Genomic DNA, 69,293 nt, shown 5'->3' on the forward strand with positions numbered 1-69,293 from the left:
GGGAGGCGCTTCTACATAGCTACTCTTCCTTGGACCTTAATGCTAGATCTTTCTTTCTTCTTTTTAGACTCTAATTTTGTTAAAACTTAAAAAAAAAAAAAAATTCTCTATAATATTTTCAATTGCCGTGCCAGGCAACACGTAATGGAACGTCATACCAATAATTCAAAGATGCTTTGGTCCTTCCGTTGAAAAGAAAAGGGAGGCGGAGGCGTCAGACGAGTATCCGGGGAAGTACTAGGATTCTTGTTTTAACCCACTCGGAGACTGGAGAGTCGCCGCGCACGTGACGCCCGTGCATCCTCCACGTCATCCACTCCCGGCCCCACCCCGCTGTTGTCCAGGTGTCAGCCCGTCATTCGCCCCCTGCGCTCTGCGCTCTGCGCAATTACGCTCTTGCCCTTCGCCTTTCTGCAAAATCTCCCTCGTGTCCTCCTTCGCAGAAAACCCAACTCTCGGGCCACAGCTCTTCCGCGACTCTCTCCTTCCTCCTCCTTTCCATCTTCTCTCTCTGTAATCGCTTCTCAACTAGTTGATCGATCACGAGCTCGCCATCCATGACTATGATGACTCCTCCGCCGTTGGATGTAATTACCGCTCCCCCTCCCCCCCCCTCTCTCTCTCTCCCCTGTGTGCTAATATTAGACAGTAATTTACACGTTGATGGCCGCCGTGATTTCTATCTCTTCTTGTCACTGCTGCTGGTTCTTCGATACTGGTCATTTCGCTCTGTGATTCGTAGAATTTGAGTTCCTCTTTTGTTAAAGGATTGATGGGCGTCTTGTCTTTTTGACGTTGGAGGCTTTCTGGATTAGAGCTTCAGTTGCGCCAATCTATCCAGTCCGGCGATTTCCTAGGGTTTTGATTAGATTGTATTTGGAGGAAGCTAACTGCTTTCGACACTGATTGCTCTGCGTTGTCACAGCAAGAGGACGAAGAAATGCTGGTCCCGAATTCGGATTTGGTCGTCGAGGGCCCTCAGCCCATGGAAGGTAGCGTTTTTTGCTGCTTCTCTTCTCTTAGCTCTCTTGAATCCGTAGTGCTTTCTGGTTTCTCGATACTGCACGGCTGGCAGTAGAGAGGGAAATCACGTGTGATACTGCTATTCCAGTTTGGTAATGGGGTGATTGGTTTTGGAGTGTCTAGGCGTGGCGCAAGTGGATCCTACTGGCGTGGTGGAGAATCAGCAACTGGAGGATCCTCCTTCAGTGAAATTCACTTGGAAAATTGAAAACTTCCCGAGGTTGAATATGAGAAAGCATTATTCCGATGTTTTTGTTGTGGGTGGTTACAAATGGTAATTGACTTCTCCTCATTGAAAATGTCCGGGTGCGCCGTGATTTATGATTTTGACACGATGCTTAGTGGTGATTGGTACTTTGCACTAACTAGGTTGCTCTCCACAGGCGGATACTTATTTTCCCGAAAGGAAACAATGTGGACCACTTATCTATGTATTTAGATGTAGCAGATGCAGCAACACTGCCGTATGGATGGAGCAGATACGCCCACTTCAGTTTGGCTGTGGTGAATCAGATCAATAACAAGTATACAATAAGAAAGGGTAAGTAACTGTCAGATAGAATCATATGGTTTGCCAAGCAAATGCCGGTATGAGAAAGTGGCTGTTTAATTACTTATGCTTTCTAAATTGATAGTATTGAAAAGTCATTTTTGGCTTGTGGTTTCATATTGGCTGGCAGGAGAATAGATAGGTAGCCTGCTGGCATGTCTTCTTGCCTTATCAAAATTTTAATTCGTGTGTGGAGCAGCAGAATAAAATTCATGAATCTGGTAGTGCTCATCTTGCTTAGTCTAGGAGGGAAAGCTTACCTGATCTCCCCTAGTAGGAGGAACTTTAAAGTCTAACCCTCCTTACGATAAAATGGAAATCCTGCACGTGAGGAACTGGGGGGGAGGTGAGGAGAGACAGAGAGGTCCATGAAAAGAAAGAGGGGGTTGGGGGGAGAGAGCGAGAGTTCTGTCACAATATGGCCCTTGCTCATTGATATGAAAGCAAGCAACAGAGATCAGCAAGGTGGAAAAAGGTACTCCAGAGGCAGAAGTTGCAAGCTTTTGGGCATGGAGGGGGAGTACAAAGTTCTGTCACAAAATGGCCTGTGCTCATTGAAGGGCAAACCAATTGTCCTAGTCAACAGCTAATATTTTTTTCCCAACAAAATGGGTAAAATAAAAACAGGCCATAGAAAATTACTAATGGACCCTTTGCCGCGAAAGACGGTCTTGAAGACTGAAGTTGAAAACCATGCAGTTCAGCTTGACAGAATAGTTGGGGAGGCCTTTGTGGAAGAGGAAGTTCTTAGAGTTGGTTTCTAGACTGCAACTGGGTTGAAGTTATGTTGTGTTGCTTGAAGTGGTAGTTTGCTTCAATTATTGCATCTCTTGCAGAGAAAACGTTTGATACAATTAAGTGGCTTCTTAGTTGCTTTGCTTCAATTAGCTATTTAGTGTATTTTGCTTGTTGACTGGCCACTTTCTGTGTTTGGCTTGTGATCCTAAATATCTTGGCTGAAGGTATAGGTATCCTACAATCATGGCTTTTATTTCAATGTCATTAATACCGAGAGCAACAAAATTAAAATGTTTGGGTATCATTTGCCTTGTTTGGCCTATAAACATTTATATTGAAGTGAGGGGAATATTTCTCATCTCATCTTCAACACCCGTCCCTCAAATAACGACCATTTTTCTTTTGGTGCTTGAGAATTTTTTTTTTTTTTGGGGTTTGGGGGAGGGGAAGTTGTTTGATTATTCACTAGATTTTCCTTAGGATCATCTGTCTTCATCTAGGATGAGGTATTTCTTGTTTGCCTTGATTTGTAGCATTTGCTTGGTCGCATTTTGTCCAAAGGACATCATCAAACTAGTGTGCATGATTGAATTGGAGAGCTCTCCTTAGCCATTTGTCCCTTATTTTTTGGAGATCTTCCTGTTCTAGCTGCATTGTTTCACCTGAAAAACTTCATCATTTTGTTGAACGCACACTGAACGATATAGTTGCTACTGCATATGTAATTGTTCTGTGGCTCGTCTCAGGCCAATGTTTGCAAACTTGTTCAGCTTATAAGAGGTGACCAGTCCTACAGCATGCCCCGTGGCTTAATACTGTGCTTAATTATGATATAGCATCTCTATTGTGGAAATAATAAGAGTGCTCTTAGGGTGCAAAGCTGTTACTTAGGGGCAAATCAGCTTACTTGGTTCTGCCTAGGCTAAGCTTCTCCAATTTTAAAAATTCACCTGTATATGCCATGCCTTCAATTAGTTTGGCTCACTGCATCTGGTTATCTTGGTTTAGACATTACTCATCGTCACTCTCATTTTACTTAAGTAATTCTTGTTACCTTCGAAATAATGTTTGTAAATTCCTCAGATACACAACATCAGTTCAATGTGAGAGAGAGTGACTGGGGTTTTACATCCTTCATGCCTCTTGGCGAGCTATATGATCCTGGTAGAGGATATATGGTAAATGATACAGTTTTCGTGGAAGCTGAGGTTGCTGTGCGCAAGATTCTGGATTACTGGTCATATGACTCAAAAAAGGAGACTGGTTATGTGGGACTTAAGAACCAAGGAGCCACCTGTTATATGAACTCTTTGTTGCAGACTTTGTACCATATACCATACTTTAGAAAGGTCAGAACTCTTCCATTACTCAATTTTTGAATGTGAGTGATAATATGGTAATGCATCTTGATTTTGTATATTTCAGGCTGTATACCATATGCCAACAACTGAGAATGACATGCCTTCTGGAAGCATTCCTTTGGCTCTTCAGAGTTTGTTCTATAAGCTGCAATACTATGATAGCAGTGTCACAACAAAAGAGCTGACAAGATCATTTGGATGGGATACTTATGATTCATTTATGCAACATGATGTTCAAGAACTGAATAGAGTCTTGAGTGAAAAGCTTGAGGATAAAATGAAGGTATAGGAGGTCATAGCTTAAACTTTTCATATTCAATCTATAAGTTGTGCTTTATGGATCCAGGGAACTGTGGTAGAGGGCACAATACAGCAATTATTTGAGGGTCATCATATGAATTATATTGCGTGCATCAATGTAGACTATAAATCAACCAGAAAGGAATCGTTTTACGGTAATGTTCATGCCAAAAGTTTGAGATTTCATCTGGTTGTTTCCCTGTTCGCATTTTCATGATAATGTTGTTGTAAAGATAGAGGGTTTTGAAGTCTATGTTTATATGGCAGATCTACAGCTTGATGTTAAAGGGTGCCGGGATGTTTATGCTTCTTTTGACAAATATGTAGAAGTTGAACGTCTTGAAGGTGACAACAAATACCAAGCTGAGGATCATGGTTTGCAGGTTAGTAAACATTTTTGTAGATATCATTAGATAGTTGTCTTGTATCTAAGGAACTGGGCCACAAGATACTTGATATGAAATAGTTGATATTGTTTTCTTTCTCCTCTGTTGCCAATGAGATATTAAGCCAAAAGGTTGCTTCTTTGTCTACTGGCATTTCAGAGTCATATGGATCCTGCTAAATAGTTGTGCATGGTATACCAATTTCGACTATTGTATTCTGAGTTTCACTACTGGAGACAGCTCAACTTTTTTTTTATCATTCTAATAGGCTAATTTTATCAGTTACCATCGGATTAGTTTTTTTCTTGATACAGAGTTTATTCCCCTTGGTCACCACTTAATAGGTTTTGGACTGACCATCTGAACAGTGAAATCTCCATGCTCTAGAGTGAAAGAAATGTGCTAAAGTTATTTTTCTTACTTCTCCATGTTCTTGTTTAGCACTTTTCTTGGAAACAGCAGAAAGGCTATTGAACTGTACGCTTTCTTGTAAACAAATCAATGGTCGATAAATTGAAGGATCATTATCGTTGTGTGTTTTTGAAACTCTTGTTTTTGTCATGTCAGGATGCAAAGAAGGGCGTCCTGTTTATAGACTTCCCGCCAGTTCTGCAACTTCACCTTAAGCGGTTTGAATATGATTTTATCCGAGATACTATGGTTAAGGTAAGTGTAAAGTTCTATACAGGATTTTGGTATTTGACAGAATGGATGGAATTTCATGATTTGAAATTTTGAATCCTGTGGAGGTTATGTTGAGGAACTGTGATTAGTTGCACCTAATCTGATTGTTCTCTTCCGACGTGCTATACTGTGTCTAATGATTAAAGATAACATTTAATGTAGGGTCTTGTTAGCAAGTGGCCCAACAGCACTTGTCAAGACTTCTAAAATTAGTAATAATGCCTATCAACACATCTTGGGAAGTTGAAAAAGAACGTAGTCCAAAAAAGTGACATGCTTCAAATAAGTGGTCATATTTCCAAAGCAAATTAATGACTCTTAGTCAGTGCTTTAGAGGCACTCTTTAACTTTTTCCTTATAAGACAAGTTCCTATAGATTTGCTGATTTAAAATGATTTTGATTTGGCATTAACCAGATTTGTGGAAAGAATTCCTTGCATTCTCCTTCTCCTTTTTATTTCTGACACTTGGGGTAAAGTTCCAATTTGCGGATGTGTTACTCTGCGAGGATCTTCGGTTCTTTTGTTGTTCGACATTGAGATCCATTGGGTCGGTCTTGTTCTTTGTTGTGAAATGGTAGCAGTTCAGTCTCATGCTCTCCTCATTTACTAACAAATTTTGTTTACCCAGATAAATGATCGCTATGAGTTCCCTCTTCAGCTGGACTTAGACAGAGACAATGGAAAATATTTGTCACCAGATGCAGATAGGAGTGTACGCAACCTTTATTCTCTTCACAGGTTTGGCCTTTGCATCCTAATTGCACAATGGCTTGTTTCTTGGCTGCCATTTCCCCCCTGCTTAATGAACCTCTCTTCATCCCACCCCCCCATGCTACACATAACAAGGGAGAAAAAAGCCTCCTAGAAACATCAAATCCGAGTGATGTTGTTCGTGGTTATTCTCCATTTGAGCTCATAGCCGCACACTTTATATTAGTGTGTTCAATTCTGCTTGTATATTATACTGAATATTTGCATTCATTTTTTTTATCATACTAGTTGTTTTATTACAATGCACTCGTTTAAGCCATTTTTCTGGGTTTTCTTTTCTTTTCTTTCTCTTTTTTTTTCTTTGGCCAAAATGACCACTTATAGGAGATGTTTTTTGTTGGGGGGTTGGAGGTGAAGCTTTCATGTATGGTTTTGCATGTGGCAGTGTATATATCTCTTGACATGTGTTGAAGTTTGATGTCATATCGGGGAATGCGCTTATCCTGCACATGTAATCTTTTTTGGGCAGTGTCTTGGTTCATAGTGGTGGCATTCACGGCGGTCATTATTATGCCTTTATCAGGCCCACACTCTCTGATCAATGGTATGTGTTCTTCCCTGTGCATACTCTCTCTCTCTCTCTCTCTACAACAGAATCTAGCTCTTCTTGTGATTATCTTGTTTAAATTCAATGTTTCTCCACTGGTGAATCTTTATTGCCATGACTTCTTTTTTCCCTAAACAATTATTAATTTTTTTATAGTTGTCACCACAACCTTGAAGTTAATCTGCTTTATATTGGTGAAGAGTACCCAATAGAACATGCACACTGTTGCATTTGCCTGTACTGATTTGTGAACTTGGCTTTGCAATAAGGTTGATGATTTTACTTACCGCAACTTTATCTGTAGTATTTGCTCTACATTATAGCATGTTCCATCTTTGATTTCTTGCCTTCGTTTTAATTTTCCTCGTAAGTGATTGCTAAGAAAAGCCCATAATAATTGAGGATATATTTTGTTCCTTGACTCTGATGGACACAAGGCTTTGCATGCATGTATAGGTGATTGGTTTGTTAGTTTGGTACTTTTGTTGTGATCAGTAGCACATCCTTTGAGACTCCCACTTTCAGGTTTAAATTTGATGATGAAAGGGTGACAAAAGAAGATACAAAGAGGGCTTTGGAAGAACAGTATGGGGGAGAGGAGGAGGTGATATATTACAATGATTCTCAAATTGATTCTCTGCCTGACTTGTGATGAGCTTACTTGATTCTTATTTGTTTTCTTTCAGTTGCCGCAGACCAATCCTGGTTTTAACAACACTCCTTTCAAATTTACAAAATACTCAAATGCATACATGCTTGTGTATATACGTGACAGTGACAAGGACAAAATAATTTGTCACGTTGATGAGAAGGATATTGCAGAACATTTGAGGGTAAAGTTCTTTCTTCATGAATCCTACTCCAGCTGCCCTTATGTATCCATGTAGCTGGTGACGTATATGGGTTGGACTTATGTTCTTGTTGTCTTTAGATGAGGTTGAAGAAGGAACAAGAAGAGAAGGAAGAAAAGAGAAAGTACAAGGCACAAGCGCATCTTTATACTATAATAAAGGTATATAGTTGTCGTGGTGTTTACTCAGAAGCATCATAGGCCTTCTGTTAGTATTATATCTAACGCAACAGCCTATTATGCTAGGTAGCACGAGAGGAGGATCTTGTTGAGCAGATTGGAAAAGATATATACTTCGATCTTGTGGACCATGACAAAGTCCGAAGTTTTCGCATTCAGAAACAAATACCGTTTACTCTTTTCAAGGTGTCTTTACACTTTTCATTACTTTATCTAATGAGCAATTCAAGCTTCACCCTAGTATAAAGGTCTTTAAGTCTCTTTATCATATTGCTGATTCAATACAGATTGTCGGTTTCTACAAACCCTAGTATATAAGTGTTCAACTCCGGCTTCAATTTTTCTCTAATCTAGCCTTGTTTTTGGCACTTTTCTTGTCTTTGTACTGATTCAGGATTCCATCTTGGCTGTCATCTGCTGTTGAAAGAATTTCTGTGTGTGATACTTTATCGTTTTCTTTTTTTATTGGGGTTAACTTTCCATTGTAATTTTGTATTTTGTCTCTTCAATTTACCATAAGATATCTCTGAATAGCTGAAAATATTTATGACCTTGTTAATTAACCAATCTTCAATGACCTTTTAGAATATCCGACTCCTAACTTGGTGTCTTCTGATTTTGGTCCAGGGATAGTAGCTATATCATGATAATGCTTTATGCCAATTTAAATACGCCACAAAAGACAACTAAGATTTTTGTTTAGTGGGTCAGCTATGTGGACGTTGCTGTGTCATTTGTATCCTATTTATGTATTGTCAGATATGTCGATTGATGCATTTAACTGATTTTCTGGTAACTCACAGGAGGAAGTTGCAAGAGAGTTCGGTGTACCTGTGCAGTGTCAACGTTTCTGGTTATGGGCAAAGAGGCAAAACCATACTTACCGTCCAAATCGGCCTCTTATACCCCAAGAGGAAGCACTACCAGTAATAACATTTTAATGCTGAATCCCATTCTCCAATTCCATGATTTAATTTATGTGATTGGGGAGGTTCTTTTTTTTTCTAAGTATGTCAAAGTTTATTTATAGAATCAAGCAAAGCCACATACATGTAAAATCTGCTCATTTAGGTCACTTTACTCAATGGAAGTTATGAGTCCTCTCTAAACTCTGTTTTACAGTATCAAATATTACTTCATGGCCTTTACCTTGTTTGTGTGGAAATTGGGATGCTAAGTAGGCAGGTCTTGTCATGCACTTGAAGTCTTCAACGGATATTTTACTTGTTAGGCTGTTAGTGATGGTGGTGTAAGGGAAACTGCTGTCGTCTTTGATTTTTGTTTAATCGGCTTAGGCTCATCATAAGAATGAGGACAAACTGGAGTATGTAGAATATGTAATTGCTTCTCATGTATATTTGATCATCTAAAATTTGTTATAACCTTTACATAGGCTGGACAGTTACGGGAGCTGTCCTCTTCTCATGTATGTTTGATCATCTAAAATTTGTTATAACTTGACATAGGTCGGACAGTTACGGGAGATGTCAAGCAAGGCGTACAATGCAGAATTAAAGCTGTTCTTGGAAGTTGAGCTTGGGCTGGTAATGGTTTATAGTCATTGGTCATGCATTATTTGTGTTTGCATGTGATTCTGAGCGGCTTTCAAAGATACCATATCTTTGTAGCTTTTGCTATGGTCTAAATGACAGTGCATGATATTGCAGGATCAGGTTCCTGTTTCACCGCCTGAAAAATCTAAAGAAGATATCTTGCTATTCTTCAAATTTTACAACCCTGAGAAAGGAGAACTGCGGTAGTTTGCATTTCTGTAAATAAAATTTTCCTGTTTTCTTGGCACCTTTTTTCTTCATCTTACATGAGGATTACCATCATGATACCAGATATGTAGGTAGGTTCTTTGTGAAGAGTCATGGCAGACCTATTGAAATTTTGCCAAAATTAAATGAGATGGCAGGCTTCAATCAAGATGAAGAATTAGAACTATTTGAGGTTTGTTCCTTCCCTTCCCTTCCCTTGCCAAAAAGCCTGCATTTGAACGTACTTCCTTGAGGACCAGATAGTTCAATTTCATTCAAGTATTTGCAGATGTCAAATTGCGAACTGTTTTTGCAAAAAGCACAACCAGAAGCTTTTACTCTCCACTTTTAAAATCTAGTTTTTGGGGTAAAAGATGGAAGTCTTTATAGTTTCTACCGTGTAAGGTCTGTCACAATCCTTGGGAAAGTAAATTTAAGCCCTCATTTCATGTTGGTGTTTTCCCCAGGAGATAAAGTTTGAGCCTTGTGTCATGTGTGAGCATCTTGACAAGAAGACACCATTTCGACTGAGTCAGGTATGAATTGGCTTATTGCGTCTTGTTCAAGCTCACTTTTCGCACATTTTCTTTGAATGAGCATTCTATTTCTCTTCTCAGATTGAAGATGGGGACATCATTTGCTTTCAAAAAGCTCGAATAGACAATGAAGATGAATTTCGTTATCCAGATGTCCCTTCTTACTTGGAGTATGTTCATAACCGCCAGGTACCATCAGTGCTCATTTGTTTACTATTATTACTGAGTTTTGTGAGTTTCTTCTTTACTTGTGAATCTGGTGTCTGGAGGTGTGTTTCTTTGCCTTCAGCATGTAGTTGAGCTCCTCTTTCCTTCCTGCTCTCTTTGCTGGACTTTGTTTTGGCCATATGACGTGCAGAAACTGATGTATTAAGATAAACACAATAACCTCAGGATTAAGAAACATCATTCAAAGCAGTCTCATTATGCCAGAACTCACAGGGACTAGTTCATTGTCATAAGGAGACTCTGTTAATGATGTTGTTAATGGACTTGTTGCCGCGAAGGAAAGAGCCATATCATCATCCATGACTTCCCTTAACATTGGATCATTCTACTTGAGAATTTTTTTTTTTTTTTGGGTTTTGGGGGGTGTGTTGGGGGGGGGAGTGATACTACTTGAGAGTTTTTTGAAGGCATTTCCCTGATGAAATGGCATAAGGATGGGCGAAGGGATTTATTCATCATTGTCATAAATTAGGAGAAAATATGACAGGTTTCAAGGGAAATTTTTTGGAGAGTTCTAGAGAAGAAAGGAGTACATGTTGCCTACGTACAATAATAATGCATGATGGAGCTGTGAGTTTGGTAAGGATACATTAAAGAGAAACCAAGGTTTTTCCTATGACCTAGGATGATCCAAGTTTTTCTGCTTTTACTCCTTATCCTTTGGTTCTCAAGTTAATTGGGATATTTAAGGTGATATCCTTGGCATGTGCATTTTGCAGATGATGTTTATAGATGAAAGCTAAAAATCAACCAGTAGTGAAAAGCTTACATTGTAATGGGAAACATTGAAATCTAAGGTTTTTGGGTTAAGTCAGTCCAGAAAAATGGCATATTGACTACAGGTGAGAAGGAAACCACAAAGCGCAAAAAATTTCATACAGCGCTCACTTTAGTGCCAAAACACTTTTTTCCGAATCTCTTAAATGCCCCTTTTGAAAAAAGGCGATCACTTAGTGCCAAATCCGATTTGTGACGCCGGAAATCTGACATCGCAATATTTCATCATTTTTTTGGGTTGAAGTGCCTTGCTGGCTACTTGACTCAGCCTCTGTGCCCAAGCGACGTCGTTTAGCATGGTTTGCCCTAATTTATTACCCTAATTCGGCCAAATCGACCAGATCCCCTCTTCTTCAACTCTAATTCAAAATTTGGCAATTTGGACCCAAAATTTTGAGATTAATCTTGCAATGGAGACTGGGAGCAGAACAAGCAGCTCAATTTTGTGTTTCAAGAATGGATAAGTGAAGGCTCGGACGAGAATAGCGAGCTTCTTGAAGAGCGCAAACAAAAGCTTCAAAAATATGACCTCTTGGTTCCTCTTCTTCGCCACTGACACTAGGCGAAACTGGAGCTTCTACAGCCATTGTTGGAATCGAGGTTAATGTTTGGAGGCTCCAGGAAGGAACAAATTAGGGCTTGAATGACAAGAGTGAGTTCTTGAGCGCTGGAGACGGCGAGGCAAAAAATAGAGCCTCTTGGGCATAGCTCTCCATCGACAAGGACAATGGTTGCCAACTCTCTTGGAGGCCCACCGGAGGTAGTGTTGGAGCTGAAAGAGGGCTGAGTGGTGAGAAGGGGTGTCATGCCTGTGATGCACGAAAGGAGATGAAGTTGAGCGAGGGAAAACTGGAGGAGACAAAAATGGTGGCGATAGGGAAGATAGATGGGTCAATGATGGGGAAGTGCTTGCTTCGAACGACATCAATTGGTTAAAAAGAAAAGAGAGTGGCTGGCGTTTCCAAATCGGCTTTTCTTTTTCATCAAAAAGCCTCCTAATCATATATAATTCATTAAAAAAGCCACGTTTGGAATAAATATTTAATTGCAAATGCCACATAGAACTTTTGGCTGGAATTTGTCGCTAGACGTACTCAAGTGATCGTTTTTTCTCCGATGTGGCACTTAAGTGATCTGGCAAAAAGTTGACACTAAACCGAGTGTCGTACTAAATTAATGGCACTTCTAGTGTCATTTTCCTTGGACTATAGAGTGTAACTTTGATAGGGGCAGCAGGCCGAACGTCACCATGTAGGATAGATCTTACCCACAAAATACAAGTGGGATGGAGAAAGTAGACTAGTGTGTTTGTTGTTTTACACAACCATTGATTGCCATTTAAGCTTAAGTGAAATTTCTAATAAAGTTGTTAGTCAAGTACCAACACACGCTCAAAATGAGTGTATTGGATGTAAGAATGCTTTGTTGATTATTGTGGGCATTTAAGGAAAGTTATAAATGATTTGAATCTATTTGGGGAAAAGTGTGTGCAGCCTCAACCAAGGATGAGATGAGAACTCGTCTGAAGTATTCTGACATGGAACTGTGCTTTTGAATGCTCCAGTGAGAAATTGTGATTATCAGATGAAGCCCACATTATAAGGCCAACAGACCCAAAATGATGTGGAAGGAGATGACATAGAAAGATATAGGGTACTTACTGAAGACTGTGCATAATAGAGCACCATGGCATGAAAAGATTCATATATCAGGCCCACCTTAGAGGAATAAAGTTTAATTGTCAATGTTGTACATCTCCGCTCTTTTAGGAAGAGATAAAATGTGCCTTTATTTCTTTCATGTTTCTTGGCGTTTAATATAAACACTGGAAATGGCTTTAGTGCACCATGCTTGAAATTTTTATGTCTATGTTTTCTTGTGTTTCTGTCAGTCTAAATTATCTATGGAACATGGTTTTGTAGATTGTTCATTTTCGATCATTGGAAAGACCAAAGGAGGACGATTTCATTCTAGAGTTGTGAGTACCGCTTACACCTTTTTGTTTTTATCTTTTTGGTTTTTGAGGGTGTATGATATTCATCAATTATGCGTATGCCTTTAAGGTCCAAACTACATAATTATGATGAAGTGGTGGAAAGAGTGGCTCAACAAGTTGGGCTGGATGATCCATCAAAGATTAGGCTGACATCTCACAATTGCTACTCTCAGCAACCAAAGCCTCAACCAATCAAGTTTCGAGGGGTAGAGCGTCTTTCAGATATGTTAGTCCATTATAACCAGGTAGAGTTTTCATGATTATATGAGCATTTGATCTTTTAGACCTCTGATAATTCATCTAGAGGAGCTGACTGATATTTCTCTCTGCTATAGACCTCTGATATATTGTACTACGAAGTACTGGACATCCCTCTCCCAGAGTTGCAAGGTCTAAAGAACTTGAAAGTTGCGTTTCATCATGCCTCAAAGGATGAGGTGCATTTGAGTTCTCTCTCTGTACCTTTCAGGAATCTTATGTACATGAATTTCTGACTTTTGCCTCTTTATGTATTTTTTGAATGCATTTCAGGTTGTAATTCATCATATTAGACTTCCAAAGCAGAGCACAGTTGGTGATGTTATTAATGAACTTAAGACAAAGGCAAGTGTTATCGATTGTCATTGACGTACGCCAGTAATCTAATATTTAGGAAAATGACGGAGAATACATGGGGAGATATACATAATCTGGTCAATCTCACTCCATTTTTTTTTTTTTTTTTGGCTATTTCCTATTGAGCTCTTGACCTTGAAAAACAAGTACCAAGAATAGCTAGTTTATTGTATTATGTAGGGAGTGGTTCATGTCAGTCTACGAGTTGACAGTTCTGTGTTACATTTTGCTGTTTTAAACAAATTGCTTGTATCATTTCAGCCATCTTCGGCTAGAGGAGAATTTACTTTTTTTTTGTCCATGAAAGTTTGCCACCGAGACGTTTCCAAACTTTCACCATGAAAAGAATTGAATTTCAATCTTTATTTTCTATAGAGGCTTAGAAGTTGCTGTTTCAAGTTCAGTGTGAGGGTTGTTCGTCTTTTGAAGCGCTGTACTGCAATGGAAAGTCTTGCTTAAAATATTTATATGCATATATTAGTAGTTGTTTGAGCCCTCCTCTCTGCCTTGCTTATATTGTTTCGCAACTCTCTCTCGATCGATCAAACAAACTTTCTGAATATACTCAATGGGTATCCTCTATTGATCAGGTAGATTTGTCTCGTCCAGATGCAGAACTTAGACTTCTTGAAGTCTTCTATCATAAGATCTATAAGGTAAATGCATTTTCTGTGGACGCCTTAGTTATTTTCATTGTTCAGTTTCCATTCTTCATGGTCACTCGAACTATTGTATTTGAAATGTTTATATGTCAAACCATTGTTTGACTGTGATGATGATTTAGACGTCAAATTCTACTTAAAACCATTCACTTGACATGCCAAATATCTGTGCAGATCTTTCCTTCCAGTGAGAAAATTGAGAATATAAATGACCAGTACTGGACATTGCGCGCTGAGGAGGTGAGCATGCGATAGGACTCTCTTTTGCTCCTTCCAATCTTTTCATCATCTTAAATTTGGTTGAATTGCTTGAGTGATGTAAAGATGGTGGTTTGTTTCTTGTATTCTTTTCAGGCTGGCAAAACTTTTATCATTTTAAAAACGTTTAAGCCTGCTTAATTGATATCGTGAATACCTCATAGAATGGAGGATCCATGACGGAGGACATTTTTCTTTCTTCGCTTCTGGTGGTACTTGAACAAGGAAATGGATGTCATTCAAAGAGAATTGATCTCTTGATTAGGAAGATTATATTTTCACCAATATTTCCTCTTGTCATTTCAATTGTATGAAACTGTACCAGCCCTCATGTAAAGTAATTATCGAGATTGTAGCCTAAAATTCTCATATCAAGAACTGATCTAAGAACGAAATTTTGTTGGTAAGTGAATGTTCCGTGACCCATAGTTATGTGACTTTGAAGAAGCATATGACAGCTGATGAGTGCTTTGCATAGAGCAAACTCGAAACCCCAACCTGATGGAAAATATCGTTTCTAGATTCCATGGGTCCTAAACAATCGTAACACGTGCAGAAAAATGACAAATGAATTAGGAAAGTAGTTTTGAACTTCAAACTGAAAGGACATCTTGAGAAAGCATGTTACAGGGTGCCGCCAATGACATAATTCACTGAACTACTTGCTCTGAGCTCTTGTTTTCTTTATCTATGGTGGGTTTTGTGGTTGCTCTTCTGACCATCTTTCTCTTTCTTTTGAAGATAGCAACCTTCCTGTTTTTTTCTTTGGGTCTTCTTTGTCCTTTTTTTTTTAACCGCGGTTTAATATTTGTCATGTATATTTGTTGTTGTAGCTATTGAAACTTAAATTTTTTATTTGCTCAGATTCCCGAAGAAGAGAAGGACCTTGGGCCGCATGATCGCTTGATTCATGTTTACCACTTCACGAAGGAAACTGCTCAAAATCAGCTGGTATCGAACATTCAATTGTTCTACAATTGTTTTTGCTCAAGTTTAAGTTTTCTTCCCTTTATTTTTTCTCTCCTAATTTGGTAAGAATTTTAAGCAGGTGTCTTTGTGTTTCTTTTCCCTTCCTAATGTGTGCTTTGATCACCAAGTGCAGAACTTTGGGGAACCCTTTTTGCTGGTCATCCATGATGGCGAAACATTAGCTGAAGTGAAAATGCGCATACAAAAGAAACTGCAAGTTCCAGATGACGCATTCTCCAAGGTCTCCATCTTGTCTCTATGCCTTCTTTATTGTGGTAGAGGTTCCTATGTGGTATATAGTGTTTATGTATACCACACACTGAAACAAAATGTGAAAATGCTTAAACAGTGGAAGTTTGCATTTCTTTCGTTGGGTCGCCCAGAGTATCTTGAGGATTCTGAAATTTTATCAAATCGTTTTCAGGTGCATATCTCTCTCTCTCTCTCTCTCTCTCTCTCTCTCTCTCTCTCTCACGCGCGTGCGCGCGCGCACACACACATCACCCATGACAAATGATAGATATATCCTGTTGTCACTACCTGAATCGGATGTTTCAACAGAGGAGAGAAGTTTATGGGGAACAGTACCTTGGATTGGAGCACTCTGATGCTCCCAAGAGGTCCTATGTGGTGAATCAGGTAATTTCTGTACTTAACGCATTTGCTTTAAAAATTGTGTGGATGAGGTGATATCCCTGTGTAAGCCAATTTATGCCTGGTTAAAATTCCTGTGGGTTGCTTGTCTTTCCATGTTGGGCATCATGATTTATTTCCCATTTGCAGAACCGTCACACTCATGAGAAGCCTGTTAAAATATACAACTAAGAAGAGCTGAGGATTTAACAGGACCTTCCGTTTAAGGGACTACTTGATGATAATGATGTGGAGGTTGAGAACGCTTGTTGAATCTAAGTGATGGCCTTGGTCAGCATTGTACATGTAGGCTAAATTATTCTTTAGCACGGGTGAGGAAGTTGGGTGTCCACTCGTTAATGGGATCTCTTCTTCATATGCCCTGCTTGAGCTCTTCCTCTTTCTTTCTAAGGGATTTTCTTGTTTCCCAGTCTGTTGTCCTCCTACGTCTGTAATTTAGCAGCGCATAAGATTTTGGATGAGGGTGTTTAGAGCGGGAATTGTTCCATTTTACTATCTTTTTCCATTTTCGTTTGATCTTTTTGTAGTTCGGTTTTTAAATAGAGTGGGGGATGACATCAAAATTTCAAGGGGTTGGTTGTACCCAATTTAGGGTTTTGTAGAAAGAGCTGCACCGCATGGCAGTCCTGATTGCTCTGTTCTTCCACTATAGTGATCATTTGTTTCGTTTAAGGATGCCTTGTACAGGTTTTATCGAAGTGTGTGCTTTTCGATGGTGTTCGTTTTCTTCTGTTTAGGTCGGAACCTTTTTCTTTAGAGCTCCTTGGCTTCTGGATTTTCGCCAGTACAATAGGAATCGGCAGTTCGATCCACAGTAAAAAGACATCCTGAAGGAGCAGACAGAAATTTGTATCCTGTCGTCGTCATCATGGGCCATGAAACTATATGTAGCTGTAATAGATGAAAGAAAGAGGGTGTCACTTGTGACTTGTCCCTCTTCAAATGTAAAGTACCTTTGGTTCATTGATGCTTTTTATCTTTCATGTTTTTCTTCTTTTTTCGGGATTTCTGATCTGACAATTGTCCAAAAAGTAGCCCCCATCAAATCGATTTGCTTGGGTGACATTTTGTGTTCGAGGCATTTCATTTGGAGAGCGTGGTCTTTTCCATCTAGCTTTCGCTACTTCGAAAATGGTCGATACTTGTCAGGTCAAGAAAAAGTTTTTCATGCTTTGCTTTTTCTAGTCCATTTTCGAAATTGGGGTTATCCGAAGTAAGCTAAAGAAAGTTTATCATGTCTCCTCGTATCCCAGTAACTCTTGTTGAGATAGTTGAAAACTTTCCAATGAGCACAGGCACAGGGAAATGAACCAATGGACCAAGCATTTGCAGAAGCAGCCAAATCAAATTTTTAGTCGATGACGGTAGACGTTCTCCTGGTCTTGTAATCCACCCAGAAGCACTCCCAATGAAGGAACGATTGTTAGATCTTGCTCGGAATATGTGGGTATATACTTTCAGAAGATGTGGTGGACTCGAATTAGCAGTGCAGTATTCAATGAGATCCGACGGTATGGAAGGGAGGTCGTGAACCATGTGCACCGCCGATTGCTCGGTTGGTCATTCTCAAAATCACCTCGAGGAAGGAAAAGGGCTAGAGGGTTCCGACCAACCTAGTGATTCGCGCATGAAATGTGAAAGTGAAAACACAATGTTAAGGTGAACTTCGGAAGTTTTTACTCGCTGACAAAGTGTGTCTATTTTATTCTTATAGAGTATGAACATTTTAAAATTGATACGTGTCTATATATAAAAAATTTCGGTCTACATTCTCGGTAAAGCGCCTGTAGCTCAGTGGATAGAGCGTCTGTTTCCTAAGCAGAAAGTCGTAGGTTCGACCCCTACCTGGCGCGTCTGGTTTTTGGGCTCCTCTTCTTCTTCTTCTTTTTTTTTGTGTCACTTGACTAGGATTTGAACATACGACCTCGCTTCAGTTCCTGAAGTGGAAATCCCGTGACTCCCTGATCAACTGCACCAACCTCGAGAGTTCTATTGTGTGCTTCTTCTCATTGTGCAGTGAGGCGACTGCTACGAATGTATTACCTCAAAATTAAATGAGACAACTTTGAAGATTCTGCAGCTACGAGGAGTATATGATACAAGGATCAAAACTGAACACCTTTAACACTACAAGGACGTAAAATGCGCTTCCATTCATAAGTAATGGCAGCTATTGTATATGTCTTACGTATCAGAACATTTACATAGGAACACATATTACATGTGAGGGAGAGAGAGAGAGAGAGAAACTGCCCTTTTCCTTCTTCAAGCTTTGTCTCACCACCAATCTGCATGTGCACAGGCTCGAGAGCGATCTTTTGCTTTGTGTGATATCAACTTTTACAAGGTTCGACCTCCCAGAACATCGGCAACCCTCTGAATGGCTCTAGCCACTCTCCATATCTCATGTTGAATCGGCGCTCGCCCTTCCCCGCCTCTCATTCCCGCTGATCTCCAGATGGCTTCTGCTACTCCAGGAAAGAAAGATATCTTGCTTCTGTAGTCGCTCGGTCCATAAACCTGCAAGTAATGCCTACACCAATCAGGACTTGCCAGGTAAGCTTCGAAAACCAAAACCACAGCTCAGAGCTCATTCCTTACGGAGACATTCTATGCTTGTCCCTAAAAGAAAAGATTTTTTTTTTTTTTTTTAACTCACAAGATGTTTGAACCACCGTCCATAGGGAAGACCATCGGCATCCAAGAAGCCTCTTTCAGCAAGCATCAGCCGATCATTTAATGCTCGCCTCCTCAACACTCCGAGCTCGCCAGTCATCCGTTCCACGCTCAATTTCTGCAGTATAATTGCACAACTTTGCCTGAGTGGAAGTGTATTTTCCTTGATTTAAGATTGCCAATTAAGTTTTAAACACTAACTTCACCTCTGCTTCCAATTCAACCTCTTTGGCCACCGATACAAGTGCTTGAATTGACAAGGTCAAAGGGTGCACAGAAATATTTCCCTCTAGTAAGTTAATCACGATATCTACATAGCCCTGACCAAAAGCAGAAAATGTTCATGAGTGGCGGGTACAGTATAGGATTATTCTAGGAGTCAAAGCAAACATAAGAGTCTACTCGAAAAATACTTTATCTTGCCACTGGTCATTACTGTCACAATAAGAAAATACTATCTAGAACAAACAGTTGTCCATGCAGCACGCCACTACAATGGTATTCTGGGTCGATAAGCTATCTACCTAATTAAGAATGGATCTTGTCTCGCTATCCTAGAAGCAATTGTCAACATCTGAATCTGATACCTCTTTGCTTCTAGTAGAATATTGCAAACTGCCGTGCTAAACCAGAAAAATTTGCCAGAAAGATTAATTATAAGATGATCCTTCATAAGCATGTAAAAAGAACTGCATACCTGCAACTGGTTCGCATAAGAAAGGTAATTGAAAGGTAATATCAGATCATCCGCAAGACGAAGTGCTAAGAGCCCCCATACTCCTGCAGCTGGGAGCATCGAAATTATAAGTCAGATTCTTTCCACACACCTTCCAAAGCCTAAAAGAAACTTACCGGCCACATGACGCTGAAACAAAGGATCTCCGTGATTCGCCATCCAATCGTACGTGTCATAGGCAGTGTGGTAGACAGGAAAATCTGAACCATCAAATTGCAATGAGCCAGACCTCTTTTGATACCCCACAGAGATTCGTGAATGGTGATACACAACAATATGAAAGATTGTAGGTACCTTTTCCATAGTATATGTCAACTGAAGGAATTCCCGCGTATTGCAAAAAGGGAGCATAATCTGAATCTATCCCACTGAGCCTTTGGATCTACAGCAAATGGCCAATCTTATCAATTTCCAAGCAATAAGAGTCTAGTTTAAGTCTACAATGCACAACTAAATTGGTAATTGTCAACATCAGGAAGAAAACAACCAACACACTGAGTAAAAATTTCAGCATCGATTTCATGAATTCCGAGATCAAACTTTGACGAAAACAAATTATGGGCTTTGAAAAAAATGTCAGTGTCTTCCACATTTAGATTTCTAGCTATTCTATGTGTTAAAGTATCCGACAGATTAGCATACATCATTGCCTAATATTCATGTAGTCACCCTCCGGTTAATGCCTTCACCATTGGGGTTCGGACTTTACAACATGAGATCAGAGCCAAATGTCAATTTTCCCCAAGTTAAAACTTCATCTCACATGCAGAATGTCCATCCCATTCTTTGTTCTTCAACTTCATGTGTTTTCTTCATCCCATATCCTTACATAGATGTTTGTTCTATTAGCTTTCCTTAACCAAATAGGTCAAGCTTTCAAGTCAGACTTCCTAACACTACACGTGCTTGAAAAGAGGGTCGAGCACACAAGTAATCCCGGATAGATTTACACAACAACTAGTTTTTCCATAGATATGATGAATGCACAAACAGATCCATACTCAGATTTCAAGTTGACGTGCGGCAATTTAGATTGTAGTAAAGACAAGAAAACATTCGGTCTGAACTTTGTTGTACGTGAGAGGAAAGATATATCGGTCGTGTGATGAAACAACCTGCTCGATTAGAAACAACATGAAGAAAAAACAAGACTGCAGGCCTTAAAAGCGCAAAGTCATGCAAAAATTTGGAGACATTTCGAGCAAAAATACCAGTAACCTTACATTGTCGCCGCCATCAGCTTTTGCCCACATCTCATAAACTGTTGCTTCCTTATTGTCAGGATCCTTGACCTGATACCGATACACCAGTAATTAATAGAGTGCCCACATGCTTGGAAAAGTTAAAAAGGCTTAGCTTCGGAAGATAAGATCTACGCCATCTTCACTCTGTCACACCTTCTTCGTGATCTCAATTAGGAGCTCGTCTAGCTGCGGAGTTGCACGGGCAAAAAATCCTGGCCCTTGAACAGCACAATCTACGTTCAGGTAGGCTACAGCTTTTGAACCGAGGGTCATGAGATTCTGCTCAACCCACTCGGTAGACCCTATCTAAGATCATGCCATCAGAAAAATAAATAACTGAAAGTCCGTGAGAGATTGAAAAACACAAAGATATTTACCAAGCACTGCACCATTCAAGTTCTTTTACTTTCAAAAAAGTGTGCAAGACAGCTGTAATGCCAGCTAACAAAAAAGGGCACAAGGCATCTCATTCATCCAAAATGCAAGTCACGACTGCCAGGGAAGAGTTTCGACTTACCATACCAAACTCTTCCGCATCCCAGCTACAGAGTATAATACTTCTCCGAGGATTCCAACCCATGTGCATCATAAGAGCATACCTACGAGCAATGTCAAGTAGGGCTGCAGTACCACTGTTTGGGTCGACGGCTCCATATGTCCATGCATCTCGATGGTTGCCTAACAGAATGTATCGATCAGGCTCTTCTAATCCCCTTATGACAGCAAAAACATTATGGATATTCACCACTTTTTTCTCCCCCTGAAGAGAAACAGAACAAGAAGAAGATGAATCCCCATATCTCTTTCACGCCTATTGATGAAAGTACATGTGGTGACAAATGCAATGCAAGGAAAAGAGTTTGCATCCAGAAAACCTTTAAAATGCATGCACTTATCCCAGCAACAGCAGGTGAACTGTCTAAAAGTGTGTGATACTACTGCCTTCTGGTTTAGCTAATGTTTAGTAACACAAGAGGCTGTTTCACAACAACCAGCTCAATTGTCGCTGGACAGTGACACTATGAAGTAAGTCATCATGATTTAATGGGGATGACGATCGTAACATGCAATCTTCACCAAAGTCAACAGCCCAAAATCCTTCAATTCACGGCCACGGATGGTCAGTTTGCATATTTTTAACAAGGGAAGAAGAGATGAATTCGATGTTCAGTCGCCACAACTAATTGAAAGGAATCTTTCCTGTTTGATTTGAGATTATCTAGAGCCAATCATGACCAAAATACCCACCTACCGCATTGCACAGTACCTCGGAAAATTGAACCTCTAAATATCATGTATAAGCATACTTAGGGAAACCTTTGTAGCAATAAAGGGAAAGCAATGTTCTTCTCCAATTCTATGAAACAATATGATCATCGACACGGAAGGCTTCACTAAGAAGTCCATCAGGAAGCTCGATGCTAAAGCAACATCCAGTGTCAAATCCAAGTCCAAGCACCTAGGCTTAGACCATTGATGCAAAGAAGGGATCACCAGCAAACAAACTAACAAGAACTTTTTGTATTAAGCCTGACGGACTTTCGCTAAACACCGTTGACCATCCAATTCTTGTAAGTTGATTGAAAAAAAAAAGAAAAAGAAAGGAATATGTACACTGGCCGTGTAAAAAGGAAAAAAGGAAAACGCCAAGAGTTGTGCTAATCAAATTTCCAAGCAACAATCGCTGTTCAGACAGCAAAAGTCAAAACCTCCAGCATCACATACATTCCGTATACCCCACATGAAATGAAAACACTAACGAACCATCACCAACCAACCTGGTAAGAGAAGTTCAACGCCGTCGGGCCGGGCCCCACACCCCGGACCTTAAACCCCAGCGTCTCCGTCCATTCCGGCGGTGCCCGACCACCCTCGAGCGACGCCAGTATCATCTCTGCGCATTCCGCAGACACCGGCATGGATGGGATCTTCGGAAACCTCGCCGAGACCTCCTCGTCCTCCAAACCCAAAGCCTCCCCGCCCTCGACCCCTGCCCAACCGGGGCTCAGCGGGTCCCCGACGCCCCTCATCACCGTCCCCCTCTCGACCCCCCGGCGGCTCCACGCCGTGCGCCCCTCCGTGTACATCAGCACTGCCAACACGCCCTTCGACTCCGCGGCGCGCACCACGTCTCCCCTCGACAGGGCCCCCCTCCTCACCACCGCGACGCACCCCGCGACCTCCACCCCGATCGCGGAGAGCGCCGCGTAGTCCTCCTCGCGGCCGTAGTTCGCGAACACGGCCAGCGCGCGCACCGCCGACCCAGACGGCGAGTAGGCGTGGTAGGGGACGACGGCGTCGGGGGCGAGCCGGGGCTCGGTCAAGGGGAGGTCGACCGAGGTGCCGTTGGGGAAGTGGGCAGCGAGGGAGGCGCGGACAGGGTAGGAGAGGAGAGGGGCGAAGCGGGCCACGCGGGTCTCGAGGCCGAGGGACAGGAAGTGGGCCCGGACGAGGTGGGCCGCGTCGAGGGAGGGTTGTGTACCGGCGAGGTGAGGGCGGAGGGTGAGGGCGCGGAGGTAGGCGGCGAGGGTGGCGTTGGAGGCGGAGGAGAGGAAGGCGCGGTGGAAGTGGGCGGCATTTCGTGGGGCGTGGGGGTGGCGGAGGGTGTAGAAGGAGGCGAGGAGGAAGAGGGCGAGGATGGAGAGTGCAGTGCAGGTTGGGGTGGGTTTGGAAGGGAAGAGTGAAGTGGGTCTCATATTCATTGCTCCGGACAGAAGAGAGAGAGAGAGAGAGAGAGACTAGGGTTTACGGTTTAGAGAGAGAAATGAAGAAGAAGAAGATGATGATTGATGACGACGACGACGAAGAAGAAGAAGAAGAAGAAGAAGGCAGGCAGGTAGGCCGGCGACGGAAACCAGAAGGTGGTGCACTGCACACCGTCTCTTCCAATTTTTGGACAGCCGCATTTTATTCGATGCGGTTATACATAACCCTTCTTTCTTTCTGAAAATTAAATGATAAAACAAAAAACTTTCCTATCATTACTACGGTTTGTGTTTTGAGTTATTATCGTAATAATCGTAGTTACCTCATGAGTCATAAATTTTTTGAAAGAGTGGATTTATAATTATATTTTATGATTAAAAATATATAATAGCCGTTTAAAGACTGTTGAGATTCATTCTTTTAAAAATTTATGATATAATATCGATCTTCTTCTTATGACGTCACGTGTTTCGAACTCGTGTACGGATACAGCTATCATGGGATTTAATTGTTTGCTTAATGTTTCGATCGAGGCATACAACATCGTCGGGCTCGAGCGCCGATCGGCAAACCGTGCGACCGCGAGGATCGCACTTCCCCGGCGGATGGCGGTCGCTCTCCCGATGAAGATGAAAGTCATGCGACGCGGCACGCGCGAAGATAATTTGTGAAAGAGAAGGGAAGAGAAGAGAAGAGAAGAGAGAGAGGAGATGGGGAATTGCATGGTGGTGGGGCCCACCACACCACCTTATCCCTGCACTTTAAAATGGGGCGTCGCACGAAAGGAGGAGAGGGTATGTCGGTTAGTGTCCACGTTCGCTTTTCTCACCAACGAAAATAGTATAGTCAATTTCTTTTTCTTTTTTTTGGCCTTTTTATAACTTTCTCAAAGCTAGTGTCTATGCCTGCCTGTGTAGAATCAACACACACACGCGCGCGACATGTGATACGCGGTACGATAAGATATAACACGTGATTTATCAAAAAAATAAGAAAATTATAATACGTTAGAACACATTATATATTAATTTTGAAGTGAGTTTTGATAGATTTATATTTTCATTCCTAATTTATTCAAAATGCATAAAATTGATTTCGTGAGTATAGAAATGGCACGTCGAGATGCTGAATTCACGTGTCGAGAGAGTGTCGGACAAGACACGCAAGCTCTCGAAGAGACTATCGATGCCACGTAGGTGCCAGCACAACATTACAGATGTCACGTCCCAGCACCGTTGGACATCATTACCTTAGAAGTATCTATCTATAAGGACAAAAAGAAATAATGGGACATGGAGGAATATTGAGTGGGGCCCACATATCCTTAAAGCAAAAATTTCCCAACTTCTATTTCTTTACAAAACGGTATAGAGGCCAAAATGAAATGATTGGTTTTGCCTTTTTGTGGGTGGGGGAGGAGGAGGAATGAAAAGGCCCTTAAAAAAGAGTGAAAGTGAAATTGATGGCTGATACCGGCCAAAAAAAAATTAATTGATGGCCAAGAAAGACTTCCGCCAAACTGGACGGATCGAAAATTCTCTTTACTTGAATCGGGCCGGATCGGGCCAATTGCATACTGCTTATTTCTTTTTATAAGATGATTTAGGATTGGTAGCGCTATAAGGATTAGTCGCAGCTCCCCGGAATCGTGCCTCCTGCTGCATTTCATGATCAACAAATTGCTTCGCGGAAGCACGGCTTGCGTCGCCGGCTGAAGACGAGATGAGTTCGGGGTAATCGGAAGAACGCCTCACGCTTTCACGATCGACTATCCCCCCCATTTCACCCCGATGATACGAGCGAAAGCTGCGGAGGGTTGCTTCAAGGTCATGGAGACATTGGACCGGTCGCACTTTGCTAACCTACTCTTCTCGGATTTGCACATGTGAAGAAGAAGAAGAAGAAGAAGAAAGACCGCTTCTTCTGTTTTTGTGACAACCGAGAGTGGAGCACGGTTTGGACCAAAAAAAAGAGTGGAGCACGGTGAGCCCGTTCTTTCCTTGGTGGGAAACTATTTTGAATATCATGGGCCGGGTTTGTGTCGGCCCATTGTGGGCGGATCCCACCCGGTCCGAACTCCAACAGCTGTCTTGTGGTTGTGCAACATTCGGGTGAAATGCTGTAAATTGACGTTATTTTGTCATACGCATTTTATAATGGAAAAAATACGACTAGAAACTATTAATTATATTCATTGTGACATATTTATCCCGAACTTTTTTTGTGACACAAAAAATCCCGAAATGTATCCATTATGACAAATTTAGCCCGAAGTTTTTTTTTTTTTTTTTATAACACCAAAACCCTTAAACTTGTAGCCTTGTTACACATTTATTTTCTATTAAGTTCAAGGTAAATGTGTCACAATGAGCATAGTTCGAGATTTTCCAGCACTCTCCAGGAGCCTCCATGTCGTGTCGTGTTGTATCCTACATAGGGATGAACATGAGTCGGGTGGGTAGGGTTCAAATCTAGACCCCGAAACCAACCATGTTATAACTAGTTCTCAATTTTTGGAACCGAGAACTAATCCTGTTTATTCTAGAACCTATTTTGGAATTAACCCTATTTTTCGATTCGGTTCTAAGGTGTACCCGAGAACCTGTTTTCCTTTCATTTCTTTTTCCGATTTCATTTTTCCATCAAAATAATATGAGTATCCATGAAATGATCCAAATTAAAAGACGAATAATAAAACTCATTATTCGTCAAAAGTAACAATCCCTTATATGAGTAATAAAAATGACAATCTATCAAAAGCAATAATCCAAAATATAATAATGAAAGTTACAATCCACCAAAACCAATAATGATCCTACAAAAAGCTAAATTAACAAGTGTAATTCTTCATATTACACTACCATCAAAATCCGCTAAAAATCTCTTATTTTTGTCTAACAAGTCAAAAAACTCGAAGCCCACTTTGAAACTTGCAAGATTGGTAAGGTTGGCAAAAGAAGCGAGATGGGGTTTTTTTTTTTTTTTTTCAAAACAGTAGCTAAAACCGATTCTAAAATCGATCCAGGTGATCTTCACCTAGAATCGGGAACGAGACCGGTTTCAACCGATTCCCAAAAATTGGAACCGGTTTCCAAATCGGTTTGAGCAGGAACCGATTCCCTACTCTATTTTTCAGGTGGTCCGATCCGACTTCCGAGCAAATCCGGTCCGGTTGCACACCCTTAGTCCTACACTCTCCGACATGCAATCGTCTCGACACGCACATGATTAATTTTAAACATTTTTAATAAATTAGGGACGTTGAATCCCTTAACTCCACTAAATTCTTCACTATAAAGATGAGATCAATTGCGGAGGAGGAGGAGGAGGAATGTTCAATAATGTTACAACAGCTTAGGACCAAAATGCATGAAGTACATACACATCCTCCCTCCAAGGCATCGGTATCGGTGCGAAATTGGTTGGTGAAGCATCTTCTTTCTGCCCCAAAAGTTAAAAATGTACACCTTCCATTTGTAACAATTGATTTCTTCTTCTCTACCAGACGACTTCCCATCAACATGTCTTCAGACTCCGGCCACAGCGTTGTAAGTACCATACACAGCAAAGAGCAGCCCGCACATCAAAATGCAAACATCCAGAGCCTTTTGCCAGAGTCTCAGGGAAGGACCCAACAGTAACAAATGGAACGAGGCCGGCAAAACGAACGAGAGAAGCGCGCAAACGGTGCTCCCCACGAGGGAGACAAAGGTTCCGAATCCCGGCACGCAAGATGCCAATGCCCCCAATCCTAACACCACCGCAGAACGGAGCACGTAAACCGCGCAGTTCCCTATCTTTCTTTTCGAGCAAGTGAGCTCGTCGCCAAGAAGCTTCTGGTAACATTTGGTCCTTTTCAACTGATCTTCAAGAATCTCGTTGATCGGATGTAACATGATAGGGAATGTGAATGCCAGCCCCAAGCACAAACCAATCTGTTACCGATTCAGCATAAATTAGTGAAGGTTAAGGGTTCAGGTTTGACAGGCAACACAAAAGATGACTGACAAACCAGCCAGAATGAATCTTAAGGCAATAGGACTTTAGTATGAAGTCCCTACTCAGAATCCTGACATTATCAGCAAAACTGGATGTATACATCATGAAGACTCATGTATCAAGGACTTGCATCTTTCGAGTCAAGTGTGGTTAACTCACACAGCTTCTCTGTTAGATTGATTACATCACAACGGGGCTTGCTTGTTTAACAAACAAAAGAATTCCACAGAATACCACGTCGCCATATGAAATAAAGCACAAGATCTAGATTCTGGAATGAGCATGAGCAATAGCAGTACCTCTATCAATTATACATACCCATGAAGCTTAATATTAGGACACATTACCTGGACAGCCACTGTTGTCCAAGCTCGGGGAAGATTAAGCGTGATAATGTCTTTCGTCTCATCGCCGTAAGCCATGTAACCGAAGAACCCGAACAAAACGTACACAAGTATTATGCCCGTAAGAGCCTTACCGAGCACCTTTTGGAACGTCCTTCTCTCCTTCATTGATGCCTCCAATGCCAATGTCATTCCAAACCCCTCGAAACAGAAGACAGCCATTCCTCCCGCAAACGGCAGACCCCCGATATTTGGGGAGAAAGCTTTTCTATCACTAAACGAAAATTGACCGCCTAAAGCTTGCTGTATATCTTCTTTCACCACAAACCCCATGGCTATGACATTGCATACATCGGCAAAGATGCTAAAGGGCGCCAATGCTGATAGAGTGCTTATCCATGAGAGAGCAATCTCAAGCGGCACCAGCAGAAATATGAAAGACGCAAAAGTCAGTCCATGGCCTTTAAATATGGAAGCAAGATTCTGTCCTATGAATACAAGGTAGGCCACAGCTCCTCCACACTGAGAAATCGTTACGAGGAACTCAGTGAGGTAGCGCCCAGCTTTTCCCATGCACTTACTACCCAAGTCCCCATAAGTTTTTACATCAGCCGACTCTTCTTGAGATGCCAATTGGTCTCTGCATTGAACCTGTATATATTAAGAGATAATGTTTCAGAAATTATCTTCTTGATGAAAAGTAAAGATTACAGAAAACAACAAACTAGCCAACGCAGTTATGCAATAAAATCATGAAAAATACACTAAACAATATCACCAAGACAAAACTGAGGGATATACAGTCTGGTCCTTTTCGCTCAAGGGGCATGAGGTCTCGAGTTCAACTCATTCTCAACGAAATCTATTGGGCCAAGGTACATGGAATTCATTCCTCACAGATTCCTAGTCTGACACGGATGGCCTACCCCCACTGGACCACGAGGCGGAGTCGATATTGGTGCGTAAAAACATGTCGAGCATATCACATGACTGTCAGTTGTCTCGCACGGCCGGCGGACATACACAAAAGCAACGCAGATAGCCCCATTTTGTGGGTCCAATATGAAGCCATCGACAAATCAAGCTCAGAAGACCAGATTTGGGATTGAACCCAATTGGAGCCACACATCTAGCTGCTCAGGCACACTCGATCTACAAACACTCCCGGACAAAGTTTGCACTTTTAACTGAATAATTCAGGGATAAACCACTTGGATGAAACGAAGAGATTCAAAACATAGACAACGTATACAACAGGACACTCAAAAGAACAAGAATTATACATTCGCCTATGAATCAGTAGCACTAATGTCAGGTCAAACGCTCAAAGGTGGTAGAAAGCAACCCCTGTTGCTATTTTCAGAACAACTGAAAACCCACAAGGCGTCACAAGAGAAAAAAAAGGAATGAAATTTGACAGAGGAAGGACCAGAAATGAGGAAAAGAAAAGCGGGGAATTACTTACAAGAATAAGCATGCAATAGTAAGTAGAAGCACCGGCGATCATAACCCCAACTGAACCCGCAAGCCAACCGGCGATCTTGAAAGCGAAAGGCAAGCCCAGAACCCCCGTCCCGACAATGGAGACGATGATGTTGCCTAGAGTCTGAATCGACGAAGCAGATCCAGCGGCCGGCGGAGAAACGGAAGACGATTCGAGCAGCGGACTCGACGACCCTTTTCTTCCACCATCTTCCATCGAATTCGACAGGGATGCTCCAAGTTCTCTCTCTCTCTCTCTCTCGCTCTCTGCTTTCTTGGAGCACCCACCCAACGTAAAAACCAGCAGCGTCTATCAATTTCGATCCAGAGTCGAGACGAAGAAGGCAAATGGCTTTTCTAAGAGCACAGTGACCGGACTTCAGTCGGCCACGTGGGGCGTGGCGTTGGGGGAGACAGGCTGGGAAAACCTGCCATAAGAAGATGGATACGGAATCTGCAATCCCAACAATATGATTGGGACATCATTAACTAGGGTTCACTAGATCTAGCAATTATGATAGCCAGATTGAGGACATTAAGATCTAAAAGACAAAAAAAAAAAAAAATACTAATAATAAACAAACAAAGGTGTCGCTTGCCATGTTTGCTTGGGCAATGACCGGGTAAGGTAGAGGCCCTAATGAGACGGGTCGAGTCGGGTCGAGTTGGGGCAGCACATGCAAGTCGGCACAGGATGGATATTTAGAGCTCACATCACGTCTCCGACACCCTATTCAGCCTACGCCCCATGTCCCCGCAATCGTGGATGAGAAAGTTCGTGTTCGATAGATTATAAATGTTAACTTCTGAAAATTATTATTGTATAAGAGCAATTACATATATGTAGTATTTTTTAAGGCTCCGTATGTTTCGCAAAAAATGAACGATTCGAAATATATTTTTCTAAAAATGAGTAGCTTATATTGCTTGCAAAATAAACGAACGAAAATACTTTCATTGTTCACAAAATGGTTAAACCAAAAATTATTGTCGACCATGAAAATATATTTTATTGGCTAATTATTTCAAGTGATACAAATGACAATAGTTTTTTTTTTTTTAAATTTAAGTTATTCATTTTTCACAAAACAAATGACATCAATGATCTTTATAGGAAACCCAGCTTTGAACCGATTAGGATGGGTAAAACTAAAATTTAATTTACTACATTTCATTCTTGGTTAAATAGACTTCTTTAAACAAGCTTTAGTTAAATTGATTGAAATGCAAATAGGAAAATAAAGGGCGGCGCTATTTTCACTCCCATTTTAGCTCATGCACTCCTTTTTTCAATGAATAGACCGAAATATCATGCTCCCTCTTCAAGTTATTCTTTGTTTTTTTTATCAACCTAACTAACATAACTGCCTTTATTTTTATTTTTCCTTTTAAATATCAAATTACACCCAATAAAATATCATTATATTATACATCATGCTATCGCTTTTCATAGAGAAGTTCGTTATTCTTAATTTTATGATTTCATGCTTTTAAATAGAAAAGGTATACAAAATTTTAGAAATTTCTAATTATAACGACTCATGAACAAACAATTAACTGTCTATTTTTTATGAAATAGTTTGAAGGAAACTTTATTTCAAAGTTGAAATTTAAAATCCAATATAATTATCAAGCAGATTTTGATCTTATGGATAATTTTCAAATGGACTTGTAGGTTTCTAAAGTTACAAATTGCTCATTTATGCTTTTTTTTTAGCTTTTCACATTTTAATATAAATTGCAATATGAGTTGAAAAATTGTTTACACATTTTGCACTTTCAAACTTGCGTAAGTTGATCCACTTGCTATGAGATTGAATTTACAATCCATATTAATTTCTTTCTTTATATCAAAAGTTGCACAACATGAAATTTCATGTTTTTTCCTTTATGTGTTTATCATTTATCAACACATATCTAAATGCAAATATGTTCAACATTGCATTATGCTTTTAAAAAGTTAATCTTTTCCATTTTGCCATCAAGTTTGCTTTTCTATTTTTATCAAGATGGACTAAAAATAAAGGTAGATTTGTGGATTAGCAAGATAAGAAAAGAAACATTTAATTGAAGAAAGAGGAGGGTATTTTAGTAAGTTAACTAGCAAAAAGGGGTGTCATAGCCCAAATGGGAGTGAAAATAGCGCCGCCCAAAAATAAAATATATAAATATGGATAATTGAAGTTTTGATACACGTGCATCGAATTAAAACCCCACGTGGCCGTCATTCGACCCATCTCTCAAAATATCTGCAATCTCGACAGCTTTTCTTCGTGGTGGGACCGTAGTTTTATAAATATTTTGTCATAGCTTCTTGGTAGCACAAAACAAAAAGGAGTATATATGTATGACATATTTTTATCGACCGTGAGATTGTCAGCTTGTAAGTCATAAAAAATAATTAAAAATTATTATGGGCCCACTCTATTAAGAATTTGTGGACCTCGATATGCTGTTATTCTCTCGGTTACCAAAAAATGGTTATACTAGCAAAATTCAAACAAAAATATTCCATACAAAGTATTTTGCCAAATTTTTAAAGGAAAATTTCAAAAAAGGGCCCAAAGTCTTTCTATTTTCTCAAATAACGGCCCCAAGTGAATTTTGTTTCAATTAAGGACATGAAATGTCCTCATTTTTTCAAACAAGAGTCTGAAGTGAATGTTGTTTCAAATAAGGGTCCGATGTAGCCATGAAATCTTAAAAAAGGTCTAATTTCAAGGGCATTTTCATCTTTTTATTTAATTGATTTTTTTCTTTTTTATTATGCTCTTCTTTTTTGTATGTTTCCTTTAAAATTAACAAAATAAATAAAAAAAAAGCACAGAGGTGGGAGGCCTATGGCCGCTACCCCACCGCTGGGGGAAGGGGGGTGGCAAAGGCCGGCAGGATCATCAACGCCTCGGGAAGGGCTGGTGACCGAGTCGACCAAAGGCAAGGGCCTCTGTTCCTCTCCTAGATTTGGGTGGGGGTTACTCGCCCCCACCCCGACTAGGGGAGGACTAGTGACCCCCGCCCGATCCCGGGCGAAGGCTTGACCCTCTCTCGATTTCGGCAAGGGCCAAAGGCCCTCGCCGAGGCGTCGGTAACCCCGCAGATCTTCGTTACCCCCATCGACCCCGCAGCAATGGCGGTTCGGCGCCCATAGGCGGGAGGGGTAGCCTCCCACATGTGTGTATGGCTTTTTTTTTTCTTTTTTTTAAAAGAAAAATGAAAATGGAAAAAAAGAGAAAAAAATAAACAAAAAATCAAAATGGGAAATGATGAAAATGTCTTAACGGCAGGCCCTTTTTTGAAACTCTATGGCCACTTCAAACCCTTATTTGAAACGTAATATGCTATTTCAGGTCATTATTTGAAACAATGTTCACTTTGGGATCCTTTTTTGAGAAAATAAGGGGACTTTGGGCCCTTATTTGAAATTTTTTTAAATTTTTTATTAACAAAAAACTTGAAGCCCCGCATGGCGCTTCAACATTGATTCATGAACCGACGTCATCTCGGTATTTTTCGTAATCGGACCGAGGCAACCTAACATGCCCCATCCGTCGGTTGCATGCCAAATCCGGGCCCGCTTTGGTGCCAAAAATCAATTGGTCGTCCTTTTCTTTTTTTGTTTCACCCTTTTACATAGATTTTCACATGTTATAAAGTATTTGATATGTATTTTGAAGCATTTTCTAAATTTTAAATTTTTTGTATTTTTTTTTTACAAAATTTGGCCAATATATAGGGATGTCCCAAACCATTTGTCTCAGAGGTAAGTCTTCAACACAAGATCCTCCCTTCTGTTTTCTTATCGCCATGTACTTTTAAGAAACCATTGAGGTATTTAATATCATTTACTATATTTCTAGTTATTTTTTTAAATAGATCTAGACAAGAAAAATAGTCATTACTCCGCCAAAGTAATTCACAAGAAACTTTTCGGATAAAGGCCTGAAGTAGTCATGGGAGTTTCAAATAAGGGCCTTAACGCTGGCCGGCACCGGTGGCATTTTTTTTTTCCTAAAGACAAATTTTTATTTTTTTCTCATTTATTTATTTTTCTTTGTTATGGCCAGCAAAGGCCGGTCTTGTGTGAGGTGACCCTCGCCTAAGCTTAGCTATGGTCGACCCTTGTCTAGTCCTCTTTGGGCATCCCCTGTGGCCGATTAAAAAAAAAAAGGAAAAGAAATATGAAAAAGTAAAAAATGAAAATGCCCTTGACCAAGGTCAAACCTTTCTTTGAGATTGAAATGCTCACTTTAGACCCTTATCCGAAATAATGTTCATTTCAAACTTTTATTTAAGAAAACATGACACTTCAAACCCTTTATTTGAAATAAGGTTTACTTTCAATAAGGTTTACTTTCAGACTCTTATTTGAAAAAATGAGAGCACTTTAGGCCTTTAATTGAAATTTTACTTAATTCATAATTTATTTTTACTAGGTTAACGAGTTTTCATACTCTCTCTTTTTTTTTTGGTCGAATAGTTTTCATACTTAAAGTTTTGCATAAAAAATAAAAATCCATATATAGATGGTTAAAAGCCCGAGATATGGAGTCATGATATGACATAAAGAGCCATGAATCATTTCTCTTAATAACATCAATCGCGAAATTTAGAGTTCGGTTTCTTATATTAGGGACCACAAATCTTTGATTACCCGCATAGAATCGAGCTTCTTTCGTATCCTCATCTAAATAGTGTTTTTTTTCCCCTCTACGTAAGGGTCATTTTCATCAAGAGTGATCGGTAATGAGTCTAATATTTTCAAAATCGAAGTCCTTCTTCAACTCGAACTGTATCCAGTAGCGAACATTTAAGAAAGGCGCTACATGTCGGTGAATCTAGCCGTAGGTTTGACTGAATCCGGCGGGCGGCGGACTAAGCTTCTCTAAAGAAGTCCCGGACATGCAACTCGATGTGTGATCGTCTTTATGGGTGCGGACTAAGTCGGGATCAATCCGAGAAATGGCACAGTCGATTGAAATTACACGTCGATTCATTTCGGTGCAAGTTATATTTCTATCTAGTGTGCTTATCAAACGGATGAAAGAGTGACCCCACCATGATCGTTGTTGCATCCGATCTCGAGATATAATTCGACAAAGCCCACTTCTAAACTTACTCGCTCTACGACGCTTGATTGAAAAACAAGCCAGATAGACAAAATTATCAACTCATGTTAGATTTACCTTGTCACTTCTTAATCGTTAATTTTCCTAACCCCTTGATGTTTCGGATCGATGACTCTATTTTAGAATTACCAGAAAGTCCTCGACCTTAGATGAACAAGCAATCGTGTTTGAAGGGTAGTTAAGGGATTTCATAAGTAAAAACGAAACCTTTTTTTTATCGGATATATGTATCTGTATAGAGAAGTGACGTGGATTTTTTTTTACTAACAAAGTAAAATAAAGAGTTAATACCACCAAAAATCTCAAATTGATATACATGTGACAAATTTACCTTAAACCGGTACGGTTGTGCTAAATTTACTCTTCGTTAGTTTCCGTAAAATTTTACCGTTAAATTGCTAAGTTAGATGACACGTTGCAATTGTCGAGTGTACATGTTACCCTATATTTGTTACGGGTTTATCAATTTGAAATTTTTCATGATATTAACTCAATTTAACGAAAACTGACAGAGGGTAAATTTGTCACATGCGTATCAATTTGAGATTTTTTATGGTAAAAAAATTAATTCAGAGTACATTTATCACGGTTATACCAGTTTAGGGTTTTTGGTGGTTAAAAAAACAGTTCGGGGTATATTTATCACAAATGTACCAGTTTGAAATTTTTGGTGGTAATAAAAAAAAAATAGTGTAGGACAAATTTATCACAGGTGTATTGGTCCAGATTTTTTCGTAGTATTAATCCTAAAATTAAAAATTAAATGGTTGGATACATTTATTCTTCTTCTTCTTCTTCTTCTTCTTCTTTTTTCCCCTTTTTCGTACATGGACTATTAAAAAAAAACTAATTAAATTCACCAAGCAACAAGGAGCACCGTCCATTCCATTTCATCTTTCTTCTTCCCCCACCTCTCCATCCTTTTCTTTTACCCTTTCCTTAAGATTTTCCAGGAAAACGTAAAGAAAAATCTATTTTTTGCCCTCGCTAACCAACCCGCAATCCTTTTCTTTTCCCGGAAAAAAAACAAGAAACCTATATTTGCCAGTTGCCACCCTTTCTTCTCTCTCTCACTTTCTCTCTCTACAACAATGCACCGCGTCGATCGAGGAAAGGGCTAACGACGACTCAGTAATCCCGCGCAGAGGAGGACAAAGGAGACGAGATGGGTCCGGCGGGGTAAAAAGTTTTCCAGTTTAGGGTTTCGCTTTCCCGCTCCTCGAGGGAATATCAGGGGAAGAAAAGAAGGCGAAGATTCTCTCTCTCTCTCTCTCTCTCTCTCTCTCTCTCTTGCTCTGTTTCATATTCGCTTCCCTCCAAAACGGCCTCGGTCGGGGGTTTTCCCGGGTAAATGAACGCGTCGGCTCCCGAGAAATTTGGTGGGGGCGGCGTAAATCCATGTTCCGGTGAAGATTTCGCCTCCGGCGGCTGGTGGTTGGTTCCGTTGTTCCCTCGGCGATCCGGAAAAATAGTAGAGAAAGATCGTTCCTCTCGGTTTCGCAGCTCTCTGCCCCGTCGAGTTCTCGATTTGGCCTGTTCGCCATGTGAGTGAACGAGATATCCCCTCCCTCTCTCTCTCTCTCTCTCTCTCTCTCTCTCTCTCTCTCTCTCTCTCTCTCTCTCTCTCTCATAATGACCGCGATATTCCGTATGCGGAAGCGCATTGAAAGCTCCTCCTGCAAACGCATTTTCGAGCGGATCGAGTTTCGAGTTTGGGGGAAAATGACCGTTGTTGAATTTTCCTTATTTGAAATTCCACATTGAGGATAAAAGCTCTGGTCTTGTCCTTTTGCTTTTTTTTTGTAGGAGCTACTCGCGTGGCTTTTTTGCTTAAGAACATCTGTTTTTCGGAGTTTTGAAAGACAGGGGAGTCCGTTCGTTGAAGTATATTGGAGCTCAATCCAGATTCTTGTGTTTGATCTACCTTGATTCAAGAACCGTCTTTGAGTAGCTTGAATTCTCATGCTGTTTGGCTATGGATTCGGTAGAGACATTGCCTTCGAGAGATTCAGATTGTTGTCATGGCTCTAGTGATGGTCGATTTTCAGCTGGTAGTGCTTGGTTTCGCAATGTTAAGCGTAAATATGATGAGCTGCAATGTAATAGGAGATTCTTGGTGCCCGGGGTTGAGTATGATTCTGTTGCGAGAATTGAAATCGAGAACGAGATCGTGGCACTGCGCGAGATGGTTTCTAGCCAACAGAAAGCCATACAGGATTTGACGATAGAGCTCGAAGAAGAGAGGAATGCCGCTTCATCTGCGGCAAGTGAGGCCATGTCCATGATTCTGAGGTTGCAGAGGGACAAGGCGGAAATCCAGATGGATGCGCGGCAATTCAAGCTCTTTGCGGAGGAGAGAATGGGACATGATCAACAGGAGATCTTGGCTTTGGAGGACCTTTTGTACAAGAGAGAGCAAGCGATACAATCACTTACGTGCCAGGTCCAGGCGTATAGACATAGAATGATGAGTTATGGGCTCACTGTGGCTGAAGCCGATGGCGAGCATAGCCTCCAGCATGCCGATAGTCAAGGCATGACTGAAAATTTTGATTTTCCATCGTATGAATATCCTCCTTTGAAATGCCACTTTAATGAGACATCTGGTCCATGGGAGGGTGAGAATGAGGTGATTGATGTTGAAAAGTTTGCACATGGTGAGACTCCCCAGGGCCGTAATGAATTGAAGGATTTGGAATTCCGAATTCACCAGATGGAGCAAGATCCCAGCAACAATCAGATGGATGGGGATTTTCCTGGCCTTGAGAACATCCCAGAGAAAGTTATAGTGGGCCAATCTCCTAGGCAACCGCGACATTCGAGGAGGTCTTCTAATGATGGTTTGGGTACATTAAATGGAACTAGTAGAGACACTCATTCGGACTTGCCTCTTGCTTCTCCGAGACTCACAAATAGCTTCCAGAAGATGGAGTGTGTTTCTGAGACGGAGAATTTCTATCAGGCAAAAAAGCTGAATAACACACCAGAAGCTGATGATGACATAACCGACAGGATTTGTACAATTGATTCAATCTATACGGGCTTGACGCCGACAAAATCTGCTCATGATCCAATCCATACAGGCTTGACGCCCACAAAATCTGCACATGGCAGTCTTCCAGAGGACATAGTTACACCAAGATATACTTCCAACTGCATCAATGAGGATCAGGATCCGGATATCACAAAGCTCTACATGAGGCTTCAAGCACTTGAGGCTGACAGGGAATCACTGAGGCAGGCAATTGTCTCGATGCAAACTGACAAAGCACAAATGCTATTACTTAAAGAAATAGCTGAGCGTCTGTGTAAGCAAAAATCACCAGAAGAATGCATGCCAGTTAGGAAGCCAGCTCGTTTTGGATTCTTCTTCTCTGTTTTCAAGGTAATGTTTCTTTTGTTTTGGTGGTTGCCCCCCGGGGGCGGGGGTGGTTAGAGGGTGGTTGTTTAACACCAATATATTGTTAACTTTATTCTGATTGATGATTCATGCTGAATGAAGTCTTTTGAATACTTATAGAAAACACTATCATCGCTATTTTCTGCTCCACTTTTTGGGGTAGTGGCTTTCACTTAGCTAACTGATTGTGGTTCCTTAAAGAAAGGGCTGTAGGGAAGACGAGGAATTAACTGCATTGCACTTCTCAGTTCTGCAAGATGTAGAGGGAATTGAAATGCTGAGGCTGTTGAAAAATAAGACTAGTCTGTCAAGGAAAGTATCTTACCATATGATTTTTGCTTGGTGATTCTCCCTAAAGGCAGAAGTAGGCAGTTTGTTGGGATATTGCTTCTTCAACTTCTGCCTTTAGTTTGATTTTCCTTTGCCTTTCCCACATCTGACCTGTTTACTTAGATTTGTTCTATCATATTGCATAATCAAGTAGCTTTGCCTGTCGGTCAACCAGCGATGCTGTTTCAACAATGAAATTGACAATTTTGTCCTTTATGTTTCTCAATTTATTTCCGTCGTTTACAAAATCTATGCGGAAAGTTGTTCTGGTTGAAGCTGAATATTTGTTTGATCTACTTCTGACGTTTTACTTGTGGTAGATTGTTCGGTAAAGATCTTGTTGGGTTTTTTTTTTTTTTTTTGAGCTAGTATTGGAAATTCTTCATGCAGCATTGACTCTTTGGAAAGGGAACTTCTTTTACTTTCCATGTTTGGTGCTGCTTTCTCCCTTGTCATAATGACTCTTATAACTCTCTCTTTGCTTTATTTGCAGTGGATTGGGTCCTTCCCCTTTTGGAGGAAGAAGACTTGTAGAAGCAAGTGAGTACTATTCTTTTTGGTGCTAACACCATGCTATGATACCTGTTTTCCTGTATTTCGAGGTGGCAGCTTCTCAATTCAGACATTTATGCTACGTTTTGTTTGTTTTTGGTGCAAAATTGCTTTAATTCTGGATTTCCTGCTGAGAAATATGCAGTGGTATGAATTTTTGAATGAATTAATAGTACAGATGTCTCTCATGTTGATATTATATAGATAGAACTTGTAAATCACTCTGCTGTTGTGCATTAAGGATTGATTCTAGCTATCACCAGATGCGGAGTTAATTCGTCAAAATTTGGGAAGTTTGTTTGTTATTCACCTCATAGAACACAAATTTTATAACTTGTTGCGGAGGAAATGGTCCTGCCATTAGGGAGCAAGCTTCCCAGTTGGTTTTTCTCCGAATAGAGGGATGTACTTTTGTAGGCCATTTCTCGTCGGCTCTTTTCCAAACACCTCTAGTAGTGACAAACTTCATGACTAAAAAGAAATTATCTTGCAATTAGGATCCGTGATTTGAAAATATTCATACTTCCAGTTTTATGTTAGCATGCTGCACATCTTCGTTTATCTTGACATAATTAATGACCAATGAGTTCCCCTGCCTGTGATCTCTCATCTTCTTCGTTTAAAGATCCTTTATCTTCGACTCGTCACTTGCAGGTACCTGTTTGGGCTATCGCCTGATTGTGTGGGCTTGCTAATTCTTTTACAAGACAGACCCCAGATGAAGCAGTGGAGATGTCTGACACGGTCAAAAAGGGTGGCGTCAACTTTCAAACTTCCATATCCATAGCAAGCCTCTCCTAATATGCAGAGAAACCGAGAACAGTTGAGGATGCCGAGTCTAAGCATCCGTCTTCTTTTTATGCATTTGTTGCTGCAGCATTGGCTGTTTCAGAGATAGCATGTTCTTATTCAATTTTTTTCATTCGATATGATTTTTCGGCTTCACTCGACAAGTGAAACATGGTCGTACGGTGCGCTCTGATATTTTTCTCACATTCAAGGTGAGGAGGCAAATACGGGCTATTTTTCAGCATATTGTTGCAGTTCTGGGAGTAGACCTTATTGTGTTCCTGCTCCATTTTACTTAAGCCTGCAGATTTTCTATCTCGTCCAGAACACGCATCAGCCGATCTCCTTCGCTGCGATCTCTGGGAGGATCAAATGTTTGCCTGCTTGACGATATCCATCTCAGTTTGCAAGACCTTTGGAGTTTAGGTATTCCTGTAATTGGGTCATCTTCTTGGTTAGGCTGGATGCTTGATGATTGATTGGCTTTTCATTTGGGTGGGGAGCAAGGGCTGGCTACAGAGTGGGCCAAACATAGAAGTAGATATTAGATGGTTTTGTGCCATCATTATTCATTGCTGAAATTAGCAAAGCAAAAGAACGCAAATGTTCCTGCTGGAAGTCTTTTACACTGGATTTTCGTTTCGAAATAAATGTCGGTCTTTGATTTAGTAATCAGGTTTTTTGGCTTTTTTTTACCTGTACTTTTGAAATCTTCTTTTTTGGGCAGAAAATCTACAATCTTAAAGGCATATATTATAGCATCTGGATTGTTATCCTATAATACCATTTTTACTTGGTCGGAAGTTCCAAAGCTGTAGATTGGAAGAGGTTTTCCCCTCCAAGCAAAGGTAAACAGCAGCCATGCCAAATTGCCGATCAATCTTTGTTTGATCTATCAGCCCAAGACTTTGTGCGACCTTTCCGCTTGTTTACTATCGTTTGACATTTTCGTGATAATATATGACGTAGTACTATCCACCGTCAACTGTTTAGCTGTTGAATGACACTGATGGTTTGACCTTTTTCATGCGTTTGGGAATGCTTTACCAAAGCGACTATTGGGACTTTGGAAATGCCTCGAGTGAAAGTCATGGGGTTTAGCACATTTTTCAAAGTGCTTTGAGGTCAAAGTTGCTTCGTCAAAAGCTCAAAATTCTTCTGGCCAACAAAATGGGAAGCTCAAAATTCAAAATCTCTGTTTACTTTGGATTTGGAGCTTTGTCAGTATTGCCTAGTCGGGTCAATGAATTTCCTAAAGTTCCTGCCCTGTCCTCTTTAAATTATCCAACCTTTAACTATACCCCCGCCCCGCTAGAGGGAGAGAGAGATGATGGCAAAGCTTGCATCCGTTTAGGCGGTTCTTGGCCAGGGTTGCTTTAGCAACTTTTTTAATTGCGTCAATTTAATCATAAATATTTTGATGAATTACCAATTTAGTCTTAAATCTTTTATCGATTTGCCAATGTAATCATTCCAGGCAATTTTAGTAGCAAATCATTGATATGGACGCTGATTATCCTACGTGGTGTGGCCGATCTTGATATGGATAATTTTTGCATTTATATATATTTATAAAAAATTGCCTTTTTTTACTTGTTTTTCCTTTGGCCTGTGGCCGATACTCAACCATGGCGGCTATCGGCCACAATCGAGGTTCGCCCTTGCCGGATTCGACAAAGGCGCTCCTCGCCCGAGCCGCAAGGGTCGAGCCCTTGCCTGTGGCCGATTGCCGACCATGGCCGAGTACCCGCCACATGCCAAACAAATATAAAATTAAAAATTAAAATTAAATAAATTGGAGATTGTCCACTTCAATGCAGGCTATGCCATGTTGTCAACGATTTTTGGGCAAAATTGATTGAAATGACAAAATTGGCAAATCGATAAAAGGTATATGATTAAATTGGTAGATCGACAAAAGGGTTAAGACTAAGTTAGCACAATTGAAAGGGTTATAATCAAATTATCTGTTGTACAATAGGTTTATGAGTTTTTTGAGAATTACCCCAGCAGAACCCGATGCAAGAGCATCCGACAAATCGAAACAATCCTTCACCTCTGATGTGATTCCATTGGCAAGTCCAGCGACATCATTGTTTATTCAAGCTAAAATTAACTATGGTTATAGCTTGCTATGCTGGGTTGAGAATAAAGATGTCGATATGTAAACTATCGGTTAGAGAGTTACCAATTCACCGAAATAATTGTCGATTTCGAAGCACATCCACAACATACCAGTGGGAGGTTGTTTAGAGCTATTTCCTTTGTCATTTGGAGACTTCCTATGATAGTTACTTGCTTATTCAACCTAGTAAACAAATTTGCTAAAAAATCCAAGTGCAAGTCTCCATGCCTTTAATAAATTTATGGATTCTTGCTATCATTAATGCTTGTTCTAGTTATTAGGAGTTTAATTACTTTCTAGTTTCCATGTCTCTTTAATATTCTGGTTGTTCTCATGAGTTGTTAATGTTTGTCTATTTTCTATGTCTGAGTCCTTCTATGTGATGAGGAGAATTCTCCATTCTAATGTAGATTTGTTGATTGAATGAGAATTTCTCTTCATGAATTGAATTGTTAAACCCTCGAAAGAGTGGATTACTCCTTGGTGGTGAACCAAAGATTGAAAAAATTATCCAAAAAGTCCTAAACTTATTACACTTGTGTCAATTCAGATTGTGCAATTCAGTCCTAAACCTTTTGACAACTTGCGAATCCAGTCCTAAATTTTTCAATTATGACAATTTGGTCATAAACCTTGCCAAACTAGTCTTAAACCTTTTCAAGAATTAGTAATTTAGTTCTTCCGGCCAATTACTCAAATAAAAGATTTAAGACTAAAATGGCAAACTTTCAAAAGATTTAGGACTAAATTGAAAAAATTTCAAAATGTTTAAGACTAAATTGACATAATTAAAAGATTTAGAACTGAATTCGTAAGTTGTCAAAAGGTTTTGGTAATTTCCCCCACCGAAAACTCTTTAGTCCCGATTGGTGGTTTAACCTTTAGACTTTGGTGGTAAGCTTTTATCCAATCTAACCTTTATCCTTGGCTGAGGAGAAATTACCAAACAAGTCCTAAACCTATTCTACTTGTGCTAATTCAATCCTAAATATTTCAATTGTGTTAATTTAATTCTAAATCTTATGATGATTTGCCAATTTATTTCTAAACCCTTCAATTGTATCAATTTAGTCCTAAACGTTTTGAAATTTTGCCAATTTAGTCCTAAATCCTTTGAAGTTCTGTCATTTTAGTCATAATTCTATTATCGGAGTAACTAATCGGAATGACTAAATGGACGATTCGTTAATAGGTTTAGAACTAGTTTGGTAAATCATTAAAAGGATTGAGACTAAATTGGCATAATTGAAAGATTTAAGATTAACTTAGCAAATTATCAAAAGGTTAAGGACTAAATTGACATAATTGAAAGGTTTAAGACTGAATTTGTATAAATGTAATATGTTTAGGACTTTTTAGATAACTTTTCCCTTGGCTAATGGTGCGTCCTTATGTCTTGGTGGTGATCGTATTCTATATTCCTTTACTGTTTCGTACACTCGTCCAAACACTTATCCCCGAAATTCCCCCATGCATCATTCTTCTTCATCCATACACCTCACCGATCGCAAACACATAACCTGTGGAAAACCCCAGCAACGGAATCACTCGCCCAAGCACGCATCAAAACGTGAGCAATATCCGCGAGCACAGGGGATGTCAATTGAAGGAGCATATGTTACAAACAAAGTAGATGGTTCACAATTTGCCTTTAGGCGTCGAAATCCGCTACAGTCAACCTGGAGAAGATCGTAGCGGCAGTCTCTTTCCATTTTTGGCTAAACAAAGTAATCGTCGCTGCGCAGCAAAAGCATGCTATTCTGCTGGAGTGTATGCTTTGCTACATAAGACTTCAAATGGCCAAATTGAATCAGAGCGGTACGTGGAATACAGAGGAGCCCATGAACAAATCTATCAAGCTTTTCCATTGCTTTCTATATTTTCTAGTGAGTGAAAACTAAAGTTTCTTCGATTGTACGTCTCTAGAGAGAGAGTGGTTATAGTATTATAATCACAGAAAAGGTTACTAATCGTAGGGAGGATTACTTGTAATTGCATAAGTACAGACTCCACGAGCAGAAGGAAGTACTTTCAGATGCTGTAACATCTCAAAGATTACACCGTGGACTCGTGTCTTGTTGGGACTATTAGTGCAAGGAGAGTGGAGGATCCAAGGGAATGGATTCGACCCATCATACATCGGATTCTTCTGTCTTTTATTTCTATGATGATTTATTTTGTGTGAATTAGGGGTATGCAACAGGACCGGACTGCCCTAAAAACCGGTCCGTTTTCAGTTCTCACGTGAACAGGTTCGGTTCCCGATTCTAAATTTTTTGAATCTGTTTAAATAGGTCCGATTCCCGATTCCAAGTGAAGACCCATTCAAGAACCGAACTGGTTTTGAAACTAGTTCTTAGCTACAATAAAAGAAATATAATTTCTCTAAGATGAGTCTAATTTTACCTTGCCTTATTTGTTTCTTCTCCATTCTTTGTTGCCTCTCTTTATTCTTTAGAGCAATATTTTCATAGTTGAATAGAAAATTGAGTTTAAAATTTTATTTTGATGAATGAGGAATGGAGTTTTATAATTTATGTTCTATGTTATGTGCTTGAACTTTTTATTGTTTATAATTGTATATTGCTATGTGTTTGAACTTTTCATTGTTTATAGCTATATGTGACCATGTGTTTGGTAGATATGGATTCATGTTGATCATCATTTACTTTGAGCCGTTTTGTCACTCCTATTATTTTGCTGTAAAAAAATGAAATAAAAAAAAGAAAAAAAAAAAATGTTTTGAGGTAGACCTTGAAATCGGAACAGAAAAACAGGTTAGGTTCTTTAATGGGGTTCCAAAACTGAGAACCCATTATAACATGGTAGGTTCCAGATTTCAAGTATAGAACCAACGCACCCCCGGAATTGATCACCCTTACCACGAATTGAAAATTGAAGTTCTGCATAAACATGCATCTTTTGAAAAAAAAAAACACGAAGTAGAGTCAAACAAGTAGCCCAATACTTAAATTGTGGAAAAGTTTACAGGTTTCGCTCAACAACCAATTTGCCAACCCCTTTAATATTGCGTTTCGTCCCTTAGGAGATCCTTAAGCTGTATTTGGTCGTTCGAATTCGGGTTGAGACAGGATATAATGAGATAAAGTAAGATTAGAAATTCCCGTAATAATCCTCCTCGTATCCTGCTAATAGACGTGTTCGATCCGGGTTGCCTTTTGGTTGGATGGCCATTCACTTCATTCCCATCGTCATCGTCATCGCCGTCACCCCCTCTCTCCTCCATTTTCAAACTTTCACTCACATCTTCTTCTTTCTCCGTCTCCGTCTCGCCCTGTTTCTGAGATGGGATGTGACTTTCACTTGGCATGAGGATCGATCCCGGGTGGATGACCCTCAAGCTCCTGAAGAACCTTCTGTTCCATGTCGAGACCATGCTCATTTCTTCACTTGCCCACCCGGGTCAACAAAAAGAACGTGCAAGTTGTTCCTGGTCATACTTCCCCCCTTGTGATCTTTGCAAATCCTCCTAACAATCTGCTATCGGCTGGCCGACGATGACGATAGGCGGTGGTAGGAGGCGACGGTGATCCCGCAGTGGTCAGAAGCGACATGTTCTTCTTGTTTTGTTAAGTTATTTTAAACGTTTTTTTTAATCTAATCTGGGCTTATCCCACTCATGCCCCATATGTTTTATCTGGCATTGTATCCGAATAAATCGGGGATAATCCGTCCCGGAGGATGTCGTCAAACATTGGATAGGATAAGTTGTTATCCTATTCGGACTACCAAACGTAGCATCACTGTTATGGAATGACCGTGTCAATATGTCAAGTTAAACCAAAATGGCTAGAATGCCATTATTAAATTTGCCAAAACGTCATACCTCGGTCACTGCTCGGTCCCCGCCTATAAGCTGGGTAGCCTGCAGCGGTGGGTCGTGACCGGTGCACCCGCCTCAGGTGATCCCCTAGGCGAGGGATCTTGAGCCCATGGTTGTGACCTGAGGGTGGCAAATGCGCAGCGCCGGCTCCGGGCACGGTACAAACCTACCCGAAAAGAGCCGTGCTCTCACCGGTACAACTTCTATAAAATTTCATGCCCTACTTGTGATCCAACTTTCACTCCCAACTATTACATTCATTCTGCAAATTTGAGCACCCCGGTTACTCGCAATATCGAATCTCAATCTCGCAATCTCTATCCAATCCTCAATCGTCTTACCATACTCAATCGTCTCACCATACTCAATCGCCTCGATTACCTATTGTCCGTTTACAATCCTAACTCTTTGAGCACTCCTCATCAAAAGGCTTAGAACCTATTTCTGAAATATCAGATTACATTGAAGTATAAACAGGACAATAAATTGCACTTATTATGTGAAACACAACCATGCACGGGTTGAAAGTCTCAGGACCATGAGATTCAAAGTACATATAATTCTTGCAAAGACAAAGTACTGAACAGCCTCCAGCTACATTGTGTTTACACAAAATGACTCACTAAGAAGCCAAAGGAAGTACGCCCGTTCTCTCTACCTGCAAAAGTACTCGATGCTAGACGATGGCGACGGCGAGGACAACCACAATAGAGAAGAAGACGGAGAGACATCCGACAGCAGCGCCGCCCCCTTTGCCGTTTGGTCATTCTTCCCGGTGAGCCTCTGTACCACATCCATGAACTCCTCCGGCCTCACATGTATGACCTTCGGCGACCTCAAGTACACTATGACCGGAGCAGCCGAACGGCTCGTCGTCGTCACTCGAGCCTTCTTCTTGATCTTGGCCGACTCCTTGCTCACTGCTAGCTCCGCGGGCTTCGGACCTTGCAACCGCACCCTCCTGCCGCCGCTCCCTCCCACGAACTCCATCCACAGTGGCGGGGTCCTAACTTTAGCCAAATAATATCGAGGAAGAGACCTGGTTACCACCTCCCTCTCGCTCTCTCGCTCGCTCGCTTGTCAATAAGCTTTCGACTTATTCTCTGCTCCGTGTTAACTGCATGGGAATTGGATCAGCTGATCCAACTTGTCTATATATGCAAGGCACCGCCGAATAACTGGTCTCCACTTTGAAGTGGTCCGGGCTAATCTTCAGTCATTATTCTGTTGCCGCACTTAGTTAATTCTGCCGGCTGCGAACTTTTATTACGTAAAATATTGTCTGAAGAGTTCTTTGACGCGGTTGAACCACCGCAAGAGGACGAACGAGAGGTGACATGACAAGGTCAAACCTATGGTGTCAAAAGTTCCAGAGATTTTAAAATGTCAACGCTGAGCTCTTCCTTTGTGTGTGTGTGTATATATATATTCAAGGGTTTTACTTTTTTATCGTTGAAACTTTGGACTCAAGAGGACAGAAGATCTGAAACGTTTGAATCGGCACCGCACCGTCTTGGGTTTTTGTTTAAGGCAGCGGGAAAAGTCAAAGGTAAATACAACCACCGAAATAGAAACCTTCACGTGAAAAATTCAAACGTAAAGAGTTCTAAGTCCGAGGTTTGTCTATCGACACGTGATCAAACCCTTGCGAGAAGGTAATTTTGCCCATCCGGGATTGTTGAAGAGTCAAAGAACATTCATCCGCAGATTCACGTAAGGTGATTAAACTATTCATAAGGTGTTAGGCCTCCGTCGGTTTCATGACAAAGGAGTTTTCGAATGCAATCCCGATAGACCTTCGGTTCTTAACGTAGTCAATGGCCCTGGTTTGCCTTGAACCCGTGGCCGGGCACCGAGCGATCTATGTGTACATCGGCACATAGGTCGTGGCCTAATCTATGACGGAGATGACTTAACAAAGATGGTTTATGATCGAGACTGGCCAAATGATACGTTGAGGCTCAGATTCGGACCATGTGATCAGGTAGTGATTAGGTTCGTGCCATGATATGACTATACATGACCCGAGCAAGCCATGAGTGTGACTAGGATAAGCTTGCATTGAGCCCGTACATGCATGAGAGGCTACCGATGTTCTTCCATGAGCGAGCCGAGGCCGAGGCGAGCGAGCCGAGCGTCCGATAAGTGGTTGGTTCGATACTAGGCAGTGGCATGGCCGAGTGTGTGTTTATATATATGTGTGTGTATGTATATGTATGTATGTGCGTGTGTGTCTTTTCATGCGGTTTGTGTCTAGCAGATGATTAAACTATAATTAGCATCTCGTACCTCTCGTTACGGCTATTTATAGATCAAAACCCAAACTATCAATGAAAATATGGGCTCAAACTATAAAAGCCTTTTTGTGTCTAGAAGGTGCTGCCCCCTTGGCACCTTCGTCTGGGCAGTTCCCCTAGAACCCACCGGCTCATCATGGAGTGTGACCCACGTACCTCCCTATCAATGGGGAGTATGAACCACACCCTAACAATCAATTAGTAACCAGCACCAGCGACCTTTGAGGCAAACGGCGACCAGCAGAGTCCAAGACCAATGGTGGCAACGGAGACGTTGATCTAGCTGGTTTTTTTTTTTTTTTTGGGTAAAAAAGAAAAACAGCTCGATCAAAAATGCGGAATTGAAAACTTTATACTTTGCTGGTTGCTGTACTTTTCAGGAAATTTTATTCAATCCCACATTTTGACTCTCTCCGAACAATAAAATATGAATCCCATTCCTTGAGAAATCTAATTCCGCACTGAACTAAACTGAGTCAAAATATTCCATCTTACCATTCTAAACAACGGTTGTAGAGCCAAGTATATACTACAAGCATCTACTTCTTTCGTGAACTTCGTAGCTAGATGTTTATATATTCAATCTTTGAGTCGTGATCGCTTGGATGAATGTCGATCTTTTAAGTACCTAAATCGCGGTACGTTATTAGAAGCATCTTGACTCGTTAAACGTGGCACCACTTTAAATTTCCATAGTCCTAAACCAAATGCTTCGAATTTGAGCAAAAAGAGAATGCGTCTCTTTGGTCAACGGAGCAGGAGTTGCCCGAGGTTGACTCGAGGAAATTATTAAGAGGTGGATTGGACTGGTCCACGAACGAAAGATCCTGTCCAAAGGGCCCATCATTAATGATGTCATGCCGATTCATCGGTGGTGGAAACTGGAGACCATTCAACCGTCCTCCATTCCTTTCTCTTAGCATTCCCTAAATCCTCCACAGTCCGGTTTATTATGCTGTTGGGTTAGCTGGGGAGGACAGAAGTTGTCCCGAAGATACTATGTCATCGAGACTTAGGGTGATCGGTTCCAGAATGAGCCAATTCCCATCCTAAAACGGGAAACTGGATCGCTAGGACCAGTTCTCGTTTGTGAAATTAAGAACCACCCATTTGGTCTTCGATCCACCTGAGAGTTGACCAACCAGTCTGGTCTGGTTCCTCGGCGGGTCCAGGAACCGGCGGTCTACTCTCCTCTTTTTCCCGCTCCCTTCAAGACTGCAGGTATTATTGCTTCGTGCAAACTACTATGCAGGTGATGTTAATAGAAAAAGCTTGTGATAAACTAAGTATGATGATCATGTCTGTGAACATAACTATTATGATAATCAAGAACCAAGTTTGTGATTTTGCCACAAATTTTGACAATTATAACTATGATTGTTAGTTTGTCGCAAAGCTCTCAAACTTCACTTTCGATTAGGGACATGGCAATTAGGTTTTCGGATGTGGGAGAATAAACACGAAGAATGAGAGATAAGGATGTTCACTTTTGTACCAATAAGAATAAAAAAAAAACAGAAAAATAAATCCAGCCCGAGTGGTCTAGATGAATGGATCTACACCTGAAATCAAGAACCGGACTAGTACCCGTGGGAACTGCCCAGAACCGGCCAGTTCGGTCTGATCTGGGTGGTTCTGGATTTGATCCATGCTCACCCTAATCAAACTGCCATGACCACACTAACCAAAGGTCTCGATGGGCCCTTCCACTTCCAGATTACTTCTCCATAACTTCAATGCCGGCCTTGGGCTACGATCCCTTAGACGATAACTTCCCCAACCCACCCCCCGTTTTCTTTCTTGCAGACAATGTCACCATCAATTAGGTGAAGCTTCTTATCATCGGGGTCACCCGATAACAAACCTCTACGAAACTTTCTCCACCTTTATGGCAAGTTTCTCGGCAGAACGTTGTCTGAAAGACCCTTTCACACGTGCCCGGACCGGATACGGCTCGGCAGATCTTGTCGGAAAGTTTGCTCATCGGCATCCAAGGCTAACGGTTTCCACGCGGCATTCGTTACGAGAACGAGGTTTTTCTTCCAAGCCGCGGAAGCAAATGAAATGGGTTCACTGTACGTGATATTTCCTTGCAGAAATCTGGGAAAGACCCTGTAGAAACGGATGAATCTCATCCGGCCTTTTTCAAGATCAAGGACCGCCATTTAATGAAACTTTTCAGCACGACAATTACCCAAGTAATGCCTTTTTCTTCTTTCTCATGTGGCCCAAGTGCATGATCCTCAAACCTAACACTCATCCATCTTTTTGTCTTTCTGATCCATGCCTCGCTTTCCTTTGCCTGCCTTTTTCATGGAGGTCTAATAAAGAATGAATTTCGAGCGGTTTCAGTAAATCCAGTCTATATATACAATTATACACACTGGAGCAAGCAACAGCCATCTAGATATGTAGAATCAGGTGAAAAAAACACGATACACTTGCGCCAATCCTTCCTAGAAAGTCATTTGTAAATTTCACTTATCGACATTTTGTGCTTTCTATAAGTTGAAATCTTACACGTCACACTCTTAGGTTTAGGAAGATCTACGCTTTATATATTTCGTGATAAGTTCTAGGACTTCCGGTTGCAATTATCCCTAATAGAAACTATTTCAATATCTGGCGCGAACCCATATAAGATCCGTATAAAATTAGGTTTGATGTTTTAAACTCTTTTCAACTTGTTTTGAGAATTTTAAGTGACCCATATTCAATCTGATTCACTAAAAATGAGTTAAAAAATGAGTTCCCAACCAATATTGCCACCCCTACTTAGAGGATTAAAATGCTTCCTAGCCCGTTTAATTAAAAATCCAGATCATTCTTTTTTTTTTTTTTTGGTAACCGAATCCAGATCATTCTTCAGCTCTTTAACTTCCAAGAAAAGTGGCCCTGCTGCTCCTGGTCAACTTGGATCGTTTTCGATTAAAAAAGAAGAAAATTTGCATCTTTGTATGTTTACTATTATGGAAAATTATTAAATCAGTCCTAAGCTTATTATACAAGACCACTTCAGTCTTAATTTTTTTTTTAATTTTATGAATTTAGTTCTAAATTTTGTGCGATATCCCGATGCAGTCCTTTCGGGCCAATTTTTTCTGGTGGCGGTTCAGTCATCTATAGTCATCTTACGTGGCACACACCACCACTTCTGTAATTCCTAGCGAAAATTGATTGGAAGTACTACATTGGTATCTCTCGCACGGGTTTATAACTAAAATGACTAAATGAAGACTGAATTGATATCTGCACAATTAATTTATGGATGGTTGGAAAAAAATTTCACTACTATTAATCTTCTTAAATGCAGTACCTGGATCCGAATTTTTACACACTATGCAGTAAGGGTTTGTGGATGCGAAGGAGGGAATAATACGCTTCTCTTTAAAGCCTTTAAGCTTATGCATGCCGGGTTTAGAGATGGGAGCTAGCTGGGAGACATCCCAAACCCTATCCACTAACTTTTGAGTCTAATTCATGTTCAATCCGAGCATTTTGCCGTAACAGCTCTCGAGTTCGGGTTTCGAGTCATCCACGAGTCCAATTCCGAACTCGTTCAATACCCGTTGAGATTATGTAGGTGAAATTTAGCTATTATCGTGTGGTCCTAGATTGCAACCCATCTATCTAGAGCTTTTTAGGGTTCGCGCCGGTCATTCTATCAGTCCCTACTCATTATCAATTAGGATGGTCGGTTCCACAAAATGGAAATCGGCACCCCACCCATTGAAATGGGAGAGTGATTGAGATAAATCGTCAATTTTCTTTCTCTTTATTTTTTGCATGTGGAACTCTTTTTCGTATCTCAATTATCGGGACGATTTTAAAATGAAGTTTTTACATCAGACGAAATCGCAATTCAAATCAGAATAATTTTCCTTTCCGCTGATAATTGAAGCATACAACGGCGGTGTTGAGGGACCGGGGTCGCCATCCATCGCCCGCGATCCCCAAAATTCCACGTGGAGGGCGCTGCAGCAATCCGGGTGGGCACGTGTCGAGCCATGTGAGGTCAGGCGCGTATCGCCAATCTTCCACTGGCGGTGACGTGTCGAGACTCGGGCTCTGTGCCGGACACGTGGCGGAGGAAGGACGGCTCGTCAGGAGGAAAAGGCCAGGAGGCTGCGGGTGCGCACGTCCCCATCACGTGACCTCTACCGCGGATTGGGCGGCACCGCCCTGTCGCCGGTCCCAAAGGAGCTTCATGAAGGAAGCGTGGGATACATATTCCTTTTTTTTGAAATTTAATATTCTGAGCCAACCCAAACGTCGTTTTCGATTCGCCGAGTATTTTAAATCTATATATATTTTTTAGCAAAAAAAAAAAATTGGCGATTTGCATCTTAAACTTAATTTTAATTTGCGACATCTATTCGAGTTTAGAACTTATAATTGTCCTTCGAGTACTAAAACACAACTAGCGGTCGGTTAATCCATTGCCGCAGACTGTTAAGATGAAATACTCGATAGATTTGGTATTAAGTCTTCCTCGTTGCATGGACAACCTAAAATTATTTTGTTCCAAAAAAGACAAGGCATAAAAATTTAGCCCTAGGGTGCATCGAATTCCATGCCGATAACAAATTCACGTCAGCAAATTGACGAGAAAAATTATCTTTAAAGCGGAAGCGTTCTTTAGTCCGAGATCGGGGAAATTAGGAAGCGACTCAAAGCAATTTTTGGACGAAGGGCTAACGGGAGGAAGATTTGATAGTAGAGTTAAAGTTGATTATTTTAAACAAAGAGAAAAAGTTTTGAGATAGATTTGAGACTGAATCTAAAATCAAAGGTTTGTTATATATATATAAAAGTTCAGGGCAGATTTAAACTGGATAAAAGAAAAAGTTGGAGGTAGAATTATAAATGGACCTACGGAGTTCTTTTACGGGATTTAGGCAAAAAAAATTTAAGAACACTCGCTAAACATGTTTGGGGAGCGAATTTCCGATTTCCAAATTAGCGTTTGCGTTTGTGTGTATCACGAGGCCAGACAACATCGATAGATATATTATTTTATTTATAATTATTTAATTTTGTATTTTTTAGGATACTTTTTAATAATATATTTTTTTGAATATTTCTACTAATGATATATCTATTTTTTTTTTTTGGGGGTCCGAGGTATATCTGGTTGAAATCTGGTGATCATGTGATGGGTCTCATTCTGGCTGGCATCATTGGGAAGCATCAGTGTCTAAAAAGGAACCAACCGCTCACGACGCAGTCTCGGTCATGCTCCATGTCGAAAATTACAAAAGCCAAAAAAAAAAAAAAGACTCACCAATCATCAAATAATTTTTTTTTCCAAAAAAAAAGGGGTCAAGAAAAAAGGCCACTTATCCAAAATGCAGCAAAAAAAAAAAAAGAGAAAAAAAAAAAGAAGGAGTACGAATATTGACCGGGAAGAAGAGAAAAACAAAAAAGGAGAAAGGCGAGGACACGTGTCGGGCGTCGGTTGTCCGACGGTGACCAGTCATCCACCAGCGGAGACAGACAGCTCCTGATCAGGAACCACCCACCAAGCACCACCAACGATGTCCTTTTTTCGGCCACTTTGTCCCACATCAATGTCACCTCCCGACAGCTATCATCGCCGGAGCAGCCGCTTTCCCTTTGCTGCCCTCCTATTTTAGATCAATCTACCATTTGGACCTCCCTCCCCGTGACATTGGGTCATTAAGTGGGAGAGCGATAATTTCACCAACAACCACTTTTAATCTATTCAATATAATCCTTCAATTTTAATCTAATATAAAATGTGATATTTAAACTTTTGATATATATTCAATCCAGTCATTAGAGACAATATTAAATATTGTCACCGAACTTAAATTGATAGAATAGCAACATTGAACTCGGGGACCGAATCGAATACATACAAAAAGTTTAAGAACCACATTAAATAAAATTAAAAGTTCAGGGGCTATTTATGTTATGTCCCGTAAATTAGAAGAAGAAGAATGTATTTCGTGTGTAGGGAGAGTAGTAAGCTAATCAGAAGTGAGATTTTAGAATTCAAATGGAAGTTGGTAGGGACGCTATTATGCGGGTAATGCGATTGATCAATTATGCTATGTCATTCATGTAATCAAAGTATTTTCTCGAGAAGAAGTCCTCTTTGGTGCAAAAGATTTTTATCCATCTATAACCGAAGCTCAATCTTCTCATCTTTTTTTTTTTTTTTCCTCCCTTCTTTCTCGTGTTCGTTACAAGTTTGTCCGAGTCAAGCTCCAGTAAGTATGTTAGTCTCTGAATTTTTTCTTTCTAGCGGATGCTGTAATAAAGTCGCTAATCTTCTTTATTCGACCACTCGATATGGTAAACTTTCATCCCCTTGTAATCGATGCACTTCGATCAAGATTTCACCGATTTTATGGAGAAATGCCGTATGGAGGATCGTTACGTGACCGTTTTTGCATTTCGCGGGACAAGTAGTTGAATTCTAGTTAAAGTTCATAAACCACAAAGAAATGAAAGCATCATGCATCGAGTAACTGAAATCGAAGTTCAATGACCTCACCGATGAAATTCGGCCTCCGATGTTCCCAACCTATACGTAAATTGAACCGATAAGTGTTCTTTACTTATATTTTATCCTATTTGCCGCGATGGAGATACATAATCATCTAAATCAATAGACCGCAAATTTTCTATGCTTGAATGCTATTGAGTTTGGAGAATGCCTCTCTTGGGGTGCGAGGAAGGCGCACCTAATAAGCTGGGATTAGATTTGCAAAGGGAAGGATCAAGAGGACTCCGAGCGCACATGATAACATATATGGAGTAGAATTTCTGATTTAAAAGTGCTTCTAGAGCACAAATCTGTTTGATAACTCAATTTCTCGAACGGAAATTCGTTTGGTTACACAACTTCATTTTTCTACTTTCGAAATACATTTTTTTTCGCTCCATAAGTAATTTTGGAGCCACTTGAATAAGTAAACAAAAAAAAAAAAAATTCTACTTCTCTCTCGAAATAGAAAAAATCAACGTCTGCTCAGAAGCTGAAGTAGAAAAATCAAATTCCCGGCCAGAGCAGAAGTGTCGCCATGCGCACGCTCCTAAGCTTTCGAAAAAAGGGATGAAAGGGACAAAGCCTCTTTTGTGGGCTGGAGATTCCTCATGGAAAAGGATAAGATCATAGACGATGGTGCAGCATAACAAATGATGCCCCGTGCCTAGCCGCGGTGTGCAATACCGTTCGGAAGGGGAACGGTGAACAGCTGGAACGATGTGAACGAAGCTGTGAAGTGGATGGTAGGGAATCCCAATCGTTGGATGATGATGGAAAAAACCCTTTTGGATCCCGTTCCTTTCCTTAAAAAAAATGACCGGGTCTTTCGAAAGATACTTCTCTCTAAAAAGTAATTATTTATATCGCTCGAAATAATTAGTCGACGAAAAAGTAATTGCAAATATCTTGCTTATATTTCACGGCGGTTATAGCTCATTTATGAAATCCGATGATAGTTTGGACTCAACACGATGCAGCTCGTCCTTATTTAACCTCGTTTTTATAGCATATGTTTGATGATAAATCGCAACAATAATAGCAATTATTCGATATGACAATGATAATGAGATCTCCTCTTAGAAGACCAAAAAATGTGGTCGGAAATAGCTTGGTGGGCGTGCATTCTCGTAGCTGTCACATGGAACAATCATGTGGGAGCATGCGGGGCATTGCCCTTTCAACATCTACTTTTGAATACGCAACATCTATCAAGATTGTTTCTAATGACGGAACTAATATATAAATGATATGAAAAAAAAAAAAAATGAAACGAGATGTTTAAATACGTAGAAAATATTTAGCCAGTTCGACGACCCCGATAAAAATATGCCGGTCTCTAGAAAAAAAAAAACCTTTATATATACATCTAAATGAAAAAAACAAAAAATTATTGCAAATAAAGATGGTGTACAATATTGAGTCATCGGATGTTCATAATATAAATGTCGGTCAAACGAAGACAAATGATTATTTCGACCGTAAGGCTTCATAAATTCTTGTCGATCCTAAGCTAATGACTAAGTCTAATATTTTGCCACTACTTCCTCTATTAAAACGAAAGCCGTTCAAGCCCATGATGCATCGTAAATCTTATAATGATTTGTTAGGTTTCTAAGTTGACACGAGATGACACGAGAACTTGTCTATTGACAATAAATATTGTCAATACATATGTCTATATATACGATATAATTCGAGCATGAAGACAAGCAAGGGGAAAATGGCAATGAGAAGTAGATTGGATAATCTTTTGGAGAGGGTGATGACAAGGGAAAAGTCGGGAGGCTAATTAGTTCTATGCTTTATGGTACAGCAAGGTACGTAGCAAGGTCCAAAACAGAATTTTTTTTTTAAATGGTCCAAACAGCAAAATCACAATGCCAAAATTTGTAATGTCACTCTCAGCCACATCTTTCGTTTTAATTGCCAATAACGTCTCAGCTAGGGGAAAGCTGGAAACACGAAGATGTCCTTCGTCTCTAGTGCATTGTATGCCCCCGAACAGGTCCCGTTCATCTGTACTCGGGGAGTTGATGACAATTCGCAACTTTTATCGTGACACCGAAGAAGAGGTCGAACCAATACTTAAATTCTGTCCTATTCAATCTTGATTGTACATTACAATCCTATACTTTTTTTTTTTGGTCGGGTACAATCCTGTACTTCATTTGCTAAAGTTCCTTCACTAAGGTGTTAGTTTGCCAACGCTAAATCATCTAGTATTTCTGTTTTTTGGTCAGATAAATCATCTAGTTTAAAGAGTAATATATAGAGTTTTGCATGTTGCCCTCCTAATTGGGATTGTATAAGTACCGGCATGGATGGCCTGTCCTTAGCTAAATCGAAAAGATGAACCGTTTGGTCAGGTCCTTCTTTACTTTCTTTGGCTATGACGGGGGTTCGGAACTCTTTTACCACCCAACTAATCCTTGCCAAGTATCAGCATTCTTGATATGTTGTGTTAAGGAGCACGTGCCAGGGTATTAAGCGAAAGAAATCATGCAAGTGTAGGACGGCCGGTGACGACGACGTGGCGGTGGCTGGTGATGACCGGACCTCCACATCATCAATTTTCTAGCGAAATTTAATCGGAAGGATTACATTAAAATTTCACATAAATGTCTAGGACTAAATTAGCAAAATTCGAAAGTTTGTGATTGAATTGGCATCCGTACGATAAGCTTAGAATTGACGAGACAATTTCCACTTGAAATCTCGGTGTCTAAAGACGGACCGTTTTTCTTGACTTGAACTAATGTTATGTGAAGTTAATCCCAAATAACACCGCTAAGTACAATAGCAAAGAAAAAATAACATGTCCAAGTTTGTAACTACGACTCTCGTTATAACATGTCCCCCCGGTTTTTCAATGAGGCTTTTGATTACATTTGGGCATTGGATTTCAAATGATAAAAACAATAGACAGGCGAGGCTTTTAATTTGCTGCAAAAGAAGAATGAGAATGTTTGTATTTCTAAAGAAATTTCCCATAAATTCACTTACAAAAAAAGTCATAAGGCCATTTCCTCCATCAATTTACGAAGAGATTTCTATTCACTTTATCTAATCACAGTTATCTTTATCACGAGTCTTCCCTACGAGTTCTATTCTTCATATTTGAACATTTGCCTTCATTTTCTTAGTAAAAATCGTGTTTTTATTATGCGTTAATGAATTATTTTTTTTAATAATTTGATGGGAAAATTGTCCACAAAGTTATAAACATAGTTTGAACTCATCACGATCCAACTCTTCCTGATTTAACCTTGTTTTTATAGCATATATTTGATAATAATAATAATAATAATAATAATAATAATAACAAGAGTTATTTAATGTGACGCCATTTTCTGACCAAAAAAAAAATTATGACGCCATTTTGATTTTGGCTAAGTTACAATTATGATACCACTCCCCCCAATTTAAGATAACTATTTCCGAGATCTCCTCTTAGAAGACCAAAATGTTGGCAAAAATAACTTAGGGGGCATGCATTCTTATCGTTGTCACATGGAACAATCATGTGTGAGCATGCAGTGTTCAACCACAAGACTTAAGATATTCTCATCTAGAAATGCATGTCCCAAGCTAACATTCCACAAATATGAAATAACAACATCACATGAACAAAGTGATATAGTTTTGATTCGGTAATCTTGTACAAAGTAAAGTATAACGACTAATAGATTGATACTTACTTCCTCTGGGAAAAGTACTAAAAAAGTCCTAACCCTTTTAATTCGACCAATTTAGTCCTAATCATTTTGCATTAGTGCCAATTCGGTTCATTCCGCCAACTTTGGTTGGAAATTGCTGACATGGATGCGGTCGTCCTATGTGTCACGATTGGCGCCGACATGAGCAAATTCTACAAATTTGTCACATTTTTCCTGATTTTTTTCTTTTTATATTCATTTTGGCCAGTGAGAGCCGCCAAGCCCCCCTTGCCAATTTCGACGAGCGTTGAATCCTCAAAGTGACCCTCGCCTTCCAAAATGGAAAAAAAAGAAAGATAAAAAAAATCAGAAAAGTAAAAAAAAAACTGTAAAATTTATTCATGTTAGCACCGCTCATGACACGTAGAGCTGTTGACACCTATGTCAGCAATTTTCGACAAAAGATAGTCCGATGAATTGAATTGGCACAAATACAAAAGGTTTATGACTTAATTAGTCCGATTGAAAGTATTATGACCGAATTGGTAGCAATGCAATAGGTTTAAGACTTTTTTGGTGCTTTCCTCTACTTCCTCTATTAAAAAAAAAAAAAAACCGTTCAAGTCCATGCATCATGAATATTTTGATGATTTATTAGGTTTTTAAGTTGACACGATATGCCAATATATAAATATTGTCTGTATATATGTCCATATATGCATATGATTCGAGCATGAAGATAGGCAACGGGAAGCTGGCAATGAGAAGTAGATTTGGACAATCTTTTGGAGAGGGTGATGACAATGCAAAAGTCGGCAGGCTAATTAGTTCTCTGCTTTATGGTACAGCAAGGTACGTCCATGGTCCAAAAGAGAATTTTTTCACCAAAGAAGATAGTACCAAACAGCAAAATCATATTGCCAAAATTTGTAACGTTACTCTTCTCAGCCACATCTTTCATTTTGATTGCCAATAGCGTCTCAGTCGGGGGAAAGCTGGAAACATGAAGATATCCTTCGTCTCTAGTGCATTGTATGTCCCCGGACTGGTCCCGTTCATCTGGACTCGAGAGTTGATGACAATTCGCAACTTTTACCCTAACGTCGAAGAAGACATCGAACCAATGCTTTAATTCTGTCCTATTCGACCCTGATTTGACATTAAAAGTATATTGACTTTTCTTCGATAATCAAATACATATTGTTTGTAATATATGATTCCACTTGTAAAGCGAGTTCAATTCTTCACAAGAATGCCAGTTTTTACTTTTTGCCCGTGTATTATCATATGAACATACCGCATCAATTCGAGAGGGTACGCATGTAGAGACAAAAAGAAAAAGTTTGTGTAAATGAGGCCGTGCATGGGAAAAGGATACTTTTGGTGCCAAAGTTGTGTACGGAGATCACTTTGGTGTTAAAAGTTTCAATTGGATCACTTAAGTGCCAAGTCGGAGACAAAATGATCACTTTGGTACCTCCGGCAGAAATTAATACGTGGCTTTTCAATTAAAATTTTAATGTAAAATGACATTAAAAAAAAAAAGAAGTGCACGTGGATTTCTACACTTTAAAATAAATTAAAATAAATCAAATTTAAATTAAAAAATCAGGTAAAACCTAAATTTGTTTAAAACACAAAATTTATTCAAAATAAATTAAAATAAGCTTTAAAAAGCTTAAAATTTAAAAAGAAAAAGAAAAAAATTGGAGGAGGCAAAGGATGAGGCGGCGAGGGCTACAACAAGCCCTCGCCGTCGTTGTCCCACCATCGCTAGCAACGGCTAGCACGGGTCATCAAGCCTCGCCCAGGGGCCGCCGCTTGCTTAGGACCGAATTGACACTATTAAAAGTTTTAGGGTTGAATTGACCGAAAAATCAAAAGGTTCAGAGTTTTTTTTGGTCGGAAAAAGGTTCGGAGTTCAATTGACAAAATTAAAAGGTTTAGGACTGAATTGGCCAAAGTGCAACAAGTTTAAGGCTTTTTGGATAATCGTCCCTAATTTGACAGAGTGGGCCATTAGAATTCTCAAATCAAAGATGGATGAAATTGTTTGCGTACATTTTTTTTACTATATTGACGGTGCGAGTCTTGTTTGTCAAATTTACGTATGTGGCTGAAGCGAGTGAGGAACTGATTAAAAAGCTAATTTAGCTCGTCCGAGCTCTCGATAAAGCTTATTAACAAATAATTGGGAAGCCCCTTTTAAGAAACTTTCTTAGGATAACTTTCGGGGATATACACCATAAAAACTTGGCTGGTAAAATAAAATATTATCACCAACCAAAGTGATGGAGGAAAATATTGCCCAAAAGAAAATTCTTCCGGATCCATAGGATCATCATAGAAGACTTCTGCCTACTTCTTTTCATATTACATGTAGCAGCTTGATGTGTGTGTGTGTGTTAGTACACATTTAACTGAGTAAAAAGATCGAAAACCATTTTAGTGGACCATCTTAGCCTAACTCCTCCGTAGGGAAAAGAAGAAGAAGAAGAAGAAGAAGAAGATGATGATGATGGCAATAATGACGAGATGAATACGCAAGACGATGACAAGACGACAATTATCGTGTTACTCCTGATCCGGATTCCTCGCTTTAAAAGATAAATGTGCCGGAAAATAGTAACGTATATCCGAACAACAACGTAGCCTCCTTGAAATTATTCCAAATTATTAGAAGGAGAAAACGTCCCACACGGTTTTGAAACAACGTTCCAAGAAAACGAATTGGTCGATTCCCCGTTGGCGAGGCAATCTGAGACCAAACCAGCACCACGCAATCCCCTCTCGAGCCAAAGCAAGAACCAAATTCAGGGTCTCTGTCACCTTTTGGCTACATGCCACATGACACATGAGCCACCCAAGTAAAGGTTAAGCCACATTTAATGTTAAAAGTTGGGCTAAGTGACTAACTCTCCCGTCCCCGTTTGATAGCCGACGTGACGATCGCCCGTCCAACTCAGCCGCGGAAATTTCGCGTGAGAAGGAGAGAATTATGACCAAATGCGTAAGTACGTGGCGTTTTCGAGGATAAGAACAGTAAGAGTGTCATAACTTTCGTATAATGCTTACTTGAGTACCATAATATATTTTTTTTTACTCACTTAAGTGTCACGGATTTGAAAAATCGATTATTTAAGTGTCATCGGCAATTTGCCATGCCGGAAAATCCGACATAGACAACGATCGTCCTACATGGCGCTGCCGTTAATAATATGGATAATTTTTAAAAAAAATTTTGATTTTTTTTCTTTTCCTTTTTTTTTTTGGTTACGGCGACCCCCATCGGCTGGGAAAGCAAAGGCCTCAAAGGTCATCGCGGCCTCGCCGGCTGTAGATGGGCAAGGGCTTCGCGGCCTTAAGAACAAAGGAAAAAGGAAAACAAAAATAAAAATTCCAAGTAAAAATAAAAATAGAAAACCACATTGAATTTCTATTTATTTTTAAAGATTCCACGTCAGATAAAAATTAATTAAAAAATTCACATAGGTTGATTTGCCATAAATAGCATTCAAATGATTGATTTTATTCTGATGCGACACTTAAATGAGCAAAAAAAAAAGTTATGGCAGTTAAGTGAGCACCGCACAATAGTTATGACACTATTATATTCTTATCCCCATTTTCGGATATCTAACTCTCTTTATCGGTTCTGGTCAATCACCTATTGAGAGTAGATCTATCAAAATGGGTCAATATAAACCCATTGGTGACTGATATGTAACCGGATATACCATATATGATGGACTGAGTTGTTATATTAGTTAGTTGTATTAAATAATGAGTCATAAATGAATTGAGATAGATCGTAAATGGGTTTACAACTTACTTACTTTCTATTTATTCTCTCTCGTCTCCACCCGATCTCGCGCTCAATTATTTCGCACTTTTACGTCGGTTTGTGAATAAATTTCCACTAAATATTGAAGCATTCTAGGAATAGAGGTGGGGTATGAGTTGCTAGATTTGCATTCTAATATAGTAAAATCTAGGAAAAATTCTAAATAAGGACCCGAATTGCTCTCATTTTCTCAAATGAGGGCCTAAAGTAAACGTTGTTTCGTAAGGGTCTGAAGTGACCATGGAGTCTTAAAAAAGTGCTTGGCTTAAAGGGCATTTTCGTCAATTTTCTTTTTTGATTTTTTTCCTTTTTTCTTTATTTTTTTTATTTTTTAAATTGAAAAAATTATTGGAAAAAAAAGGACACAGGCGGGAGGGGGGCCCTCTCGCTTGTGGCCGTCGTTCTATCGCCAGTGGGGTGTCAACGAAAGCTGACGAGGGCTGCCGATGCCTCAGCAAGTGCCTGTTGGCCCTGGCCAGATTAAGGAGAGGGTCGGGCCCTCTCCATCTTTCTTCACTTTCCATCGTTTTGGTATTTCTCCTCTCCTTCAACTTTATTTTCCTCTCGGAGAAGTTCTTGTTTGGCTTCACATAAGCTCTGCCCCACCTCCTGGATCGCGTGATGGCCATCAATCTGAGACGCCAGTTCTCCTCTCTCGCGGGTCTATCCGCTCCGAAGCTAGCCCTTGCTCGTGCCAGATTTTAGTCACTGGCCCGCTCCATCATCACCAGAACAAGGAGGGGGTTGTTGACCTCGCCTAGATCCAGGAGAGGGCCAGCAGACCTTCGCCTTTGGTCGATGTGGTCGTCGACCCTCGCTGAGGAGTCGGCAACCTCGTCGGCCATCGCGTACGCCCCACCGGCGGTGGCCTCCCGCCTATATGTGTGTTTTTTCCTTTTATTTTTTTAAAATTTTTAAAAAACATAAAAGGGAAAAAAAGAAGAAGAAAAAGAAACAAATCAAAAAAAGGTTAGATGACAAAAATGCTCTTGAAATCAGGCCATTTTTTGAGACTTTAAGGCTACTTCATTCCTTTATTTGAAACAAGGTCCGCTTTAAACTCTTATTTGGAAATTTTCCTAAAATTTATATCGAGCCTCGCCAAAAGCCACGATTGTATCACGTATTTTTTGTGTGATAATTGATTCGGTCTACCACGTAGTCCTTGTAACGAGTATAGGGATGCGATGGATGACGGGAGGGATGAGCCTTTGGACGTGTGTTCACTTTAGAAGTTGTTGGCTTCTTGGCTTTGGGGTCATGATCATGAAGGGGTAGGCGTAACACGTGCTTGGCAATAAGTGAACAAGTGGAGGGGTAGTCCCGTAACTTCACCTTCTCTGCCCTCCTAATTGCCCCCTCTATAAAGAGGAGGGGACTCCACTCATCTTGGAGAGAGCGAGGCAGTTTACAGGAAGCGGCATACTCTCTGCCTTTACCAATTCATCCTTCCCACGACTCATCACCACTCAGGTACGGAGACGTTATACATTGCATATGTACAAGATGCCCTTCTAACGATCAGTTAAATTTGAGTAGCTTTGACTAGGAACATCATCATTAATGTCGTTGAAACCGCTAAAAGATTAATTGAGAGGTGTTGATGAAAATCTTGCATGTGGCGATAGCCATGGCGATGGAGAGAACAAGCTCCCCCGGGCTGGCGAGGACGATTTCGGACCAGCTGCTGGAGACGGTGGCGGCGGCCTTCAAGTCGGGGACCCCCTCGGGCGAGGCCGCTGGGGGGCAGCAGCCTTCCGGCGGGGCGTCGTCGTCGGAGACAGGAGGGACGCTGTCGAGGAAGTCCAGCCGGAGGCTGATCCTGGCGTCGCCGGGGCGGGGGAGCACGAGCCGGAACGCGCACATCCGCAAGTCCCGGAGCGCGCAGCTCAACAAGGTCGAGCTCGACGAGGTCAGCAGCGGCGCGGCGCTGAGCCGGGCCTCCAGCGCCAGCCTCGGCTTCTCCTTCTCCTTCACTGGCTTCAGCATGCCCCCCGAGGACATCGCCGACTCCAAGCCCTTCAGCGACGACGACGACATACGTAAGTTCATACTCGAAACGTGCCCGATTTCCTCTTTCTTTCAACCTTGCTCCATAATTTTATGCTTCCCAAGATATAAATTTAAGCTGTGGTCCATGAAATCATCTAGCATGTGGATGGCCGTTTTTTCATTTAATTTCGGAAATGATTGCCGTGAAGGCGAGGTTGCTTGATTCTGGAAAACCCCGTGACCGGAAAAGCATTCATTTGACCATGCATGGGATCATGGCTTATAATGTGTGCGTGTATGTCTAGTCTTCATCTAATTATAAGGCCCGTATTTTGAATACCTAGGTATCTAAGTACAGGTGAGCTATGGTTAATTATGCACTTAGATCTAAACTGACTATATTGCAATGAGAACATTGAGTGATCTAACGAAAGATGAATTAAATTCAAAGTTTTTATGTGGTAAGCTAAGTTAAAAATTGGACTTGGAGGGTCACATTTTCTCCGTTGAATTAGCTTAAATTTCCATGAGTTAGTCACCGTTCGCTATTTGCAGATTAATTCCTATTAAGAGCCCTAATCGGTACTCTTCTCGAAAAGAAGGGGACAAAGAAAGTGGCAAGCTAAATCGTGGCCACTATCCACACGTGGAACAGTAACTTGTTAGGCACCGAGCTTCGACATTTTTGGTGAACGACGTGTCGTGATTTTGGCATCGAAATCATGATTGTTCAAGTGGGTTTGTCGTTCGTAAAGTAATGCGGCCACTTTGAGTTGATGATCCGTCCCGGTTCTATTAAAAAAATTGTATAGAGAATTGATATATATTGCACCAACAAATACTAGACCTATCTCTTGTGACCACTTTCATGAACTATTGAATTTGCATCGCTAAAAGAATCGAAAAAGTCCTAAATCTATTACATTGATGGCAATTCAGTTCTAAACCTTTTAATTATGTAAATTTAGTCCTAAACCTTTTGTATCTGTGTTAATTGAGTCCACCGATCAATTTTGATCGAAAATTACTTGGGTAGACAAGAGATGAATTTTGCACCCGTAGGCGATTTGACACCCATCAAGAGATGAGCCCCAACTTGCAATCTCCACTCTCTCTCTCTCTCATCCCCTGCATGAGATGACCTCCCCCACACCCAAGTGGATCATATTTAACATCTAATTATGTGCTTATCACTTTGTAGTATAGTGCATGTCCAAGTTGGTAAGGAGAATAGAAACTCTTCTCTCTGCCTTTTAACCTTTTATGATGAGAGAACACAATCTAAGCTGAGCTGCAAGTTTATGAAATTTACCGCTAATCTCATGGGTTAGGACAGATGCGAGTAGAAAAGCCGGATGGATCATTGAAGTAAAGTCCTTTTTTTTTTTTTTTTTTTTTTTTTTTTTTTTTCTGGAGGTGTGAAGAAGCTAATCAGTGACCTGCAATTAATTGATATACATGTCTAACTAAACTAGCTTTTCCTTCTCGAGTTAACTTATTCGTCCCGGTTAATCCGGTTGTCTAGATACATGCGGTCTCATGTGATCTTCAGGGACGACCTATGTTGGATTAGAAGTTACTACAATATCATTTGCATCATTGGTCATGTGTTGAGACCCACGTGATCAAACGGTTCCGAGACGAAGCATCCGAGCATAAAACATGTGGATTGACCTTCCGTCCTCGTCCGCACCACACAATAGTAAATCGAGTGGTTTAGGTTTGGGACCATGTGGCGACAGTAGTAAATCTTTTAGCTAAGATGTTTGAATTTTCGTGGTACCTAAGCATGACTTTTCTGCTCTTTCTCCTACTCAATTTCAAGAAGTAGGTCACGACCCTTTGAAAAGCCCCCCAAACCAACCGGGGGTCAAAGTTCTTTTTTGTCTCGCCGGTTCACTTATCTCTATCATCTCCACCTCACTGAACCTGAAAGGCTAAAACGTCTCTAGCTCTCTTTGTGTTCGGTTCACTTGATGAATTCAGTTCTTGATTTACCAGGAATGCTAAAAGATACTAAGAAAATTTTATCAAAACCAACTTTAATTAGGTGCCATGGACACTGATCACGTCGACATCCTATCGTACAAAAGGAGCCGGTCGGCTTTTTATGGTTCGATCGAGCTCGTGAGAACAGAACTCATCTTTGTAAAATTCTTTGTCATTATAATCAACCAGGACCAATCAAGTCCATAATCAGAAAACTTTTCGGGCTAAAAGGCCTGCTTCTTTCGATCAGCTGCACTATCTAGTGATCAGTACTGTATGAAACAAGTTGGAAATGGAGTTTTTTTCTGAATTATGATGGTGAACTAATAAGGCCACAAGTGCAGCATGAGTTCAGTAGATTTATGGTACAAATGTAAGACTTGTAGGTCGAAAGGCGTCGCAACATACTGCGGCATAACTCCTTTTTTGATGAATTCCTCACTCACGTAAGAAATCTTCATCCATGTCTATTGCAGCTGAGGATCTGGAAGCCGGGACGCAGAGACCAAAGTTCCAGGCTGAGCCAACGCTGCCCATCTATCTCAAGGTGATGGTACTCGCCGTGGAGGCTCCCTAGACTCTCTCTACCTCTCTGCCTCTCTCTGCTCTGAAAGCGCATCTACAGGAGTTTTCGACCTGGTTTCTGCTTATGGTGCATCGATTGATTTCCTACATCTATTTGCAACAGGCGAGCAATGGGAGATTTTAGCTATGCACGGGGCCTGTTAGAAACAAATTGGCTAAGATGGTCAGGTTCAGTCTTGTACTGAGTTCCATCTCATGCGACATTTTTGTACAAGACTCTCTCTTCTTTCCTACGAAATAAGCAGCATAACATATCTCGAGACTCGAACTATTTGAGAAAATGCAATTGGGTCGTACCTCGGTGAGGCTTATCTAGTTTACAAAGTCTGAAGGAAGACCAGATAGCCCATCTTCACTTCGGTTTTGAGACCAGACTCTGGCGAGTCGGTCTCGGCACATGAGTCAAACTCACAGGCCGATGCCAAGGCAAACATTAAAACTAGAGCTGCTGAGGAAAGAAGAGGGGATGAAAATTTTTGGGCAATGCATGTAATAGTGTCCTAGCATAACACGATTGCCGGTTAGATCCTGGTACTCATTTTACTGAAGTGAAATTTTCTTCTTGTTCTCTTTGTTACAGTTCACGGACGTGACATACAAGGTAATCCTCAAAGGAATGAAGGCGAAGCAAGAGAAGGACATACTGCACGGGATCACAGGATCGGTGAATCCGGGAGAAGTTCTCGCGCTGATGGGGCCTTCAGGAAGTGGGAAAACCACGCTGCTGAATCTTCTAGGTGGCCGGATAATGAAACCCACTGTTGGTGGTTCAATCACCTATAATGACCAGCCATACTCCAAGTTCTTGAAAAGCAGGTATCATACTAGCAATTTTCCTGCCATGAACAGAAAATGAACAAGTGCCTGCAGTAGTACAGTCCTAACATTATTGCGTAAAATGCTGCAGAATAGGATTCGTAACTCAGGACGATGTCTTATTTCCTCACCTTACCGTGAAAGAGACTCTGACTTATGCGGCTCTCCTACGACTTCCGAAATCGTTGACAAGAGAGGAAAAGGAAAAACGGGCAATGGATGTCATCTATGAGCTAGGCTTGGAGAGGTAAATTTCTTCTCCTGCTAATTATGTAGATGTCTAGTGCCAATCAATTACAGGATTTGAAGCTACTTAAAGTTAATACTGACTCAAACTATTGGGAATAGGTGTCAGGACACAATGATCGGCGGTTCCTTTGTTCGTGGAGTATCAGGTGGAGAGAGGAAGAGAGTCTGCATAGGCAACGAAATCATAATCAATCCTTCTCTTCTGTTTCTCGATGAACCGACCTCCGGATTGGATTCCACAACCGCATTGAGGATCGTTCAGATGTTACAAGACATAGCGGAGGTACGACAATTTACTGATTACTTTCTTTTTCCCCAACTGCCCTGAATTACTCTGCCCATTTCGATGAAGAGGATATGTATTCCTATGCATTTACCTTCAATATAGCAGCATTGCCAGCTACCAGGAAGGAGTTTCCTGATTTTCATGGTCCATGCCTTAGAAAATTGCAATATTTATAACTAGGAATCATTTTGGTTCAGGCCGGGAAGACGGTGGTGACTACGATACACCAGCCATCGAGCAGGCTCTTCCACAAATTCGACAAGCTGATCCTGCTAGGGAAAGGGAGTTTACTCTACTTCGGCAAAGCATCAGAAGTGATGATTTACTTCTCATCAATAGGATGTTCTCCTTTAATCGCCATGAATCCCGCAGAATTCTTGCTAGACCTAGCAAATGGGAACGTTAACGACGTTTCTGTGCCATCAGAACTAGAGGATAGAGTACAGATGGAGAATGCAGAAACTCAGACAAGGAATGGGAAGCCATCTCCAACCGATGTTCACGAGGTAACACTTCGGTCATACTTTTATGAACTTCGACTGACATGAAACTCAACAGGTGAAAAAGTGTGATCGACGTATTCATATGATTGCCTGCTGCCCTTTCTTGCCAATGCAGTATCTAGTGGAGGCCTATGAGACGCGGGTAGCGGAGAGCGAGAAGAAGAAGCTCATGGCTGCGCTCCCGCTGGACGAAATGCTCAAGTCGAAGGTGTCTTCACCCAAGCGGAACTGGGGAGCGAGCTGGTGGCGACAATACTCTATCTTGTTCTGCAGAGGGATCAAAGAGCGACGGCACGAGTACTTCAGCTGGTTAAGGGTAACACAAGTCCTATCTACTGCAATTATTCTGGGACTGCTCTGGTGGAGATCGGACAGCAGTAGCCCCAAGGGCCTTCAGGATCAGGTATAGTAGTCGTACGAGCATACAAATTTTTATCGCCTACGCACTGGGAAAATAGTTCAGCAAAACCATGGTCATGGAATCAACTGTAACTGAAGCGTATATGTTCCTGCATCGCATTGCAGGCGGGGCTGCTTTTCTTCATCGCCGTCTTCTGGGGATTTTTCCCGGTCTTCACGGCCATCTTCACGTTTCCTCAAGAGAGAGCGATGCTGAGCAAGGAGCGAGCGGCTGATATGTACAGGCTCAGCGCGTATTTCTTGGCTAGGACCATGAGCGACCTCCCGCTAGACCTGATACTCCCCATACTTTTCCTGGTGGTCGTTTATTTCATGGCGGGCCTCACGCTGGATGCGGGGTCCTTTTTCCTGAGCTTGCTGGCAGTCTTCCTGTGCATAGTCGCTGCTCAGGTACTTTGAAATTCCTTTAGGCTCACAATCGAATACTTCATCAAGGTTCGTCTCACGGTCTCATCACCAATTTCACTGGAATTTGGTGGGTGATGGCAGGGACTGGGACTAGCTATCGGGGCGACATTAATGGACATGAAGAGGGCGACCACATTGGCCTCGGTGACAGTCATGACCTTCATGCTCGCTGGAGGGTACTTTGTTAAGGTAAGCAAATCCCAAAATCGCTGCAGAGAACATTGTCACCCATACGTTTGTTGAAGACAGATACGTGACGCATTGCCCTTTCGCAGGAAGTTCCAGTGTTCGTGTCCTGGATCCGCTACATGTCTTTCAACTACCACACTTACAAGCTTCTCATCAAGATACAGTACAAGCACAAATTATCGAGCGTAAACGGGATGATCATAGACGATGGTCTGAAGGAAGTGACTGCGTTGGTGATTATGGTTTTTGGTTATCGCCTTCTGGCATACATTTCATTGCGAAGAATGAAACTGCCATCGGCAGCTTGAGATGAACCTGGAACAAATTTCTCCAGGCATAACA

General features: G+C 40.7%; 6 protein-coding genes and 1 non-coding gene across 17 annotated transcripts in view; 4 read left to right on the forward strand and 3 right to left on the reverse strand.

The window, feature by feature from the left end:
* Window positions 1-471: 471 nt before the first annotated feature.
* Window positions 472-16,830, forward strand: LOC115741908 (ubiquitin C-terminal hydrolase 12-like). Of its 3 annotated transcripts, none has more exons than XM_048281647.1 (32): window positions 472-587; window positions 926-992; window positions 1,147-1,297; window positions 1,407-1,564; window positions 3,395-3,660; window positions 3,737-3,955; window positions 4,019-4,127; window positions 4,240-4,355; window positions 4,926-5,024; window positions 5,673-5,782; window positions 6,285-6,359; window positions 6,888-6,966; window positions 7,049-7,195; window positions 7,294-7,374; window positions 7,459-7,578; window positions 8,196-8,318; window positions 8,859-8,936; window positions 9,060-9,148; window positions 9,237-9,345; window positions 9,620-9,688; window positions 9,770-9,877; window positions 12,616-12,671; window positions 12,757-12,934; window positions 13,025-13,126; window positions 13,221-13,292; window positions 13,895-13,960; window positions 14,141-14,206; window positions 15,089-15,175; window positions 15,318-15,434; window positions 15,543-15,617; window positions 15,755-15,832; window positions 15,977-16,830. In XM_048281647.1, exons 1-32 carry the CDS (start codon window positions 558-560, stop codon window positions 16,016-16,018), a joined length of 3,342 nt encoding a protein of 1,113 aa, XP_048137604.1. In that variant the 5' UTR covers window positions 472-557; the 3' UTR covers window positions 16,019-16,830. The 3 variants fall into 3 exon arrangements, with proteins under 3 accessions (XP_048137604.1, XP_030531793.1, XP_048137605.1); XM_030675933.2 differs by having other exon boundaries at window positions 15,327-15,434; XM_048281648.1 differs by having other exon boundaries at window positions 7,058-7,195.
* A 797-nt stretch (window positions 16,831-17,627) lies between these two features.
* TRNAR-CCU lies at window positions 17,628-17,700 on the forward strand. The gene has a single exon. It is a non-coding gene; the product is annotated as a tRNA-Arg (tRNA).
* Window positions 17,701-17,878: 178 nt separating this feature from the next.
* LOC115741909 (probable glutamate carboxypeptidase AMP1) lies at window positions 17,879-23,320 on the reverse strand. 2 transcript variants are annotated; one of them, XM_030675934.2, is made up of 10 exons: window positions 22,282-23,318; window positions 21,021-21,263; window positions 20,657-20,809; window positions 20,483-20,551; window positions 19,554-19,641; window positions 19,376-19,459; window positions 19,221-19,309; window positions 18,730-18,843; window positions 18,507-18,641; window positions 17,879-18,367 (listed from the first exon to the last, which is right to left on the reverse strand). In XM_030675934.2, the coding sequence occupies exons 1-10, from the start codon at window positions 23,203-23,205 to the stop codon at window positions 18,188-18,190; spliced, it is 2,079 nt and encodes a 692-aa protein (XP_030531794.1). In that variant the 5' UTR covers window positions 23,206-23,318; the 3' UTR covers window positions 17,879-18,187. The 2 variants fall into 2 exon arrangements, with proteins under 2 accessions (XP_030531794.1, XP_048137606.1); XM_048281649.1 differs by lacking the exon at window positions 19,376-19,459 and having other exon boundaries at window positions 22,282-23,320.
* A 3,198-nt stretch (window positions 23,321-26,518) lies between these two features.
* Window positions 26,519-29,400, reverse strand: LOC115741916 (amino acid transporter ANT1). The gene is made up of 3 exons (XM_030675949.2): window positions 29,018-29,400; window positions 27,556-28,203; window positions 26,519-27,144 (listed from the first exon to the last, which is right to left on the reverse strand). The coding sequence occupies exons 1-3, from the start codon at window positions 29,249-29,251 to the stop codon at window positions 26,737-26,739; spliced, it is 1,290 nt and encodes a 429-aa protein (XP_030531809.1). The 5' UTR covers window positions 29,252-29,400; the 3' UTR covers window positions 26,519-26,736.
* A 6,045-nt stretch (window positions 29,401-35,445) lies between these two features.
* LOC115741913 (myosin-binding protein 7-like) lies at window positions 35,446-39,899 on the forward strand. Of its 3 annotated transcripts, none has more exons than XR_007199091.1 (5): window positions 35,446-35,704; window positions 35,967-37,545; window positions 38,384-38,430; window positions 39,097-39,443; window positions 39,539-39,899. XR_007199091.1 is itself a non-coding variant. In XM_030675940.2 (5 exons), exons 2-5 carry the CDS (start codon window positions 36,136-36,138, stop codon window positions 39,227-39,229), a joined length of 1,548 nt encoding a protein of 515 aa, XP_030531800.1. In that variant the 5' UTR covers window positions 35,446-35,704; window positions 35,967-36,135; the 3' UTR covers window positions 39,230-39,899. The 3 variants fall into 3 exon arrangements, 2 of the variants coding, with proteins under 2 accessions (XP_030531800.1, XP_030531798.1); XM_030675940.2 differs by having other exon boundaries at window positions 35,967-37,201; window positions 37,244-37,545; window positions 39,097-39,899; XM_030675938.2 differs by having other exon boundaries at window positions 39,097-39,899.
* A 5,952-nt stretch (window positions 39,900-45,851) lies between these two features.
* Window positions 45,852-46,299, reverse strand: LOC115741860 (protein MKS1-like). Its single transcript, XM_030675877.2, has one exon. The coding sequence runs from the start codon at window positions 46,188-46,190 to the stop codon at window positions 45,855-45,857; it is 336 nt and encodes a 111-aa protein (XP_030531737.1). The 5' UTR covers window positions 46,191-46,299; the 3' UTR covers window positions 45,852-45,854.
* Window positions 46,300-62,911: 16,612 nt separating this feature from the next.
* LOC115741902 (ABC transporter G family member 22-like) overlaps window positions 62,912-69,293 on the forward strand; it is a 6,671-nt gene continuing 289 nt past the window's right edge. The window contains exons 1-11 of one of the 6 annotated variants that reach the window (XM_030675920.2): window positions 62,912-62,987; window positions 63,137-63,556; window positions 65,972-66,042; window positions 66,661-66,896; window positions 66,988-67,143; window positions 67,245-67,428; window positions 67,629-67,937; window positions 68,050-68,337; window positions 68,460-68,744; window positions 68,844-68,951; window positions 69,038-69,293. The exon at window positions 69,038-69,293 is cut by the window's right edge and continues 289 nt beyond it. In XM_030675920.2, coding sequence (XP_030531780.1) covers window positions 63,145-63,556; window positions 65,972-66,042; window positions 66,661-66,896; window positions 66,988-67,143; window positions 67,245-67,428; window positions 67,629-67,937; window positions 68,050-68,337; window positions 68,460-68,744; window positions 68,844-68,951; window positions 69,038-69,259 — 2,271 coding nt within the window. In that variant the 5' untranslated portion in view covers window positions 62,912-62,987; window positions 63,137-63,144 and the 3' untranslated portion in view covers window positions 69,260-69,293. The other 5 variants (XM_030675918.1, XM_030675921.2, XM_048282908.1 and 2 more) reach the window with 5 other exon arrangements.

The sequence above is a fragment of the Rhodamnia argentea genome, chromosome 7, assembly GCF_020921035.1.
Source record: "Rhodamnia argentea isolate NSW1041297 chromosome 7, ASM2092103v1, whole genome shotgun sequence".
NCBI lineage: Eukaryota > Viridiplantae > Streptophyta > Magnoliopsida > Myrtales > Myrtaceae > Rhodamnia > Rhodamnia argentea.

Coding starts and splice junctions, on each gene's coding strand:
- LOC115741908 (XM_048281647.1), top strand. CDS start 558: ATGACTATGATGACTCCTCCGCCGTTGGAT. Junction 1,565..3,394: donor CAAGTATACAATAAGAAAGG/GTAAGTAACTGT, acceptor TAAATTCCTCAG/ATACACAACATCAGTTCAAT. Junction 6,360..6,887: donor CCCACACTCTCTGATCAATG/GTATGTGTTCTT, acceptor TCCCACTTTCAG/GTTTAAATTTGATGATGAAA.
- LOC115741909 (XM_030675934.2), bottom strand. CDS start 23,205: ATGAATATGAGACCCACTTCACTCTTCCCTTCCAAACCCACCCCAACC. Junction 20,810..21,020: donor ATGCGGAAGAGTTTGGTATG/GTAAGTCGAAAC, acceptor GCATGATCTTAG/ATAGGGTCTACCGAGTGGGT. Junction 18,642..18,729: donor AGGTTGAATTGGAAGCAGAG/GTGAAGTTAGTG, acceptor ATTATACTGCAG/AAATTGAGCGTGGAACGGAT.
- LOC115741916 (XM_030675949.2), bottom strand. CDS start 29,251: ATGGAAGATGGTGGAAGAAAAGGGTCGTCGAGTCCGCTGCTCGAATCG. Junction 28,204..29,017: donor ACTATTGCATGCTTATTCTT/GTAAGTAATTCC, acceptor TAATATATACAG/GTTCAATGCAGAGACCAATT. Junction 27,145..27,555: donor GGACAACAGTGGCTGTCCAG/GTAATGTGTCCT, acceptor AATCGGTAACAG/ATTGGTTTGTGCTTGGGGCT.
- LOC115741913 (XM_030675938.2), top strand. CDS start 36,136: ATGGATTCGGTAGAGACATTGCCTTCGAGAGATTCAGATTGTTGTCAT. Junction 37,546..38,383: donor TCTTCTTCTCTGTTTTCAAG/GTAATGTTTCTT, acceptor CTTTATTTGCAG/TGGATTGGGTCCTTCCCCTT. Junction 38,431..39,096: donor AAGAAGACTTGTAGAAGCAA/GTGAGTACTATT, acceptor CGTCACTTGCAG/GTACCTGTTTGGGCTATCGC.
- LOC115741860 (XM_030675877.2), bottom strand. CDS start 46,190: ATGGAGTTCGTGGGAGGGAGCGGCGGCAGGAGGGTGCGGTTGCAAGGT.